Consider the following 70,257-nt stretch of genomic DNA (forward strand, 5'->3'; position numbering starts at 1 on the left):
CACTGCCACCCTGGGGGGAGCCAGAGAGACGTGTGTCACCTGCCCGATCCACCAACCTCAATCCATTGGCCACAGAGGACCCTCCAGGACCAGTGTGGTCCCACACTAGAGAACACTTGATATTGAAAACCCAAGGAGCAGAAGCTTCACCCACGGTCTCACCATACCCTACCTGACACCTTGCCAACTTTGGAGATGATTCAAACCCTTCCCTGTCCGAGTCAATGGGACACTCCACGCAAGAAAAGACCAGGCTTTTTTTTTTTGGCTTTTTTTTTTTTTTTTTCCAGAGGTTTTTTTTGTCTTTTTAATTTCATCTCGGTACGTGATTTCTGACAGTGCGTCAGCATCTCCCGCTGGGTCAGCCATCTCCAGACCCCGCTACATTCAGTGTCAGATCGTATGGTGGCGATGAGCCAGTGTTTTTGAGCCTCACAGTCACTTGCATGTCTTTACGGGTTGTCACTTAACATCGTTTGTGAACAGCAGCACAAAAGGACACAACGCATGAAAAACAAGAGTAGGGATGAGGTGAGGGTCCGCTGAAGGCTGGACCCTAAGGAGAACTTTCCCCAGGTTCCCACAGGTCCTGCAGGGACGAACCCGAGCACTGGGTGGGAAATGCAGGGTGCTCCCTCCTTTCTCCTTCGCCTGACGGGTAGCAATATGGGCTGCGGTCTTTTCCAGAGCCAGGACAGCAGCTCACACTGGTCTAGCACCCGTGTTGGAGGGTACAGGATGGGGTTGCTGGCGGTGGCAGCTGGGTCCTGCCGAGGGAAGGAGAGAGATGATGCAGGGAAGCATGGCTGAGCCCCAGCGAGCAAGGATATCCACAGCTCCAGCAGTGTCATCCACTCCACACTGACCTCCTGGACACATCCAGCAGTGGGGACAGGACCTGGCCACTGTGCTGTCCCCATCCATCTGCTGGCGGAGGAGCAGGTCCCTGGAGCCAGCCCTGCTTTCGGTTTGAACTGCATCTCAAAATTAGCGGGGCAACCTGAGAGCACCAAAAATAGCCAACCCCAAAACCCGAACCTGTCACCTGAAATGAACTGATGTTCCTTCCCTGCCACTGGGCTTTTGCAACCTAAACATAACATTTATAAAAAGTAAATTATTTCATCTTATAACTTAAGTGCATTGAGTATTTCCTTAAATATGATTCACGCTGAAAATAAAGTTACTTTTGCTGTACAGTAAATTTCTGATAGACTTAGAAATAAACTTTGTCGATACAATCTGGCAGGTGTGGCTGAGCAGGACGTCACCCGCAGCCACCCGGCTCTGCACACACACACGTGCCTGCCCACACACGCACTCACATACACACACGTGTCCTCAGGGACGATGTTAGGGGTTTCTAGCTTTCTACATTCACATGGGAACATCTATCTCAAAAGTCCCTGTGTTTAAACAGCGAGCGCTCAAGCTGGTCAAGGGAACAGAGGGAATACCCCACAGTGAAATTTTCCCCATGTTTCCCCAAAGTGTTGCCAGTTTTACAAATTTCAAAGCCCGGCTGAGGCTGCGGGCTCTCCCCATGAGGATCAGCAGTTTGTTCTTTTCACTGCTTTGACCAAAGGAGGAGATATGGCACTGGGATGCTCCCTTAGGAAGGGTTTCCCCCCACCCGCTGCCTTTCCCCCCCGCCAAAATGAGCAATTTGGTTTGGTTTCCCCTTTGAAATTTGAAAACCCATCAGCCAGCTGCAAAAACCACTCCTGTCCCTAATCCTAGGCTCCTAAGAGAAACATGAAACTATGCAACCCATAACTTAACTCGCTCCTTGGGAATCCCAAGCTACAACATCTTGTTTGACGGCATCCCAGCAGTGCCGCCTCCCCTCCCTCCCACCCCCGGGGGCTCTGCAGCCCCTCCGAGGCAGCGCAGCGGCATCGGCTGCCCCGTGCCGGGGACAACGTGGTGCTCAGGAGGTGAAGTAGGAGTTCTGCATGGAGTAGAGGTGGTCGATGGGGTTCCCCACTCGCGCCTGGAGCGGCCCCGCGTCCGCCGTGGCCAGGAAGCAGTCGCCAAGGTTGCTCAGTGAGGTATCATCGCTATCCAGGTCGTGGAAGAGGGGCTCGGCACCTTGGGAAGCAGGGAAGGAGTAGAAGGGCTTCAGAGCCTGCTTTCTTCTCCAGCACCTTGACAGTGCCCAGTACCCCCAGCTTTTGCAGAGTAAGGATTTTGGGGGGGTGGGGACTGCTAGCTTCCCAGAAATCGCTGCACCCCTCCCACATGCATCTCCCAAGTACCAAGTGATAGGACAACAAGAAATGGCCTCAAGTTGCGCCAGGGGAGGTTTAGATTGGATATTAGGAACGATTTCTTCCTGGAAAGGATTGTCAGACATTGGAACAGGCTGCCCAGGGCAGTGGTGGAGTCACCATCCCTGGAGGGGTTGAACAGACATGGAGATGAGGTTCTCAGGGACATGGTTTAGTGCCAGGGCTGGGTTATGGTTGGACTCGATGATCTTTAGGGTCTCTTCCAAACAAAGTGATTCTATGATTCTACACCCCTGCCACACAGCGCCCCCCACCACAGCCCAGCATCTCTTCGAAGGAGAGAAGGTAAGAGGCAAACCCCGCAGCCTTACCGTAGGGGTGCATGTGGTCTCCGGGCATCTGCGGGGGGGTCAGCCCTTGTCGAAAGGGGTCGGAGCCATAGACGCTTTGCTCCATGCCCAGCAGCTGCTGGGGCGGGGGCAGAGGGGTGTAGGGGTTCAGCATCCCCTCCAGCCCCGCGCTGCCGCTACCATTCGTCTGGCCTGGAAGATAAGAGCAAGCCATCAGGCTGCTGCTTTTTGGGGTGCCCGGCTCCCTTGGTAAGCTCAGGAAATGGGGAGACCCTGAGCATGGGGAGGGCTGGGTGCAAGGGGGGTACCTGAGCTCAGGCGCTGCGTGTTTTGCTGATCCTGCTGCTGCTGCTGTTGCCTCCTGGCGAGCTTCTTCATCTGGCCGAGAAGAAGAGGAAAAAAACGGAGTGAAATCATCCCCCGGCTGGAGAGTGGGGAGCCCCAGCACTGGCTGCTGACGGGGGGCCACCCCTCATACCCACCTTCGCTCGTTGGTTCTGGAACCAGACCTGCACCACGCGGACACTCAGCCCCGTTTCAGCTGCCAGCGTCTCTCGTACCTTGGAGAGAGGAATGACGGCGGCATCTCAGCACCCTTGGCTTTTTGGGGGAACTTTAGGAAGGGACAGAGCAGCCAGGGCAAGTCCTTGCCCAGCATCTAGGACACCCCCGGGGGCTGGAGGTGGCTGGGCATGGGCCCTTCTCCCCATACCTTCCTGCAGGGCTTGGAGGAGACCTCAAACGATGCCTTGAATGCCCTCCGCTGCTGCGTGGTCAGGATGGTCCGCGGTCTCTTGGGCCGCTTGTGATCCTTCCCGTCCTCTGCGCCCTTCCCCGAGGCTTGGCCCAGTTTGCAGATGCTATCCTCGTCATCACTTTTTCCTAATGGGGGGAAAAAAGAAAGCAGGTATTTTACAGACAACGGGCCATGCGCATCACATTCCAGCATGTCCAAAATAATATGGGGGACTTAAAACAAGCTGCTCTCCCCAGCCTGGGGCCGTGGGGCCTTCGGGCAGGAGCTGCTCCGGGAAAGCCAGCGGTGCTGCCCTGCCTCTTCCCAGCACTCCCCATTTACCGCATCACCACCCTGTCGATGACCTCGCTTGCGTGGGAGGGCTGTAATGCAGGTTTGACAGCACGGGTCCTTCCCTCTCACGAGCCATAAATCACTTACAGCCTTTTTTCCAGAAAGCTCCTCCACCACCCATTTGGGAATTGATAATGGAGCTGAGGTGCTGGTTTGATGCAGACAGAGGTTGCAAGGGTGTCCTTGGCTCAAGTCCCACCCTGGGGCTGCAGCCTCTCTCAGAGATGGGGATGCACCAGGAGGTTGTGAACTTGGTCCAGAGTAATTCATGGCTGAAGCAGGTCAGGTCATACCCCATGGCAGGAGCTAATCATGGACCACACAAAGCAGAAAAGTACAAATCCAACAGCATCCCAGTTAAGAGATGGAGAAAGACAGGAGCAGATCTCTGGGGCAATGGGAGGCAATGTTTCCTGTGGAGGAGCAAGGATGCTCTCGGGTACCAGTTACCTCTTCCCTCCATGCTGCTGGGCCCTCTCCTGGGCTCAGCAGCTGATATAGAGACCTTCCCTGTGGTGAGGGCTGGAACACAGAGAGATGTCCCCACTAGTGGTCCCCAAAACTGCCCGGAGCTGGGTGCTGGTGCCCAGGAGCCAGTGCCTTGCTGCTGCTGCTCACCCGCAGCACATCCATGGCATGCCAATGGCAGCAATGGCAAGAGGACAGACAAACTGCTGTTTTCTTGCATGTCCCAATGTGAGAGATGTAGTAATGTAGCAGGTGAGAGAGCTGCAGTGCTGGGGGCCCCCCGAGTGTGAGGTCTCTGATGGCTGATGGGGCTGAGCAGCGGCCGCCGCTGCCTCCTTCTCAGCGCCGAGCTGCCTGCTTTCCTGAAATCTCAAGGAGTTCAATTCTGATGGAAGGGTAGAGATTTTTTACAAATACTGGGGGGAGGAATGTCAACCGATGGAGACATTTTGGTGCCTGAACCCCTTCACACCTTAAAAAGAAGTGAGCGCCCAAATCCCCCCGAACTCCGGGAGGGGCAGAGCCTGGCAGGAGGGAGCCACAGGCTCATGGACTCTATCAAGTGATACTCAAAACCCACACCAAGGAGGAAAACCCACTCCCAGCAGTGACCCCCGAACCCTCCCCCACAACACCTGCTCCCCAAATCCCTCCCAGTGTCAAAGGGAAAGAAGGAAAAGTGAAGCTGGATTTGGCGGGGTATTACTTTTAATTAACTCTCCCTTTCAAGCCTTTTCCCACTGAGGAAGCGGGGGGAGGAAAGAAATTAATGAGTGTCTGGGGCTGCCCCTGACGTCACCTGGGAAGGGGCCGGGACGATGGATATTGTGCAGCGTGCCCTCGGCCCGACCCGCCGAGCCTGCATCCCGCCGCCGGGGCCAGGACATTCCTCGCTCCAGGAGGATTTAGGGAGAGGAGAAACGTTAGGACGCTTTTAATTGGAAAGTGGGGTCCTCTTTCAGAGGGGCTTGTTTACTTAGGCTAGGCAGGGGAGGCTCGGGGGAGGCAGTAATTGAAGCAAGGGTTTGGGAGATTACAGACAACATATGGCTGGCTTTTTATCTGCGCTTTCTCATAAAGTGGCCTTTGGTGTGCGGCGGCCGGGGGGGAGGGCGGGCAGGGGGCTTCAAAGCAGCGAGTGGGGGGACAAGGGAGAGGCTGGACATGCACATCACACATTGCTGGTGAAGGGCATCTGGGACCAGTGCTGGAGCGGGGATACCCCCCGGCATTCCTCGGTGTGGCAGGGGTTCCGCAGGGGGGGCTGTGGCAGGAGTGGGCAAAGCTGCACCACACTGAGCATCTGCATGGGATGTGCACCTGAGCTTGTCCCTGCTGTGCTGCCACCCCCAGAGCCACATGCCATCCTGAGATAAACTGTTGCTGGCCACCAAAACCAGGCAGAAACAGCAGCGGGACTAAGCTATGGGGCCTACAAGGGGATGGGAAGGACTAGGACCCTCCAACCAGGGTGTGTTGGGGGCTTCCAGTTGGGTTGCCAACCAGCCCAGCGCTTGTCGTGGTCTTTTGACTCCCACACTGGCCCTTCGCATCCCTCGGGTCTCAGCTGGAGTTTCCACCAAAATAAATCTTTCCCCTGGAGGTTTTTGCTCATTGAAGCTCTTGCTTTGGCCGGAGCCCCTGGCAGCGGGGCTGGACTATGGGCCAATGAGTCGCTGGGGAAGAAAAGCTCCCCAACCTTTCCCAAACTGCCCTTTTCCCCCACTAGGAATAAACCCAAAACGTGGCCGATTCACTTATTTTCCTGCATGATGTCTCCTCATTGGTTCCTATTTTAACTAAAAAAGTTTGCACATCCCATAAGGAAAAAGAAATAATAATTCTTAAATCAATTAAGGATTTTCCCAGGGCTAAGGCAAGAGCCAGCAATGCCAGATCCCACTGCTTTCTTCCTCTCCTGCTCCTCCAGCGCCGGACCATCACTTGCTGGCTCCCTTCAGCCACCTCCTCCCATGGCCTCACTATTTTTTTAATATCATCACCATTTTTGGGGGGGAACATCTGTTATTTCGAGTGAGCAGGGCTGCAGAAGACAGAGCTCAGACAGAGCCAGCTGCAGGCAGTGCTGCAAAGCAGCCAGGCTCTTGCTGCAGAGCAGTACAATATTGAAGAGAAACATGGGGTTTGGGCAATTTTTGCTCCATCCCCACCAAAACCATCCCTGGTCTCCTACACATCTTCCTCTAGCCGCAGCATTCCCTGATGCTGCATGGCTTTGCCATGTCTGTGACCTGCCCCACTTCACATCTTAACAGCTCCCTCTTAAATAGGCTCATAATGCTCCTTTTCTTTTTTTTTTTTTTTTCCTTAATTCAGAGCTTTGTTGTAGCAGGGAAAAGACAGGCTCTCCCCAGCTTGCCAGCAGCCCTTTCCAGAGCATGGCATTTTAAATCCTTCCCTACGCAAAGCAGATTTTCCCCTGACGACGGTTTTTAAGAGGAGCCAAGCGACCCAGGCGCACGGTGTGGGGCCGCACAGCCTTGCAAGGAGTGGGGCTCTGCAGGGACGGCGATAACATGAGGATTTCTACTAGCAGATCACTTCCACCCCTCCAAACCCTGCTTCTGGGTTTTCTTGCTAAACTTCTCTTCCTGGGAAACATTCAGATTTGATTTGTATCGACTGTCGACATATGTTAATGCTGAGCTTTGAAGGTCCCTTCCAACCCAAACTATTCTATGATCCCTCCATTCCCCAGAGCAAGGAGGTGGGAGATGTCACGTTTGGCCAGCACGGCTCTGCCCCTGTGCCCAGGGAGGCTGCACACCCCTTGGGATGGGGTCCTGGTGCCCTCCACCAGCCAGGGGCACAAACCCGTACAGAAACAAGCTTAATGAGATGGGATGGGCCCCAGAGCATCCTCCAGCCCTTGCAGCCCCCCTACTGCCAAGGTCCCCAGTGAGGTGGGAGAGACTCTGGCTGGAGGATGCAACGGTATTTATAGGGCTTTTCCCTGGTCCCACGGTCCCATGGGGCAGAGGTTTAAGGCAGCAAACCCAAACTTTGCGTCTAGATCCCACTGCGCTTGCAGGGGCCCCGGAGTGGGACCAGCCAGGGAGACGCCGGGCGCAGGCGGCCCCTTACCAGAATCCGACAGAGCCGGGCTCACCAAGCTCAGCAGCTCCCGCTCCTTCTCGTAGTCGCCCTTACAGAGGAGCTGCCCTTCCTTCAGCACAAACTCGTCGCCCTTCTGCAGGCGCCGCTCACAGACGCAGCAGCAGAAGCAGCGCAGGTGGTAGACGCTCTTCTGGGCGCGCATCACCAGCTCGCTGGGCGCGATGGCCTCCAGGCACCCGGCACACTTCACCGCGAAGAGCCTGGCGGAGCAAGAGGAGATCATAGAATCACAGAATCATTTGGGTTGGAAGAGACCCTCAGGATCATCGAGTCCAACTGCTAACCCAACAGTGGCACTAAACCATGCTCCTAAGAACCTCATCTATGTGTCTGTTAAAGCCCTTCAGGGATGGTGAGTCCAACACTGCCCTGGGCAGCCTGTTCCAATGCCTGACAACTCTTTCCCTGAAGAAATTTTTCCACCTGCTTCCAGCTTGCACCGAGATGTCAGGAGACGCTGGAGATGGCAACAGGGCCTGGGAGCTCACCCCTGCCTTCAACAAGCACCTGTAGAAAGGACCCGCGCTGCTGGTCATCCACAAACCACCCCATCCCTCTGGCCTGGGCCAGCAGGGCACTATAACAGCCCGATTCCTCATCGCCAAACACATCGGGAATGCCTAATGTATCATAAAAATGACCACGGCAGCAAGCTTTGGGTTAAGGCCAGTGACAAACTGAAGACCTGATGTGTCAAAAGGAAAAGAAAAAGCTCAGCTTGTTCCTCGACAGTGATGTGACAGAGTTTGAGGCAGCCTTAATTGTACAGTTCCCAGATTTCAACAGACTAGCTTTATACTTAAAAGCCAGTAATTATAATAATGACAGCAATAACACTTAGGTTGAACCAGAGCTTTTTCTTCTCTGACTTTAAGTGTCCTTACCGAGAAGCTCAGCAGCATAATAGATGATTTACAATTGGGGAAACTGAGGTGAGCAGACGGGAGGTGGCAGCATCACTGTTGGCTTGAGAGGACTTGGAAGCACCTGGAGTTAAACCCTGGGCTGGATGTTTTACATGAATGGGATGTTTCCCCCAATACAGATGTTTAAAGGTACCAAACCAGAACCTCCTCGCCACCCCCAGATATCTGTGGTTTTGGCTTGGGCCTCATAAAGAAAAAAAATCACTCTTTACCCAGCCTCGTCCTAAATATCTGTGGGAACTGGACATTATTATTCCCCTGTCTCGATTAGTTTGTCCCAGAAAGAGAAGTCAGAAGTCAGCACACATCCTGCAGAGGTTATCTCCGAGCATCGCCCGTGTCCCAGCCCGGGGATGCCCCAGGGACCTGCACGGGGAGCGCTAAATCTATCCCTCCCCCTGCCCCGGATGGCTCCCACCTCCGTGGTCCCTGTCCCATGGGTCATCCCCGGGGGGGACCTGTGGGGTCAGGGGCTGCAGGGCTTGGGAGGGGAACAGAAGCCCTGCAGCCACCAGCCGGCTTTCAATCCTTCTTTTCTTTTTTTCTTGGCTACCACACAGGAAATGAAAAGTGCTGAGTCAGCCCCATTCCAACCAAGGAGAGGAACAGATGTATGCAAAACCCTGGTAGCAAAACCGTCAGAAGACAGGAAAAAAACTTTGATAGTCTGTAAAACAAGGAGACAGGGGGCAGAGCAAGGCACACTCGCGTCTTTGTGCCCAAGAGGTAGCTCCCAAGGCACCCATAACACCCGAGATGCTGCTGAACAAAAGCCCCAGCAGCAAAGGGATGTGCGTCTTGCTGCAGCCAACATGCAGCCTCTGGTCCGGTGAAATCCCAGCCCGGCCTCATTTCACCTTTGCATTTCACTGCTTTAGTCGCGTGATACACAAGATGGTCAGCTGTGCAAACCGCTGGTGGGGGACAGGCAGGCTCTGCATGGGTAAGACCACCTGGGAACAACCCCACATACGATAACTCCCACTTGGATAACCCCTGCATGGATAAACCAGCAGAAACACCCCTGGTCAGCCCGAGATGGGGCTGAAGGAAAATCTTCCAGCACCCAATCTAGCAATTAATTTAACATTTTTTGCCTGAGCAAGACACACCAGCCTGGATCCAGAGATGTTTTTCTCCACCTCTGGGATCTTCAGTTCTGTGCCCAGCTCCCTCTTGCCGCAAGCAGCAGGCTGCAGAGCAAATACCATCTTTTCACCCCTATCTACCTCCTTGTGCCTCCGTGCAGCTACAACGGGGGCTTCGAGACCTCATTTCTCTACAGGAGGCTGCACAGAAGAGGATGAGGATGGTTTCAACAGGTTTTAAAACACAAACGAATTACCAACCTCTAAATTGCAACTGGAGCGCCTTCATTTCTGCCATCCTAGGGACACTGTAGGCTTTGGTTCTTAGTAGATTTTTTTTCCCCTCCATAGCTTGAGGTTCAGAAGCTAAATCATGCCTGGCTGGTAGTCTTTGTGTTTGTTTGCCAGTCACAGGGAGCTCAGTAAAAGCCTCAGCAAAGCAGTGACAGTGAATATTTGCAAATAAAAACAGACCCACTCGATTTAGGAATAACCGGAACAAAAATATGGTAACGCAAACAATTTTTATCACAACACGCAACCTTTTGTCTCTGATCTTAAGAATGTTCCTGTATTGATTAATCTGAATGAAAATATTTTTTTTAGATTCAGGTTCTTTTTGAAATGTCAATCTGCAGTTTGGAAACAGAAAGGTGGTGGCGATGGGTTTCAAGAAAATCTTGAAACAAAATATTTTGCCATTTCCAAAAGTATAACATTTCTGCTGGAAGACCCTCAAGCGCGCTAGCCGACATTACGGACATCCATCCTTCCCCTGGGACACAATCTGACTTCGCTGTACAATCCCTCTTCCTCGAGAAAACCATCCCAGAGCTCTGCTTTGGGGTTTCCCATCCACGCAGCATCACCGAAACCTTGAAATTTTGACACGTGGCCGCAGCCACCTCTGGGTTGGCGCATCCCATCCCCGGGGCACCGACGGAGAGGGGGGCAGCGCGGGCAGCCCCGGTTCCCATCGGAGCTGCCACCTCCTCTTTCTCCCTTCGTTTTGAGGTGACAGGCTGAAAGGGGCCGTGATTGACAGGCGCTTCCCGGCTGCTGTCTGTCTGCGTGTGCCGCATACAAACGCGGCCCTTCGCAGCCTCCCCGGGGAGGGTCAGGGGCGCCGATATTAAATACTGACGGACAAATCTCAAACGCTGCGCGGAGGCTCGGTTCGGGCGCTGGGATGCTTTCCTCCCTGCCCGCGCCAGCCTGGCCCAGGGGCGTGATGAGAGGGGCAGGGGCAGCATCCAAAAAACCTCACGGGCTCCTGGCTAAGGGTGGGCACTGGTGGCACTGGTCCCTACAAAGCATTGCAAGCAGCTGCCCTGCTCCCTGCCAGGGCTGCCCACGGCGGATGCATCCACACGGATCATAGAATCATTGTGGCTGGAAAAGACCTTTAAGAACACCGAGTCCAGCTGTTAGCCTAACGCTGTCAAGTCCACCTCTAAACCATGCCCCTAACACCTTGGTGCAGAGACCTGACCAGTTCATCTCCTACTCTCACCGTGGCCCAGGAGGAGCCTGAGGAGCCCCAAACTGACCCGCCGGAGGTGCAGGGAGCTCCAGCCCAGCCCCGCTCACAGCCGTCCCCAACCAACATCCCTCGGGAGAGCAAAGCCGTGACCCCCCCAGCACTGTGACCTTGGCATGGGGACAAACCGATGGCCACTCACAGTGCGAGGGGCGCGGGAGGAGGCTGGGGCTGGCGGTGAGCCGCAGCGCTCCGCGGGGAGCAAGGACATCGGATTGAGTTGTCTTGGCACCAGGTCATCTTCTCACTCACTGTCACCCGTCAGAAGGGGGGACGGCAGCACCAGCTCCTCCATGGGCTGGCCATGGAAACATGCCCAGTGCTGTCAACCCTGCACCCAGGGCTTGGGAACAATCCGCTGTCCTGCTGCTGCTGGGCTCATCTCACCCTGTTCCCCGCTCCAGCCCCCTCCGGCTGTATTGGGGATGGGGAGAGCAACTCAGAGCGCAAGCCAATACCAGCGATCCCGGGGACCTCCGAGCCGCTCCGGGTCTCCAGGCTCCCAGGCTGATGGAGGAAAGCACCCACTGCCACCCTCGCCATCCCTCCCTGCGCACCCCAAGCCCTCGGTGGGACAGAGGAGGGATGTTTTCCCCGGGGCTGCTCTCCTGACCCTTCCCCGGCTCCCGGCTCCCTCCCCCCCGAGGCGGACAAGTGTTCGCTTTACTGCCTGGCAACGGGGCCGGGGCTAAGCTTGCTAAAATATGAGTGTTTTTTGGCTGGAGTACCAGAAGGCTGCAGTCCTACAGAGAGAAAAAAATTGAGCACTCCATGCCATGGCTCCAGAAAGGGGGAGAATTAGGTTTCACACCGAGCAGGCTGGACCATGGCATTCTTTAGTTAATGCTTAACAAACGCCCAAACAAAAGCAGCCAACTTCACTGCATGTTTGTAAAATGTATTCTCAGCAGATTCAGGTTTATTGGAGAATTCGCTCACTTTGCAGCAAGTGGTGTTTTCCTTTTTTTTTTTTTTTTTAATTTCCCTTCTCCTCCCTCCCCCCCAGCTCAAGCCCTTCTAATTCCTGTTGCCTGAATGCATCTTCTGACGCTTCGAGGGGACATGGCAACCGGGCTGAAATGGGCTTATTTCATCCTGGGGGGCTGACGCGAGCTCGCCTCCCCGGCCTCAGGGCGCGAGCTCTCCTCGGGGTTCAGCTAAGCCACTGCTGGCAACCAGGGATGCGGAATCTGAAAAGCAGCCCCTCCGACTGCTGAAAATCCACCCCTGAGCAGCTGGCTGTGCTCTCCAACAGGCCAGGGAAGGCGAGGAAGGGAGGCGAAGCCTGAGAGTACTGCTTTTCACCTTTCTTCCCCCAACCTGGCTCTTTCAGAGTCTGAACCCGGCGGTCCCACCCCACCCACCATCCCAATCTGCTGTGCACCCCAGCCCTGCATGGCTCCCCGCCTCCGAGGTCCCATCACAGCGGTGGAGGCCAACAAGCACAGCTTGCTTGCAAAGGCAGAGCCACCACTGGGCATGGCCAGGGCACGGAGGAGGGGAACAGCTCCATCCAGGGACCCCAGAGGCTTTGGGGGGGTTAAACTGGGGAGTCCATGCATAGGCATCCTGCAGGAACACCCCTAAATGAGCTCCTGCCCCGATCCTCCCTGGCACCTAAGCAGGTCCCATGTCCCCTCCTGGCACCAGGTGCCACGGCAGAGGACACCAGTGACAAGGGACAAGCTGGGGAGGTGGTGGCAAAGAGGAAAGGGGGGCAGCAGAGGAGCAGGGGGTTGGCACTGGGCTGTTCAACTTCCTTCTGCTACATGTGAACCAGCCGAGCTTTCCCAGAAAAGGGCACCTTGGTCCCTGTCTCCTGGATGAGGTCCCAAAGCGGTCACTTAACACACCCCCAGACCCTCTGGAGACCAGCCAGGACATGCAGGGGCACTGCTAGAATAAAAGGGTTAAACAAACAGAGAAGCAAAGCCTTCCCAGCAAACAGCCACTGCCAAATTCACCAGCAACCCGCAAGCCGTCTCGACGCCAAAATCAAAGGTCAAGCAAGTGCACAGCTTCTGAGGCTGCTTTAAGTTGCTCCATTTCTGACCAAGGACATACGAATAAAACTTTCGCCAACAAGGTGCTGTAGGAGCTGATGGCTCTGGGTCCCCTCCAGGCCCTCGGAGAGTCTGATAAAAACCCTCAACTAACTTCAAGAGCAGCCCAAAAGCAACTTCCTGGGCGAGGTGAGAAGAATAAGACCAAAATGCTGATTTTTGTCCCCACTTCCCTAAAGGCCGCTCCTTTTTGTGCCCCCTCCCTCCACTCCATAACAGCACGTAGCATCCGGCAGGGAGCTGGCCCCATCACAGCACCCATCGAGAACCTGGTTTTGGAGGTGGGAGGGACACAGGTAAGAGGGGGAGAGGCACAAACATCACGGTGTCCAAGTCCAAAAGCCATCCCAATGGATGAGACCCAAGGATCGATCCCATCCAGCCACAGCACGGCAGTTCTGCATCCCAGCTGGTGCATCTCCCACCAAGCCAAATTTCAAGCAGCAACCTCCTTCCCCCCACAGTGCCCTCAAGAAAACAAGGATAATTGAAAAACCACAATATCACTAGTCAAATTTAATATTGAGAGTGAGTGAGCGGGAGCCAGAGGTCAGAATTAATTACACCCCACCATATTTCAGCACGCTGCCGCGGCTCCGTGTCCTTTCCTTGGGGAGCAGCGCTTCCACGGAGAGGTTGACAGACATTATTAGAAAGGACTGATCTAAACGTACCCCCAGGAGCTTTTCAGCTTGTCTCTTCAGAGCCTTTGTTTGTACTGAGATTAATGGGGAGGCAAATGAGGGAAAAGCAAAGTCACCAGGAGCAAGAGGATGTGCCATCGCCGCCACCACCCCGATTTGGTCAGCTTTTTAAGTGGGACAGGAATAGCTAGAAGAGAAGGAAATACTGTTCGTGTCATTCATTTTGTGGATAAAATGTAATGATCTTGAAACTCTTTTCTTTTTTTTTTCTTTCCAAGAAAGATAAATCCTGGCTAAAAAAATCCTGCGGGCTGGGTTTCCAGCCCCCTTGGGGATTTTACACACTCGCTGGTTTTTCTACATGCTGTACCACTGTGGGACAAGGAGATATTTTCATTCTGTTCCAGCTTAAGGCACCTTCTCTTGCAAGTTGTTATATTTGCTTCTGAATTTTTTGCAACCCTCCTGTGATGGAAAGTGGATACAGAAACAAAACAAAAATTAAAAACTTTCTATTTCCCATTCAGAATTTCAAAATGAGTGTTACCAAAAAAAAAAACCAAACCACCAAACATTCAGATCAAGCAGAGGATTGTCCTTCTTTGGGGACAGCCAGCCAGCGCTTGACTGGTCCCAGCCCTGAAGAACCCGATCCAGGTCCAAGCAGAAGAAGGGCTGGGGACCTCCACTCCCTTGCAGCCCCGACTCACCCATGATGCCATAAATCCACGTCCACCTTGTACCAACAGTACCTTGTACCCTGCCCCCGGCTTTTGGGGGACTGTCCCAGAGCATCCCCATTGAGGACAGCACGGGTGGATGTACATCAGGTCCAGCCGTGCTCCAGCGCTGGGGCACCCGGCTGCTCTCAAGTCTCCTAGGCTACAATCACAGCTTGTCTTTTCCCTTATTGAACAGAAAACCCCTGTTCCCCCAAGGGCTTTCCAAGCATCCAGGGATGGGGCATTTAAAATTCACGGGGCCTTCGTGCCAACGTGGCAGAGTCTCATTAGGAGGCGACCAATATCCTGCCAAGCTGCCCGGCGCTCCGGCGGCTATAAAATTCGCTCGGCTGTATAAAAACTAAACAGAGTAAACTAAGTTGGACATAGAGACCAGCTGCTCCAAACCGGCTCAGCAAACAGAGATGCGCGGGAGCACGCTGGACGCTGCCGGTGGGGAGATACCAGTCTCCCGGCTGGGTTGTTTCTTGTCTTATCTTTTATTTCCATGTGCCCCAGCTCACCCTCACGTAGGAGTTTTGCTTCAATATCATCTGTGTGTGTTGCCAAGTTGTTGGGATGGTTTGTTTGGGGTTTTTTTTCTTCCTTTTTTTTTCTTTTCTTTTCTTTTTTTCAACAGCATTTCCACAATGGGAAGCAGCTGTTGTGGTTAACTGGCTGCTCCAGAGCAAAAGCGGAGCTGCACATTGAGATATCTCAAAAGAGGCATCCTTCATTCATAGCTCCGTGCACTAGAGAGCACTATAACATGTGTTTCCATGAAGTTTTGTTAACTACTCAGCTAAACAAGCGCGCTGGAAATGCCAGAGGAATATGCTCTGGAATGAATGGAAATATTCATCTAAAAAGACATTAAATTCAAGCCATCTTTTTTTTCCCCCCCACCTCTGCTGATCTCATGTTGCAGCTCTCTTCTAGCACGTGCTCTCAGGCTGAGGTTTTGGGAGAAATAAATGCTGGGGACACATTTTGTAACCTCAGCGGTGCCCAAGGCAGGGCAGCAATAAGAGATGACGGCGCGTGGGGGATTCCTTGCGCCATCGGTGGCCTGGGGATGTGGCGGCAGGGGCAGTCCAGCCACGGGCAGCCAGGACGGGCAGCTCGCCAACCGGGATCACGGCAAGAAACCCGCTCCCAAATGGCATCTCACGTGTGGAGATGCCCGTGCTGAGCTGCTCTGCCTTTTGTGGGTCTGAGCATCAGCTCCCCAGAGGTGCTGAGCACCCTAGAGGAGCTCAGTCTCATAACAGCCAGCAGTAAAAACTCAGGAAAATGCAATTATCGAGTGTTTAAAATTCACTTCCTTCTTTAAAGCCTTTTCCTCTTCAATCCGAGGAAGTTTGGGAGGAAGTCCAAATTTTTAGCCAACGGTCTCTTGAAAATTCAGTATTACACCAATGCGAATCCAAACCTCTTTTTGACTTCTGTGTAGCAACTGCATTTCAAGGTGGTTTCGGTAGCCATGAACACTCCCCAGAAGGCTCTAATTGACACCAGCAAATGAGAAGCAGTCTAAGATCCTGATGTAAATTAGAGGGTCAGTATCTGTTACGGGGGAGGAGGATGCTCAGAAGGCTCCAGACTGGCCTAAAGGTGCTCAGCACCAGAGCTGGTTGAGAATTTTCCCAGAAAATAATTTCCCTTCCTTCTACTTGCTCTATTTTACATACACACACACACACGTACGTACATTTTATGTTTCTTTTCTGAAAAAATCTTTTTTTCCACGGAGTTTTTTCAATTCAGACATGAGCCTAAGGAGACCCTCTTTGATTCAAGTCACTTGGGTACCAAAGGGCTGTGCCCAGGGGTGCTGAGCAATATGGAAAAGAGGGATCCTGGCACTCTGCTCCCACTTGGCAAAAGCACCGGCTGGACCCCATCTCACCATTCCCTACCCAAAAATATTTTTCTGAAGCTTTGTGATCTGAAAAAAATCCCTTTGTGTCTTGTTTTGTTTTGTTTTGATTTCCTTAACCATGTTGATTTCCTTGCCAAGGTGCACTGGAATTTCCTTCCGGACGCGAGCCATCGATGCTCTGCCCCACACAGCCCACAGCACTCCTGGTGTGCTGCTGTCGCTGGGGCACCAGAGGAGGCTGTGCGGGGATGCGGGAGCAAAGAGCAAAGACCCACACCAGGGAGGACAAGGATGCAGGGACAGCCCTCTCCCCTGCGCCACCGCCGGGCTCACACCGTGGTCACCATTGTAGGGATGCGGGGCTGGTGCCCAGCTTGCCAGGATACCTGAGACAGGTCCCAGCGCTGCCAAGGTACCAGGATGAGCTTTTGACGGATGAGATGGTAAAAGCAAACACGCTTTCTCCAGGAAACAGGTTCCTGCTGCTCGTCTGCTCGGAGTTATCGCAGCGCTGGGGGTAGCAGCCCTTCCCCGCAGCCTCCGGGGGCTGTGAGGCAGGATATTACTTTGTTGCTTATTCATTTTATTGCTTCTCCTTTCTAAATATTTGCTTGGCAGGGAAAGGATTCCCTTTACACAGTATCTGTTTTTACAGGTCAATTGAATTTCTGGTGCTCTCAATCCCTCTTTCCCTCCAATTACATTTGCAAAACAAATATTGATTGTACCAATTAGCTGCGAACCCCTTGCAGAAGACGGCTCAACGCCTTGAGCCAGGAGAAGGATCTCCTGGCCCCAAAACACGTGTCAGTAGACAGAGCTGGCGGGCTGGGAGCCCACAGAGCAGCAATGTCAGGGCAAGGCTCTGCAACCCCCAGCACGACCCCCTGGAAGACAACAGCAAAAATGTTTCTAATTCTTCCAGCTAGAAGGTAACATCTTTGAAGGGTATGGGTTTAAAACTGGGGTGTCCCCTTGCACCTGAGACAAGTATAAAATACCACTGTAGCAATCGTTCACTCTGGAACCTAATGATTTCAACAAATGGAAACAACAAACACAACAAACAGCAATAACAAATGTGACCAGGTAGGAGGTAGATCCATTAACCCCCAAAGCCACCCATCCCCAGCAGAAGACTCGGTTTTTTTGCTGAAACACTAAATGCACCAGCTCGCTGGGCAGCCAGGAGGTGAGACATCCCCTTCCTGCTACGTGGGTGTTGGGGAGTCCCTTCTAGCCCTGCTCTCTTTTGCCTGGTGGGTGATAAGCAAGCAGCTTTGGGCGGCAGGGAATGGGCACGTTCCTCCTGCCTGCCCCAAGAACATTTGCTCTCCTGAAAAGCTGGCAGATGCCTTTTTTTAAGACTAGATCCTGATGATAAAGGAGTATGCACAAGCGTGCTTCGCCACAGAGCAAAGGACCACGATGACACCTTCTTGCAAAATCATATCCTTTAAATTGAAGAAAAAAAAAAAAAAAGGCACTTTTCCCCCAAACTGTCTTTAGGGTTTGTCTGTGCGGTGCTGGGATTCTCTGAACTGCCTCACCAAAAGCAACGGGCACTTCCAACCCAAGCACCACATCACGCTTTTTCGCACTGATTTCATTGCTCTGAGTTTTATTTGTGGTTTCCTTGGGAGGTTTTGTCAAAATCCTCACTGCCACAGGGAGAAAGAAAAAAATCAGTCAGCTTAAAAACTTGCCGTGTTTTCCTCCGATGCCATCTAAATAGCTTTTAAAAGAACAACTGAGATCACTGAATCACATGGCGGCGCAAGTCGCAGTGGGGATCCCTCACCCTGCACAAGGACAGCCGCACCAGCCTCTGGGGGCTCTTATCTGTCCCCAACAGCCATGAGGGTGGGGACAGCGATGGGGGGGACAGCGATGCCAGCTCCGGTGTCACCCCCGCTGTGACACAGACCTGCAGCTCACAACCGGCTGGGTCGCCACTGGCGAAGCGTTCAGAGCACACTGTTAAATGTGTCCTGCCCGTGTCAAAAGTCACAGCCCAAGGTAAAGGCACAAGGGGGGTCATGGGGAGCTGCTGGATTAGCCACCAAGGTGGGAGTCCCCGTCGCAGCCTGCCAGGAGCAGGATGTGGACTTCCCTGCTGCAACGGGGCCAGAGAGATGCTGGGCTGGTCCTCCCGGAGAGGACGCCCAGTCTGCCGGGGACAGCCAGCCCGGGGAAGGCCTCGTTATCCAGCTCTCAGCCTCAAAATGATGCTGCAAATCCTGGAAAGCGGAGATGGTCCACAGTACCCTCACTATCACCTGCAGCCTGAGGAAGGTGGACTGCCCAGCACAGCACAGGAGTGGCCCAGCATCTGGGAGAAATGCTTTTTCCCCCAAAATGTGGGATTTTTTTTTTTTTTTTTTCTCTGAATCACAGCTGGGGGAATTCAGATTCCCCCAGCAGCCCTGGGGTAAAATGAGACAAGAAAGCAGAGCGGTCGCCCTCCCATAGCCAGACCCAGGGCACAGGGTCTGGTACCCACGGGGGTTTCAGGTCCTCCCTGCAAGCCGAGCTAAAGCCAGGACAGAGATGACGCTATATAAGGTGTTGACATATAAGCTGCCGATATATAAGCCGGTCCCATCGATGACAGCATGTACACATCCCGCGTCCCGGGGTAGAGGGCGGGAAACAGATGCCTGGTCAGAGAAAGGAGGGACCGGCCATGAGCCACTCACACTCATCTGCAGCTTGGACAAGTACGAGGCCGTTTGGCTCCATGTCTTGGGCTCGGGCCCATCTCTCCAGTTTAAAGCAGTTGAACCGAGCCCAAAGTCCTCATTAAGTCAGTCTGCCTGAAGGTGGTTCCGCCGCCAGGACGTTTCATCCCAACGTGAAGCTGATGTTCGTCTTTGCGGATACAAGGGATTTGGGACGAGTGAGAGGAGGCAGCCCCATGGCCAGGGCAGTGCTGCCAGCTCCCAGCGTTTCACCCAAAATGGGTGACAGCAGGTGCTGGAGACCCCATACGCACAGCCTGGGATTGGGTGAGAATCCCACTTTTCACCATTTCCCTCTTACCTCCTCCTGTTTTAAAATGCTCACCCCGGACTGCATCAGGAACAGGAGCTCTCAGGCTGGCAAGTCCCACAAGCTCAGAAACGAGCAGGCAAAGTCAAAGTATTTATCCTCAATTCATGTCAAATGACACGATGGGAAAACCAAGGTCAGGAGCCTTGATTTATTTTGCCAGCCTGTCTCTTGGACGTGCAGGGCAGTGGCAGCCTGAATCCCCCTCCCTCGCATCAAGCAACACGTGCATCCATTCCCTCCCAGTGACACCCTTAAGAAGACGTCACCGTGCCACCTCCCAGCCTTGCTGAACCCTCTAAAGGTCAGCGCCAAAGGCATGTCCACCACATATGGTTATTAGTTCTCTGTGGGTCCATCCATTCCTTCACTACAGCTGGATGAACAATTCACAGCGCATAAATTTATCTCGCAGATCTCAGCCCACGTGCTGTTTGCTAACAGTCTGTAGAGAGGCTATATTTTATCCCTTTGGGTTTCTTGGCCAGCATTCAAGCTCCTGACCCTGATTTATTCGCAATCGGTCAAGAGCCACATTTCATCTCCATAGGCCACGTCTGCACAAAGCTATTTGAAGCACGTGGCCCGACACCCCGCGGCAGCGCCGGGGCACCTCGCCGTAAACCGGTCCCGGTTCTTCGTGGCATCTCCAAGAGGTATCCAGGGGGAGGCTGTGTTCAAAAATAGGCTCTGCGGGGGCAAACTTTGCCTGATGAGAGCATCATAGCCAGAACAAACCACACCTCTCCTGCGCACGAAGGCGATGAGAGCTCCAGATGCCGGCCGAGGCTGGCTCAGCGCCTGTCCTCGTCCCATCTCACCATCTCTTTGCCCACCTCTCTGCCTATTTATAGCCATAGAAGACCTTTGCACGACGCCCGAGCAGCCAGAGGGTTGAGTGTATAGGCGGGATGGCAAATGCCGCTCTGTAACTTTCCAAAGTCCTTTTCCCACTGCCGCCCAAGGCGGCTGCCACAGAGAGCCCAGCACGCACCCTGCCTTCGAGACGAGACCTTGGGACCAGCCAGAAAACGCCTCTCGGAGCTATACCCATCGCCAAGCTGGCCCTGGGGGTTTCATAAACCACCCTACGCTGCATCTCAGTGAGTCTTTACTAGGGGAGCAGTCACTCTCATGCAGACATGAGCATCCCTCTGTGAAGGTGTTCCCCCTGGAGACATCCCAGGCCAGGCTGGACGGGGCTCTGAGCAACCTGAACTGGTGCAGATGTCCTTGCCCGTGGCAGGGGGGGCACTGGATGAGCTTTGAAGGTCCCTCCCAACCCAAACTATTCTATGATTCTATTCTAAGACAAACCAGACAAAACAACCAAGATGACGGGAGAGGTATAGAGTAATCTGCAGAATTCAGAGAAAAAGAGTGACGTGAAGGATCAGGGTTAGTATCAGCCCTATCTGACATCTTCATTCGCAATTGCAATTAGGGACTAATTAGCATGTTAATAACATTAGCAGGAGATAATAAACTGGAGAGGATGGAACAGAGCAAAACAATCTGAAGCAGACCCTGGAGAGATTAAATAAAGAAAAAAAAAAAAAAGAAAAAAAAAGAAGAAAAAAAAGAAAAAAAAAAAAAGAAAAAAAAAAAAGGAAATTCAGCTTGGAAAAACACAGCTTCTGGGGGAAAACCACCCAGAGCAGATGCTGCAGCAGGACGAGGAAGGCAGGAGCAGGGATTGGAAAGCAGCCGGGTGCAGGAGCAGCATGTTGGGCAGGTGAAGGCAGCCAGGCCACCGGTTCCCCTGCAAACCAGGCTGTGGGTCTCATCTATCAGCAATGCAACACCCTGTATCAATCGGGACAAAGTGCTGGACGCCCCTGCCCTCCAGCCACGCTGAAGCCCCCCTGTGCCACCTCCACCACATGAGCCCCTGGACCGCTTGGTGAAAGCTGCACCATCACTGTCTTATGGGACACGGGACGAGGGGGGGATCCTGAGGGTGGGAGACCTTGGCGGTCATAGTCCTGATATCACTGCTAGTTTATACTTAGTAATAAAATGGATAGAACTGTTTTCTTGTAAAAAAATCCTACAATAACTCAAACAAACAGGGATCCTGCACCTCCTGGTGCAAACCAGGTGGCTGCAAAACCAGGTGGGGTGGGAGCACTCATGGGGGGAGGATGGTGGGGCAGCAGCTGCTCTGACACTGCTCTGGGAGACCCAGGGGAGGCAGATGAAATGGCACGGAACACCCCTTCAGCAGCAGTCAGCAATCCTAACCTCGCAACTGCAATGGCAAGAGGGACTTTGCCCATCCCCGTGATGTATGGGGTGAACAGGAGAGCTCGGAAGGGCTCGTCTGATCTCCAGAGCTCAGCTTCGCCAGCGGCTCTTTCTGCCAAACGAAAAACAGCAGCCTGCAGGATTGCAAGGAAAGAGCTGGGCTCATTAAAACACCTTTCATCCTGAGACATGACTGCTCCTTAGCCTCTCCGCTGGAGCCCCACACCCCCAAACCCTAGTGCTCCCCAGCTGGGCATCCTTGGGAGTCACTGTCTTCTCTCCCGATGCCTAAAAAATCAGGTGGACCAAGCAGGACCTGACTCACTGCCGCTTGTCCCCACAACCTGAGGACAAGAACAGTCACATCAGACACTTCATGGTGTCTGATCCAAACAGCTGGTGTCACCCTGATGTCTGAGTGCTCCAGCCCTTCCCTGGACCACCTGGATGGTTTAAAAGTGCGACCAATTTAAGGAAAACCCAGATTTTTAACCCGCCAGGACCAGTGCTACAGGGCGCAGGAGCTCCGGGGGCCCTGGGCTGTTCAGCTGCCCAGCATCGAGAAGGGGCAGGAGTTTCTATCGCCCAAAGCGGGATTAAAGCGGTTCCTGATGCTCGAGTATTTGGAGGCAGGCAGGGAGGAGGGGAGATGCTTCCTGTGATTTGTGAGCTGTTCTCCGGCTGTCCTTGCTGCCAGGTCTTGGGCAATTTGATGACTTTTTGTTGCAAACGGGAAGAACAGGAGACATATGTGAAGGAGGAAACTCGCATTCCTCTCGCCTAAGAAATCCCTTCTCACTTTCCCCCAAATCGCACATACACCCAAGCTCAGCCTCTCCGGGCTGGCTCGGACACCAGCTCCCCTCCCACACCCAGATGACCTACTCATCCAGAAATGGCCAAGACCCGTGGCTGGGGCGTTATCCTCTCCTCCTTTCCTTCCCTGCCCATGTCCTGCCTGCACAGGCAGCCAGGGCAGGCAGAAGAACTCTTCACCCTCCGGAGAGGTGAAGAACACCACATAAAAACAACCCTTCCCAGCAGCATTGGTGCGAATGGGACCTCAAGCCTCCAAAACTCAACCCAGCTGTGAGCACCGCCACATCTCCTCTTTCAGAGACGTCCCTGGTGGCCTGCAAACATAAATTTTATATTTATCTGTCCCTGTTTCACAGAGGAAATGTCCACATTGTGTCTCCCTGTCTCTGGGACTAGTGGTCCCCAAAGCCAAGCAGGGATGTGACCCACTGGGCAGGGCTGGTGGATGCGGTGATGGACACGCCGGGCCACCGTGCCTTGATTTCTACTGCATCTCCCTTCCCTCAGGTGCCTCCTCTGTCCCTGGAAGTCCTCTGCGTGTTGCAGAGGTGGGAAAGGACTCGCACAAAGCTGAAACACAGCAATAATGTCACCTCAGGCCACCAGGCCATGTATTCACAGGCAGAAAGCCAAAACCTGACTGAGAGCCTGAGTCTGCTGTGAAAGCCTGCGGGGAAGGTACGCATCAGAAGGAAAACCATCTGAGTACCAACAGAGTCCAAATCAAAGCAACAGAGAGACCCTGGTTAGGGAACCAACTGCTGAGAGATTGTCCCTGCTTACTTCCACAGCACGTTACCACTGAAGCCTAATGATGTGGGGGATTGGACTAGATGATCTTTCGAGGTCCCTTCCAATCCCTAACACTCTGTGATTCTGTGATGTCACCTGCCAACCTGCTGAGCACCTTCTGAGCTGATATCTCCCAGGGTGGTTAAGGCAAAGAGTGACCTGTGCATCACCAGCACAGGAAGATGCCTCCAAGCCACCTCCTGAGAGAGAGAAAGCAAGGGATTCATTTCATTGCAGTGGAAAACCGCCTCTCCATCTTTGTAGCCATCACAAGGTACTTCCTACCTCTGCCTACCTATCACCAGAAAGCATCTGTAAAGCTGAATAAAACTCACCTCCAAAAGAAAACTCCGTCCCCCAGGCTCGGCCGTGCCACTCCGGGGAGTTTCTGACTGGTGAAAAGGTGACAGCGAGACCTCGCACGAAAACTGCGGGGAGAAACCCGGCAGCACTGGGTTAAGCAAGACCCTGAAATCTGCGCTCGCCTGTGCAATCTCGGCTTTGCAACGGCTTTGCAGGTCCATTAAACAAAGCGAGACAGAAAATTGGACGCCAGCGCCTGCTCCGTGGAACGAGAGCCGCCCTGCTCCAAGCCCATCTCGCTGAGGCCTCTTGAGTTTCTTTTCAACCCTTTCTAAGGGAGAATAAAGACAAACGGCCAAGCTCAGACCCAGATCAAACACCACCTCACATGTGCTCAAGGCGAACAACCAGCCCTGGAGCAGCAGGAACGAAGCACGGTCCTCACGTGGACCTTTCCACCCCCGTTTCCACATCCAGCTGGATTTAGGGCTTCTCGGCTGGGGTGGGACCCTTCTGGGTAAGAGGAGAAAAAGCTCCGGGGTGGATCCTGCTCTTTCCAATTCCAGGAAGACCAGAGCCCCTTTGAACTCCGTCCTTCTGCTGGAGAGGGGGAAATCTGGAGATGCAAAAACACACACCCCAATGCTAATTTAGACTTACACCAGCCCTGTTGTCAAGCACTGTCATCCTGAAAACATCACTGACCCACGCCTGTGCTAGGCAGCCCCACGACAGACAGACAAGCCGGACACGATCTGTTACGCCAACGTTAACAGGCAGCCGAATATCAACCACTAGATTTGATCTTTTAAGCACCAGCGCCTTGCCCCAGGCAGCCAGCAAGACGATTGTTAGGGCTGGAGGCAGCCCGAGCGCTGTCTGCTTTCCCTGCAAGTGCTGCCCCATGAAAAGATGCACAATCCCCACCACGGTACCCCTCATTGCATAGATATTGGATTTGGGAAATAGTTTTTGCCGCAGGCAAACCTCCCCCCGTCCCCCCCATGCCTGCCCTTTCAAATGAGAACGGTTTGATGCTGTTCGCCAGATCTTTGCGGCAGGCACCAACTCCAGATGTCTGCAGAAACAAAACCAACACGTGCCACAGATGGTACAAGCAGGTCTGTCACCAAAAGCCATCGGCATCCCTATAGCTCACCCTACCCCATCCCTCCGGTGGGGGGGAAGCCTGAGAAAGAGCAAACAGGTGGAGGTAGCAAGCAAATGAAAAGCTTTTCTGGAGGGGGGAGGCAGCAAACAGCCCCACGTGCCAGCATCTCGCTGTGAAATAGCTCAGCCGCCCCGTCCACAGGCTGGGGAGTTGGTGAGGAGGGGCGGGGGCCCCCCAAGAAACCTGCAAACAGCTTTAGCTCATGGCAGGAGTGAAGAGATGGACCTATACACCAGGGCAGGCTGTTAAAGCAAGATAGGACAGCACCTCCCTTGTTACAGAGGCTCGAAGGCCTCCTGAAGCGGCTCCCTGAGCTGGGGTGAGCTGGGCAGAGGCACAGGACCACCCGAGTCACCCCCGCCAAAGCTGCGAGCCGCCTGCTGCGACGGGTGCTGGATGCAACGGGCATCCCTGACCCAGCACAAACAGCCCCATCCTGGGCTGCTCCTCCAGGAACCGCTGCGGCTTTACAACGCACATTTGGTTGTAACAGGACCCTGGTTTTTTCCTTAACATTGCTCGTTATTGCGGTGTGTAAAACAAACCCTTTGATAATCTCATTTTCCAGGTTGTAAACTCGCCTGTCGGTCGCTGGGATAAGGACGCGCCGGGGCTTCACCTCACCACGCTGTTTCTAATGATCTCAAGATCCTCAATGGAGAATTGTGCCCAGTTTCTGCAAACTATTATCTAATTCCCTCCATCCCATTACTTAAGGATTTACAACACGCAACCTCCCCCAAAATGGTTTCTGGTAAATTCTTTGAAAGCTCTTCTGGTCCTCGCATCATCATCAGGGTCAGGCACGCATTAATGGCAAAGCATTTATGCACCAGGTAACTTGTTCCCTGGGAAGCGAGTTTGTTTATGCTTTTTAAATTCAGGAAGCAATTAATAGTTGCTGCAAAACCAGTGTGCTTCTCTTGGGTGCGGGCCATAAAGCCCTGACTTGCCTTAGGGAATTCGGATGCCTCCATCTCAGCAGACACCTTCCACGAGTATGGCGTTTGCAAGGTAAATCCTAATGCTGAATAACTGATTCTAGGTGATCTTCATGCATCCACTAACTTGGAGATCTGAGACTCTGGTTTCCCAAGCCAGGTGGAGGTGACTGGTTCAGGGAACAGCACTGCCAACAAACGCGAGACCAGAGCATCTTCCAGCTTTCCCTAGAGCCAGACAGCTAGAAGTTCTCCTTATTGAAAGGTAGTGGAGAACTTCATTGAATCCCCTGACTCTGGGACCTGGAGCTTTAAAAATCAAAAAGCCACAGATAATACTGTGGATGAAGCCAGGCTCCTAGCAGAATCTAGAGATTTGATAAGGCATCCTGTAGAAAGCTGGAAAACCCCGGTCCCTGGAGCTCAGCATCCTCTGCTCACACTGAAAACCCCAGTCCCTGGAGCTCAGCATCCTCTGCTCACACTGAAAACCCCGGTCCCTGGAGCTCAGCATCCTCTGCTCACACTGAAAACCCCGGTCCCTGGAGCTCAGCATCCTCTGCTCACACTGAAAATCCTGGACCCTGGAGCTCAGCGTCCTCTGCTCACACTGAACAACTGCAGCACCTGGAAAGCAGAGGCAGAAGGATCCACCCCATGGTGCCTTCTTCTTCCCGACTAGCACAGGCATCATCCAGGGGAGGGACGATCCACTCACTGCCTCTCACTAAAAAACAACGGTCGGCTGCAGAGCTTCCCAGGTTTTAGGAGACAAGCTCCCTTTCCATGCTGGCCCCCTCTCAGCCATCAGAGAGCAATTATTTCCAGGCTCACCCCTCTGTGCTAGACTTCAACCAGCTGCAGACAGGCCTGTGCACATCCTCTTCCTAATCCTTCACGCACAATCCCTAGACAGTCCCTGGCTTTTATTATTTTCTGGCAGGAGAAACCCCTGTGTGCAGGCTGCAGCCTGAGCATCTCTCAGTACATCCCAGCTCAGGTCCAAATTATAAATTAAATGTTCATGTAACAAGAGAACTGGCAGGGACCAATTGTCCATTAATATTTTAAACCCCCGTTAATTCTTATTTAACGACCTGTCTGAAAAGTCCCTTGTAATTGCTTGATACAGTGATGGGACTAAAACTTTATTTATTGATAAGGGCTGTGGGAGACTTGTCTCATGGGGACAGCCGTGATTTCCAGTGAGGAAGCCCAGAGACAGGGCAGGCAGCGGCATCACTGCGCTGGTTGTCCATCAAGACAAGGACTCCTCACCTCTGCCAGCAAACCCACTCCTGCACAGCAGTTCTCTTCAGGGATACAAGACAAAGCCCTTACCCTTAGGTATTTTAATAATACTCTTAGGTATTTTAAGGCACTGAAAACGAGGGAATATTGTCTGTGTGTATGCTGGAAGCTCCTGTCCTTAGAAGGATGCTGTAAAACTCTCAGGGGATGGAGCTGCACCTGATGCAGGGGCTCTGGGCAAAGGACAGCAGTTTCCAGATGTGGGAATAAGTGTGTCAGCAGCACAAACCCTCACAGAGATGCAGGACAGACACGGGCAGGGTTTGCATCCCAGAGCCGTGCTGATCCAAGCAGCCCACCCCGCGAGGGGATATCCCAAAATCTGAGGCTGCAGCCTCACTGGCCGAGAACAAAACCTCCTCCATCTCCAAGCCTGAGCTTCTGAGGCTTTACCCCAGGAGGGAGCAGAGCCCAGCAAGGTGGCTCAGAGGCAGGCAAGGCTGCAGCCAGGAGCTGCCCCTCTGGCTTCAAGATCACCATTGACCTTGAAATGCAGGGCAGGCGGCTGCCATCGCCAGCATCATATGATCTGTTACAAAACACGACGGGCTCTACTTAGAGGTTACACGTCGCAGGACAAATTTAACACCCGAGAGTGCTCCCGATCCCACTGGAAGAATTCCTGGCAGGGGCTCAGTAATCGCCCACTACTGTAAGTGGCCAAGTGCCATGGCATCGGTTCGGCTCCAGACACACGAGGACCTCGTTCCTCATTTCTGATGGGAGACACACTTGGGCTGATGGCTGACAGCATGCAGGATGATGAATTTGCCAGCAGCACGTGGGCCTTGAAGCAGAGAGTAAAGGGAATCTGGAAAAGATGCTGCTCACAAAAGCCTTCATTTGTTTGAGAAAGGTATGTAAGGGCCATAATTACAAAGTTGCGTTTAAGGCAGCCTAACGTGCAGGTCCACAAAAAGATCCCTGGGGAGAATGATGCTGTGGTGGACATCGGAAGAACAGATGGAATGGAGGCATCCACAAAGGATGCCCAGTCCACAGAGGCCGATACCCAGGGAGTTCCCTGCCCAGCCATGAGAAAGACAGACTCAACACCAGGAGAAATTGTCCCTGCTGCCATCCAACCAGCTGTGCGCAAGCTCTTCCAGAGCCACGCTGGCTATTTTGGGAGGTGGAGCGGGCGGATGCTGCTGGACGCAGGGCCCGGGAAAGGCGCAGGGCAGGCAGGGAGGGAGAGCCTCTCCCAGCAGCGGAGCTGGTCCCAGCTCAGCAGCAAGCCAGACCCTGCCACTCCCTCCTCTTCCCCTCCTTCCCTTTCCTCTCCACCGGCCCCAGCCCCGCGTTTCTGAGCGGCAAGAGCCAGCTCTGCCGATGCTGCCGAGGGGCCCTGAGCCAGCTCTGGCCATAACCTCGGGACGAAAACATCAGCTCTGAAAAACAGCAACGGGAAAAACAGACGAGCGGACGCATGTGCACGCAGGAGGACTCCTGTAATCAGGAGAGCTCCAATAAAAGCAACGAGATTTGCAGTAACAGGCAATTTGGGGCACCTGCTTTGAGCCTTGAGGGAAGGGGGATGCTGGGCTTGTTTTGAGCAGGTTCACAGCGAGCGGGATAGGTGGTGTTTGCTCCCAGCCTCCGGGAACACAAAACCTGCTGCTTCCAGTCCGGTTTGCCCTCCAGCCTACACCAAGGGCCCAATGCCATCCCAGCCGCGATGCTTATGGGAGGAAGGGAACGTCGCTGTGACGGGCAGGCGGGGATGCTCAGCCTGGAACCACACTGGGTCGGGCTGCAGATGCCCCCAGCACCTCTGCTAAGAAAAGAGCAGGTTGGGAACGCCAAAGTGGAGGTGATGGAGCTGGGTCAGATCAGTGACAAGACGACAGAAAAACGTCGTCAGGCCAGCAGCTATTTTTATCTGCAAGGACCAACACTTAATACTCTCCTATCTCCCACAAAATGTCACTTGAGCGCCGGCAGAAAGCTTACACCGCTCGCAGACAAGGGCTGAAACCTGAGCGTGTAATCCCTGCTCCAGTCAAAAGTTTTAGTGGGATTCGCAGCGTCTGGACAAGGGAAGATGAGAAAAAAAACCCCTTTCCCCAGAGAAACGATGTCCAGGGCACAGAGGAGACAGGACAGGCAGGTCCCCTCTGGGACTGTGTCACCTGCAACATCTGCAGAGCACAAGGGACCTTGCAAGCCCTGGCACTATTGCACTGTCCCCCCACAACCTCAGGCAGACGTTGGCTACCCTAAGAGGGTCTTCAGAAGAGGTGGGGATGGGGAAAGGGAGGTGTTCGCCACCCTGCTCGCCAAACACCACAGCCCCCCGGGAGACAAAGGGCTGAGAGAAGCAGGGTGGGCTGGGCAGAGCCCACGGCGGGGTTTGCAGACACCCCATTGCGATATCACTGCCACCCCTCTTGGGAATTCCCCCCCATCTCCACCGAGCCGTTGTAATTACTTCAAACACCATCTCCCCACCGCCCCCACTCCCACCCCCTTCCCTCTCATCACGCAGCCCAGCCCCAGACATGCCCCAGGCGTGCGGAACGGAGGCTTCCCTCGCTTAATAAAGGCGAAGGCAGAGCGATGCCGTTATTAACAGCAGCCTGCCCCCCCCTTGCCGATGGTGGGAATATTGCACCGATAATCCCGCGGGAAGGTCCCGGCACTGCCCTGACAGCGGATGCAATAACACGGCGCCTTTTATATTGCAGAGAGTGTAAAAGCCAGCAGGTTCTTCCCCCAGGTCCCTCCTTACAGCGCAAAAAGCGTTTAGCATCATGGATGGATGGATTGACAGATGGAGAGAAACCCCCTCCCCATCAGACACAGGATAGTTCAGATTTAGGACTGCACCCTCCAGCAGGCTCTTCCCAGCGAGGGGCCAAAAAGAGCCCCAGGCAGGGACTGAGCCACGGTAAAACACGCTGTGACAAGATGTCCTGTGTGCTCAGAAAATGCAGGTACCTTGTTAAGGGCTTGCACAGAAACTTATAGGAGGTGAATTTCACTAGGGATAAAAGGCAGGAGTTCAGAGGAGCTGCCGCTCAGCCGCCCTCGGGGGAGGTTTTCACTTCATCCTGCCTTTTTTTAAATTAAAAAGACTGGCCAAAGTGGTTGGGACGGAGTGGCAGGCAATGAGAGGACCCAGCGAGCACAGGGCTGGGCAAGGCAGGATGCTGACAAAAGGGGAAGGGCGATGGTTTCCCAGTGGGATGCGAAGCACCTCGATGCAAGCACATAATGGATGTTGATGGTTAAAACCAGCTCCGCTAGACCCAGAAATCCTCTCTTACAGCAAGGCGCAGGGTAAAAACCTCAGGGAATATACTGCAGAGGCAAAACCCGCATTCCTGAGATGGTCGAGAAATGATCACATATATCTCCCTCCATCTCCCATTTCTAAGATCCATTTCTGAAGCATCGTCAGCCAAGAAACTTCAGTTGACTGGACGTGGTTAAAGCAAACTCACACACGCAAAAAGTCTTATAGCTGAAACTTGAATGATCTCCACAAACGTCTTGCATATTTTCAAGGACACTGAGGAAATACGCATTTTCCCCCCCCCCCCATTTTGTGGACTTAAAAAAAGCACCCCAAGGGAAAAAGTCATTTAGAACTACTTAGGAAACACAAAGCATAAAAAGCCTGTAATTATTTCTCTGCCAAGGGCTTGTCAAGTTTGAAAATCCCAGCTCTTGAACCACTAATCCTTATGGAAAAAAAAAATGCAACTTCGGCAAGATGCGTTGTCAGTTGACTTTCACTGCACTTTTCCAGCACGAATGCGCTAAAGGGGAAGACTTAGACCTTCCACCCACACCGTGCCCGATGTGCTTCCCTGGCCGACCAAGGAGACCTGCGAAGCATCATCCTGAGCAGCAGCTGCTCTGCAGGCATCAGGCTGGGGTCAGGGGGAAGGACCAAGGCTGGTGTTTGGAGGCAGAAGTGCCTGAAACAGGCAAAAATAAATCAGTTTGGGGCGGGGGGATACTTTAAAAGCCAAAGATTCAGAGAGTTCCTGGGATTTTTGTTATGCAGTTGAAAATAGGATAAATACATTATTGGCAGGGAAACTGCACTTTCTCCAGAGGACAGGGATGTGCCATCCCAGCAGGGCAGGGTGGGTTTGGGTTTGCTGGTTTAGCAGCCAAACTCACCACTTCACATCACCCTGCCTGGATAAGGATGGGTGGCACCAGCGCTTCTGAACTTGGTTGGCCATGGAGAAATGGTCCCATGAAGGTAGTTGTGTCCTCATAAACACCCCAGCATCAAAGCATTAACCACATTCCTTCCACCTTCACTACAGCCATAAGGAGCTGTAGTTTTGCTACGAGGAGAAACATGAAGCACCGGGAGCCGGCAGGACCTCAGTGTGCTCGGCTAGAGGTCGCTCCCACTGCAAACCCTTACCATGAAACCCAAAATAGCACCTGGCTGATTGCTCAGTTGGCCAAAAAAAAAAGGTGCAAAGGTGAGTTTGGTGCTGCAGAAGAAACTCCTGTAAAGACCCTTCCAAGGGCACAGACACTTTGGCTCTTGCTAGGAGCCAGCCAGAGACAGCCAGCGTGGGCACGCCAGCCATGTCCCCAGCCTGGATAGGCTCTGGTGGGTGCAGTGACAAGTGTCTTACACCAGGCAGAGCAGGTAAGCCAAGGAAACCCACCTCACTTGGACCTATTTCCACCAAGCAAGGCCCTTCACCCATCTCAGACCTCCTCTCCCATTACTTTCTTCTGAACTATCTCCATAACAGCACCTCCCATCAAAGTGGGTTTTAATGTCCTCGAGGTAATGTGTGCAGGAAGGCTCTCCTCCTTTCTGGTTAACCCTCCTTCCTAAGGCCAGAGCTGGAACAAGCTCAGACTCAAGAGCCCAAGACTTTAAGCTTCATTAAACTTTTAAGCCAGTCCATTGAGGTTGCTCTTTCAGCCTTTCGTAATTACAGACACAGGAGGAAGGAGCAACATTCACCTGAGCAGGCATCAAGAAGATTCAGACACTTAATGGCTTTCCTCACCAAGCTCCCACGGCCACATCACTGTTTAAAAGGATCTGTTCAATACCACTCCAGCACTCTGCCCGGCAGCAGAGATGCTGAGATATTCAGTATTTCAGTAATTCAATATTCAAGTTCCCCACTGCCCTCCCATCTGGCCACCTATTTGGCACAAGTGGGACTCAAGACACGTGAGCCTGAGCCATCCCACCACACCAGAGACCGTGGGTGCCCAAGCCAAGAGGATGGTTGGGTTCACAGACATGGCTCAGGCGACCAAGGTGCTCTCAGCTCTCCCTGCAGCCAAGACCTGGAGTTCAGCATCTCCATCGGGCAATTCAGACCTTGGCTTGGCCAAACCACATGCTCCAGAGCAGCCTCTTCCTCCCCTTCAACTCTTGCAGGAGCCTATTGAAAGTGGCCTGCGAGCAGAGAGGAGACTGTCACCCCATCCTCAACACCCTGCACACCCAACACACATGCAGCACAACTGCTGTTCCCTCATCACCTATTGCCTGGATGGTCCTCTCTCAGACCAGAAATGGAAAAGATGCCCCAGCAGTGTGTCGTAGGGCAGCCCCACTCCAGCCTTGACACAGAATTCATCGCGCAAGAGTTCTGGTGTTGTGCCTTGACAAGTATCCACCTCCACTATTGGCACCCATGAATTTATTCATCTGATGGCATCAAAATCACCCCTGTGGAGGTAATTGCAAACATACACCATTTCCCATGTTGTATTTCCCTCCTCCTGTTTATATATGTTACTACAGAAGTTAGCAACATTTTGCAGCTAAGACGCTGTTTTCCGGGAATAAAGACTTAACAGAGCCAGCAAATGCTCAGCAGAAATTTTGACAATGAAAGCGTCCCTATGTTTTTACAATGGCGGGGGTTGTAGGGAAAAAATAACAACACTGACACTTTCAAATAAAACAAAAACAACTGCTGCAGCCGAGAACTGCCTCCAGGTCCCTTAACCTATTTCTCTCACTAACCAATTTTTTCCTGCCAAATGCTTCCCTGAGCTTTCAATAGCAAAGAGAAAACTCCCACCCCCCTCTTCCTGCTTATCCGCCTTGGGTGATGCTACACGGTGAAAAATCAACTTATAATGTGGCCCTGCTGGCCCCAGGCGGGGAAGAAGGAGCCCTTGGTACACAGAGGCTTCAGGTTCATCCCAGCAGCTCTGCAGCACAAAACCAGCAGAGGATGCGCGTCCCAAAGAGACGTATCGCTTCCGAATGGTCCCAAACAAATCTCTTCTCCAGGAACTGCCGTTGCCTCTTGTTGTGCTTTTAATACCCCACTTTGGTCCTTTGCCAGGCAGGGGACCTTGCCCAGAGGGATTTCGGGGGCTCGCCGCCCCACCGTGCTGGTGGTTATCATTCCAGAGGAACAGACGTACTGGAGAGGGAGATTTTGCACGGTGGCGGCGAGGGCGGAGGACAATGGGCCGTGGAGTGATGGTGGCGTGAAAAGGGATTTGTTCCGCTGTCAAGGACAGAAAGCTCTCCCCAAGAGCAGCGTTCGGAAATTAAGGCCACAAGGGGAAGGAGAGGGGTAGGGAGAGGCGAGAGACAATGTACGGACAACAGCGGCAGGGAGACAGCTGGGAAGGATCAACGCCGAGCCCTGATGGGCTCGCAGAGCACGAGGAAGCCTCCTCCACCGTGTTCTGCCCTTCGAGGCATTTGCCCTGAGGACAAGGAGGATGCCTCCGTGCAGGGAGAATCTTTCATCTGCAACTGTGGAGACCCAGCAACCCAGGGGAAGCATCACTGCGTGCTGGGATGTGCTGGGATACAGAGGAGAGTAGTTCTACCGATTCATGCCTTTTCCTATCGACCCATGCCTTAATCCTGCTGATTCGTGCCTGGGAGAAGCTGGTAGCTCTGCAACACAAGCCCTTGGTCACCTTTGGTCAAGAGTAGCGCAAGGTGGAAAACACAAAGGCAGGCACAACATAAAAATTAGGCAAATCTGGAGAGAGTCTAAGAATTTATGCCCTGCATTCGAATTTGCCCAGCAAGATGCTCAAAGCACTTGTGACGATGAATGAAGCCTTTTTTAAAAGAGATTCCTATTTCCAGCTACGTCTCATGAGCGAAGGAGCCAAGTCTCAGTTTTTTCTCCTGCGCGCAACCGTGGCCCATCACACCCGGACCAGGCACCAATGTGGGAGACCTGAACCCAAAAAAGGATCACACTCATGGGCATGGGAAATGCTCTACTGAAAACAGGTAGGTGCATGCAAGCACACAGTGCAATATGAGAAAATAAATTGTTTGTATTCAATGCAATGTGATTTCACCCCTATATTGAGAAACACACACGCCACCCTCCTGAAAAATCAAACCTTTGTGGGAGAAAACACCATTTTCAGAAAGCCAGCCTACAAAATGTGGAGCACCTGCAGGATCCTCAACAAGCTGAAGAAATTGGTCTTTCATTAATATGGTCCCAGCAAAACAGATAAGCAAGAAGACAGAGCCATCTGATAGAAACCCCCCCAGGTAAACAGAGATGGGTGCCACCAACCCAACGGCGTGCCCCTGCCGCCACGGCAGCCCCAGCACGCTGCTGCTCAGCTGCCACCCTGCCCCACGCCTTTTGCAAAAGCTTTCAGGATCTGGCTGTCCGTAAATATTTGGGGTGGGAAGCCAGGGATTACAGAACCCCTCTCCTGGGCAACCAAGGTTTGATGAACTTAAAAAAAAAAAAAAGAAAAAAGAAAAAAAAAAGGCAAGCTACAAACAGAGCTCCAGTGACACGCCTGCCAGTCTCACAGAGACGCATGGGACAACCCGGGCGCATCCACTGCCCCAGGAGAAGATACCTGGGGAGCAGCTGGCTTCCTTCTGCCCAGGCAGGATTCCTCCCAGGTTAAAAGCACCGAGGGACAAAATGGAAGTGACTGTGGCTGTAGGCTTTCACACACGTCTGTGCAGTGTTTGCCATGTCAGGGAGGGCTGTTAGTCCCCCCCACCTCTTCCTTCTTATAAATTCACAGAAATTCAAATTTCTCATAAAAACAATTTTATTAAAAAAAAAATATTTTGGGTCAACATCAGTATTTCACCAGCCTAAAATCTAAATATTTTCTCCCTGCTTTAAAGCTATTTGTTACTCCCGTTACAGAGGAGATGCTTTATTAAATAGCAGGCTGCTATTAAATATCTGTATTAAATAGCAGGCTGCTGCACAGTCCTCCCGCCCAGGCCCCCTGTCCCCACCCCACATTTGCATCTGCAGAGGGCACGAGCCAGAGACAAAACAGAGCACAAAGGGACAAAGAGCATCTTGAGAAGAAAAATATCTGGGATATGGGATGTATTGAGTACTGCTCCTTGGTTGCACACCACGGGGTTCTCCAGAATTGGGGAACCATGAATCCAGGCCCAAACCTGACTCAAACCGTTGGGTTTGCCCCCCCCACAGCCAGGCACAGCACCTGCACCCCAGCAAGCACAAGAGCAGACCAACCCTCACCCCCAAAGCCCCTTTCTCCCCCACCAAGGCAGAGGGTGCTCTGGGGTGGCTGAAACCCTGACAGAAAGCCCCCCAAGGAAGCACCAAGAAAAAAAAAAAAAAGAAAAGAAAAAGGAGAAAAAAAAAAAAAAATTGTGGGCTCTCTTAAATCCACGGCTTGGAAAATCCCTCCCTGCGCTTGCAAGCAGGTGAAGAAGCGGCGAGGCGAGGGCTGGCGAGCCGGGGCAGGAGGGGACCCCAGCTGTCTCTCCAGCTGGTGGAGACAAAATTCTCATCAAACCGAAACAAACCCCCCTTTCTTTCCCCAAGCCGATTTCCTTTCAGCACCTTCATCACAATCGCAAAGATCCAAAGTGGTTCCCCGCCTCCGAGCACCCCGTTTGGGCTGAGCCTGGAGTGCTGTGCCACAGGGGGACAAATAAAGAAAAATGGGGGGAGGAAAAAAAAAAAACAACCACCATTGTGGGTCCGAAACAAGACAGCAGAAACCACAGAGGGTCCTAAGGATGCTCAGGTCCCAGTTCTGCCGGTGCCGACCCACAGCCCCCGAAGTCCCATTGCCAATGAGCAGGAGAAAAGGTGACCCCAGAGCCACCCCTGTCCCCACCGCAGAGGGACAGGTGACAAGTATATTCAGCTGCCTTGCCCCCAAGCTGCCAAACGTCGCTCCCTTCCAGGCCTTTCAATGAAACATTAATTGTAAGACACAAATCTAATTAAGGGCAGAGGGAAGGGGCAAGATGCCAAATCTCTTCTTCACTCCCTTTGGAAAGGGGGAACCCCACGAGCGGGAGGAAGGGGGTAGCAGAGACAGGGGTAATGGGTATTTTGCTCGCCTGGCGTTTCCAGCACGGATCCCGTAATGACCTCTGTAGCGCCCCTCTCATCCCTGCAGCCTACTGCTTCCCTGCTTTCTCCTCCCGACAGCACAAGGTGACTTAATAACAAAAAACAAAGGACCAGTGCCTTGTCCCAGCCCAGAGGTACCCACCACCGCATCCCTGGTGGGGATGAGGCCAGATTTGGCTGCCCCTGAGCCACACTCATCTCAGCCTGCAAAGAACCAACATATTTCCTCTAGGAGTTGTGCGAAAAGAGAGCAAAGACAGAGAGGGGTTTGCTAGAGGAGACAAGGTGCTGGGTGGGGACGGGGGGCAGGCAAGAAGGATGGGAAGTGCTAGAAGAAAAAGTTGAGGGATGGGGGAGAGTAGATGGGAAGGGACTGGCAAGAGGGACATCATGACACAGAGCTGTTGTGTACAGGCCAGCCTGACCGCCCCCAGTCCTTGGTCAGCTGGAGAAGCCCAAGTGACCACCGTCCTCTCCATAGCATCCCATACAATAAGGGAAAAGGACCTTTAGAGGACGTGTTGCACTGTAGCTGGGCTGACCCATGGCTCTCTGGAGGGACCATTCTCTCCCGTCACCCACAAGAGGAGCAAAAAGTCCCATTTCTCCAGGCTGGAGAAGGCAAAGGACTGCGTATCGCCAGCACAAACCCCCCCAGACCATAGGGAGTCTCCAGCCTGCGGGACCAGGCTGCCCTAAAGAGTTCAGCATCAGCATCACCTTATTCATTCAAACCGTTTGGGATTATCCCCCTTCACAACCCTTCTGGGCTGGGCAAGCAGTGCCACGGTTTGCAGCTAATTGTGCAATTACATTCATCACCCACGTTAAGCAGGATAAACAACCACCGTGCTTCAAACCGCTGCCCTTCTCTCCTCTACAGCAGCAGCTGTCAGACGAGGCTCCAGTGGGCAAGAGGAGGCTGCACGGCTCCGAGTCGGGCACATCCCACCTTCCCCTGCGCAGAGCCGGCCAGGGTCTGATGGACCACGCTGCTGGGGATCCAGGCTCATCCCCCATACGAAGATAACTGGGTGCAACTTTAAAACCCAACACCAATGAGTTTCTTCATACATGTTTTCTTTTGTGCGCGTTCCGAGCTTAGGAGGATTTTTTTTTTTCCCCTTTCGCTGCTGGATGCGCCTCCTTCTTTTAATTCACAGAGGAGGAGGTGGAGGCACCCACGCAACCCCATGACTCCAGGAGCAGGGGATTTTGGAGCGCCCGCCAAGCAGGGGGAGCTTTGCAATGACGGCGCAGAAGCTGGCAACAGCACAGAGCCGTCAAGCCGTGTGAAGACAGGGCGAGCATCACACAACTGCCTCCCTCGGCCGGGGAGCCCGGCACGGCGGCAATGGCTCGGGGGCCGCGGCCGCCCCTCCGCTGCCGGCGCCCACATGCCAGCCCTGCTCCGAGATGTGCTGGCCATCTGCTCCCGCCAGCCGGGGCTGGGGCCGGGGCTCTGCGCCGAGGCTGGGGACGTGCCAAGCCGTCCCGCCGCCGCCACGCTCCCCAGCTGCGCCCCCCGTCACGACCGCACCGCTGTCAGCGCTCCCAGCCCCCCGAACCGGCCGGTGGGGTTTCTGCACTGCACCGGTGTCGCTCACAGTGGGGACTCGGGATGGAGGTGTTCGCATGGCTCCAGGTCCTCCCTACAGCTCTAGTTCTGCTTGCCCCATGCAAGCCCACTGTGAAACACCTCCGGGCAAGTGGGGCTCAGCCGTTCCCATCCTCATGTGGATTTTGAGTCCCCAGGGCAGCTCCCTTCGCCAGCCTGCCTCCTCCCATCACTTGCACCTTCCCCATTCAAAGCCAGGTTTGACGTTGCAGCCCCCCAAAATCTGCCACCAGGAAGCCCATTCCCCTGGTCCCTAACGCGGGGGCCCCACAGCCAGGGCACATCCCCATGGCCGCTCTGCAGTTGGGGAGCCGGCCAGGGCGAAGCCTGAACCTTGTCATAGTTGAGACTTATCAGGTTTGGACAAGAGCCGGGGGCTGCCGCGGGATTCAGGATGTTCCGTAACAAACGTCCTCTGCCCCAAATAGACACTGTCCCAGGGGCGCACGCTTGAGCGGTCTCTCCCCAGGATCCCTCCCCACCAGCGCTGGGGAAACTGGTCCAAGAGCATCGCCCAGCACCCCAAGTCCCCAGCCAGCATCACCGTCCAAACCACCCACAGGTCCTGAGCCACGGTGCTGGGCACCCTAAAGCGATGCCGAGACCTGGCCTGGCATACCTGGTCTTTGATCCATCCCTCTCCAGGTCCTCTCCCCAGGTCTTCCTCTTTATGAAAGACCAATAAATGTAAAACATCTGTTTTAATAAATGATTCCTCAATTTCTAGAGCCCGGCAAGTCAGATGTTCGCTTAAAACTGTCCGTAACACTTTCCACGGGTGTATTTATAACTACACACATAACTCTGCCATCTCACGCTCTGCCGTTAACCCTCTGCAGCCGCGTTACAAACGGAGCTCAAACAGAGAGCGAAGATACGTGTCAGAAAATACCGCACCTACTCATCTCTGGTAAAACATTCCAACAGTCACCATCTGGAAAAGAAATCTCTTCTTTTGATTAAAAAAAAAAGATAAAATAAAATAAAATACACGCACAAAAAACCACCACACCATGACATTGTCAGGTAGGATCCAGACCACTTTCCCAGCACCAGAATTTCCCCACAGAGACACCCCAGCGCGGCGAGCGCCGCTGCTCCGTGCCGGCGGAGAGGCCCCCGGAGCCCGGCTCCACCGGTGCCACCGCCGCTGCCGCAGGGACTATCGGTCGCTTCACACCATCGCGCTGCAAATCAAGGAGTGTCAGTCGCTCGTGATAATTAACCAGCTCCTGGCTCGAGATAATTAGCTCAGTCTAAAAGCAGCAGCTCTTCCCCTGTGTGTTTCGCACCGAAAGCCCCGTTATCGGCATCGGCACCGCGCTCCTGCACCCGGGACTGGGAAAAGGGCTCAGCCCAAAGACAGGACAGACGGTTTGGCTAAGAAAGAGATTTTTTTGTTAAATGCAGAAACATAAAGGTCAGCAGAGCCCAAAGGGAACAGCTCTTTGGGACTCTGCCCTGCGTCCTTGCTGTCCACAGGTAAGGAGTTGCAGCACCGGCACCGTGGAGAGCCCCACCAGGGGGACTGAGGGAGCAGGAACACGGACCTACAGTCCCATGCCAAAAATAATAAAATAAAATAAAATAAAATAAAATAAAAAATAAAATAAAATAAAATAAAATAAAATAAAATAAAATAAAATAAAATAAAAAATAAAATAAAATAAAAAATAAAATAAAACAAAACAAAATAAAATAAAATAAAATCCAAGGGGACAACAACATGAGAGAAGCGGCAGGCGGGTGCAGGAGGGGAAGAGGTCGGCAGCAGTTCATGGTTAAAACCATCTCACCTCGGGGAAAGCGCCTGCCGCAGGACACCTCCCCACAGTTCAAGCAGAAGTTACCAACCCAAATGCAGATGAGAAATAACCGGGATGAACGGTGCAACCGCCAGATCCCAGGAAATATTTGTGACTTTTTTTTTTTTTAAATCATCCTTCTCCGTCCTGACAGCGAGATGCACACAGCAAGAAACCAACTGCAGCACCGATTTCTTTCACGGCCAAGGGACATAGGAGGAGGGTTTCAGGTTGGAGTCGGCTTCCAGCGCTCAAAAGCTGTAGTCAAACACTCAGAGAGTAAAACCCACGCATGCTGCAAGCTGGAAAGGCATTTCTGCGGTAATATTTACCCCAATGTCCCCTTAATGCTCCAAACAGAGGCACCAATAAAGCAGAAAGTATGAAAACCGGTAGCCAAATTTCTACAGGCAAACAAGCAGCGCACCCAATCTCAACAAATTTTTGCCTAAAAAAAAAAAAGTATTAACACAGTTCTCTCCACTCTCTCAGCAGCTAATTCTTCCGCTCTTTCATAAATATTTGAAAACAAGGTCACGCGCACAAATTCTGCTTTCAATTTGCCTTGTATCCATAGTGATTAAACTCAGACCTACAATACAGGACTTAAAGGAAAAAACTTTTAAAAGGCCTGGAGCAGGGCTAGCCCCCGGCACGCTTGCCGACCCGCCAAAGGCCAGGGACGAGCCCATCAGCAATGACTGTTTTCTCATAAGACAGCGACCTGGGAATTTAATCGTGGGGCTCCCGCAGGCGTGCTATCGCTATAGTGAGGGATCCGGCCCTCCATCTACACCCTCCGCAATAAACAACCAGCCTGGAGACAGCACAAATTTAACGACTCTGAAACTCAGACAGGGAGTGGGGTCCGGCAAGGACGGCAAGAGCGGGATGAGCAGGAAAAAATGAAAGCGGGTGCAGGAAAGACTCGACAGCAATCTACCTATCACCAATGGAAAGATGTTTTTCTCTAAAAAGAAGAAAAATAATTTTCTCAGTATCTTTTGCCCATAAGCCTCACGCTTGCCAAAGGGGAAGCATTGGGGCTGGAAGCTTTTACCACCTACATCCAATTTCCTGCTCCATCACAGCCCCAGACATAGGCAAAGCCTCCGGCATGTCATAGCAAACGCTCCAAATTCAGCGGGGCCTTCCCTGGTCCCTGCCGAGTGCCTCAGTTTCCCTACCTGACCATGGGGAGCAACAGCATTTCCCTGCCTGTGGGACTATTAGGAAAATAGATCCATCCAGGACTGGGTCAGGGAGGATATAGCATTTCTCCTGCAGACACTCCATAGGAAAATAAAGCCAGAAGAGACAGGAAAACACTTTGCACTGTCCCTCTGCAGCCGCGGGCTTACTGAGGGGGTCTCACGGGCTCCTGACAAGAGGTTCCTAAATTCCCAAGGCACAAACCAAGCGCAACGAAACACCTCAAAAAAGGGGAGAACCGGGGGTGCAGGGAGGCTGCGAGGGAGAAGCACAACTGGCCGCGCAGCACCGTAAGGCTGTCACCCCTTGGGACACGCGAGGCAGGGGCAGCGGGGACCTGCGGGGGGACACCGAGCGCTTTTGGCAGGGCTTTGCGAGCGGTGGGAGCAGAGCGGGGCGAGGGGGACACTTACTTCTCGTAGTCCAGTTTGCAGTAGAGCTTCTTGTCGCGATAGAAGCAGGTGGTCTGCAGGGGCTCCTTGCAGGACGCGCACTGGACGCACTGCTCGTGCCACAGGCTGTCGTTCAGGCGCAGCAGGAACCGGTCCGAAATGACTCGCTGGCACCCTTCACACACCGACTTGGGGGTCGCGGCTCTGCCTGCGGGAGGGACCCAGGGCAGGGCTGGGTGAGGGAGAGGTGGATGGGGAGACGGACCGGGCACGGGACGGACGGAGGATCCCCCAGTTTTCGCTCCCCCCCCGCAGGCTGGTGGGTCGGGGGAGGGCGGGGGGTGTGCGGGGTGCTGCTCCGGGACCCGCTGGCGACCTGTGCCTTGGGGGAGCTCCGGGGGGGAAACATCGCCCTCAATTTCGTTCCTTTTAGAAAGTCGGCAGCGGAGCCGCAGCTTGGAGAGAGGGCGGTTGTTCGAAACGGATATTAAAACGAAGAAAAATAAAACAAAATAAAATATTTGTTGTTCGATACGAAGGAAGGGCCCTCGTTGCACTGGCGGACTGGGGGGAGCACGCACGATTTAATGCAATAGCGGAACGAACCGGGAGCGGGAAGGCGGTCGCCGGGGGCACTCCCCGGGCGAAGGGAGCGGCGCAGCCCCGGGCAGGAACGAGCCGGGGGAAGAGCTGCCCCCGGGTCCCCTCGGACTCCCCTGTGCCCATCGCTCGGGGCCCGCCCGGCCGTGTCCCACCCAGGGGGTCCCCGGGAGGGCAAGCGCTGCGCCCCGACTTACCCAGCAGGGAGGAGAAGGGAGCCGCAGGGTCCAGGGCGCTCTGCAAACTCTCCTCCATCTTCAGCCCGTCCAGCATGGTGGGGAGCCGAGCCGTGCGAAGGGGCCTCGCCGCCCGCCTGCCAACACAGCCCGGACACGCCGCGCTCAGTCCCGGCCAGCGGCCCCGCCATCCCCGTCCAGGGCTTCCCCGCCCCGGCTGCCCGCCCGCTCCCGGGGCGCCCCGCTCTCCTCCTCCCTCCCTGTGGCCGAGCGGGTGAAACCCCCCCCCGGGCCCCCTACCCCGGCTTCGCAGCCGCTGCCCCGGGCGGGCTCTCAGCGTCCCACCAGCCCCCGGGCCCCCCGGGGCAGCGGGACGGGAGGATGCGGGGCTGCCGTCGGCGGAGCTCGACCGCTTACCTGGGGCGGCTCCGGCGGTACCTTCCTGCGGGGAAACGGCGGGAGAGGTGTCCGTAGCCACCGCTCGAGGAGAGTCCTCCGGCGGCTCCTGCTTCCCCGGGCTGGCCTCCCCCGGCCTCCCCGCCGCCGGAGCTGCTCGGGGTGGGGAACGAGCCGCGGCGCCCTGGACGGCTCCGGAGCGGAGCGCACCAACCTGCGGGGAAGCGCCCGGCCGACTGCTGCCAAGGCACATTTCCTGGAGCTGATACCTCCCTGCCCGACCCCCACCCCCTGCCCTCCCCTCTCCACCCCACTCGAAATAAGTTTCCTCCCCGCTCTCCTGCCTGGCTGCAGGCACCGGCCCCGCCACGCCTCGAGGGGCCGGCGGTCCTGCCCGGCTCCGGGGGGCACGGCCGGGCAGCCCCGTCTCCGCTCCCTAGATTTTTTTCTTCTTTTCTTAGAAAACAAGCTAAAAAGAAAAGGGGAAAAAAAAAAAAAAAGTGGAGAGCGATGCCCCGCCACCGCGGCCCTCCCGGTAGTGAAACCGGCTGGAAATCAGCTCCCCCTTCCAGGGGAAGCCCAGGCCGGGAGGCTTTGGGGAAAGCCGGTCCCCAGGGCGGGATGTGCTCCCCCGCGCTGCGCATCGCTCCGGGCCCCTGGCTCCTGCCTCTCCGGAGTATTTAAGGAAAATGAGTGCTGGGAGAGGAAGGGGAAAAAAAAAAACCAAAAAAAAGCCCAAAGCCGGAGGGCTCGTCGCCGGTGACCGCTGGCGCCGAGCAGGGCCCGGTCCGCTACGGGAGCCGGTATCGCGGAGCCGCAGGGGGAGGCGGCCCCGGTGGAAGCGCCGCTTTCGGCTCCGCCAAACCGCATCGGTTTCGGGGAGGGGAAACCCGCGGAGGAAAGATCCCGCCCGGCTAGGGAAGCTGAAACTTGGAGCCTTCCCGCAGCCCCGGCGATTTCCCGTCCCGCCCGGCTCTCCCTTTCTCTCCTGCCCGGAGGGCGTGGGGGGGATGTCGCTGTTTTTCGGGGATTTTCACGGGCCCCGCAGGTCCGGAGTACCCGCAGTGGGGCCGGGGCCGCGTACCTGCCGCTGTGGGAGCAGCCTGGGCAGCGGGGGCCCGGCTTCTCCCGGCACCGGGGAGAACCGGATTCCCCCTTTCCAGCTGGTGGGGGAGAAACGGCTGCAGAACTGCGAGGGACCCACTACAGGCTGTTGGAGGATGAAAGGTTTTTAGGGGCCTCACCTCCTGTGTTCACCGGTGACCTTGGCACCAGGAGCAGGAGCACTCCCAGCCTCTCTGTGGGGCATCCTCGTCACCAAGTGTTCCTCACGCACAGATGACGTGGGTGATGCAGGGACCAAGGTCATGCCCTTCGGGAAGCTCGTAGAAAGGACAGAGGCCGCAGGTTAGCATGGGTGGATCAGCACCCTGCCAATATCCCATGGAAGTGGAAAACTGTATCCCAGTGTAACCACACTGGGAGCTCAGGCAAAAAAGCATTGGTTAGCATGAAACAGCTCTGGTCCCTCACATCCAGGAAGGCTGAGCTTCAGCAGGGAAGCACTGGGCTCTGATAACTCTGCCTTTGTCTCTCCTGAAGGACTCTGAGCAGCTCCAGACAAGTTTATGGGCAGCCAGATCTATTGGAGCCACATTGCCAAGATACCAGCCCAGCAAGGACGGCAGCATGACCAGGAGCTCCAGGCACCACATGCTGCCCTTCCTCCCTGTGCAAACCAGCACAGCCATCCTAGCCCATCCCATCTGCAGAGCTGTGCAAGGTGATAGATTTTCCTTACACAGCCAGGTTCAGCTCCGTGGGGTGAGAATGCCATCCTTGACCACTGTAAAACTGTGTCCCCATACAGGGCACGTTGCTTATATACTCAGACTGCCCATCCAATTTGGTCTGATGCAGGAACAGCTGGAAGGGAAGTCATCCCCCCTAGATGTTGTCACCCAGTGGTGTTCCCCCTTCTCCTCCTCTCCAGAAGGGTTCTGGAGACTGCCTTACCTCACAGCTCTCATGAACAACTCCCAGCTCAGTCTACAAAGAATAAAGCTTGAGGGATGGGCCCAGTGCATAACACCAAGGAAGCTGCAGTAGGATGTTGCTGCTCTTGATTTACACATCAGCTCCCATACAGATCACTGGAGCACACCTAGTCTTGTGCAAAGGGTGGTCACTTGGTGAACCAGTAAAATATGCAAAAAAATATACTCTAAATCCCCTCACTCCCAACACACATCTTCAACTCAGGCAATAGCCTTGCAAAAGATGAGGGGGGAGTATTTTAGCCAGCATACGGCAGCCTCTGAGGGCCAGGTTTTCATGATTAGCTCACCCAGGGCTGGATTAGATGAAGCAACCCACAACATCAGCAGCTGAAGAGAATTAAATCAAAGGAGAAGCTGTAGGGTCTGCAGGCAGCCAGGTGTCAAAAAATTGGGTGGTCTGGGAAAAGCGGCATTTAACAGAAGCTGCTGAACAAATTAACAAGCCGATGGCAGTGGAAAATGGGCCACACATCTCCCTGCTGGGGTTGCCCATCTCTTTATTTTTTGTGCCAAACAGCTTGGGTGGACCAGCAGGTCCACACCATTCACTGCTGGAAGGAGATCAGCAGCGCTCAGCTCCAAGGCCTGGTAGCCACAGTCACAACTCCAGACAGCAGGGAGCCAGGTTCCTCCTGCAATATCACCTTAACTCTGCCCAGCGAAGCAATTGCAGAACCATGGAGGAGCAGGGAGGGCTGGACCCAGAATAAGGCACACAGGAGACCAAGGAAGAGAGTGGTTATGAGTTGTGCTTCCCCTACACACACACCAGCCACCTCCCTTGGGACAGGAGTCACTGGGCCAGCTAGCCAGCATCACTGCGGTGCCTTTAATGCCTTAAGCCAACTTGATCCAGAAGACAAAGCCCTGCCCGCCACCCAGAGACATCCCCCTCCACCTCTTACCCCTGGAAAGAGCACATCATCCTTTCCTTCCCACCACTGCCACAGCTGTTTCTAAGGCATCAGCTGTCAAATATCTCTGGGGTGATAAAAGTCTCCCCCTTTACCACTGAAGTGCCCCAAAACAAGCCTGTCTCCAGTAGAGCTAATTGCACAGGGGCCACAGGGGAGAGGTGAGAGGTATGGGCTGGCAGCCACTGGCCTTGCGCAGGTACAGGTCAACCTTGTCCACTAATGCTGACAAACGCCTAGGGATTTATCAGTGTTTTTCTGTGTCGTGCTTTCCAACACACTGTACCTCGCCATGAAATAAAAGCCATCATCCCCTGAAGGAGGATGCACACACTGCTTCCCACTGCTACCATCAGCTCTGGGGAGCCCCACATGCCTCCTCATCTGTCTAGTTCCTCCTCTTCCTCTCCATACCCTCTGCTGCCCCAGGAGGTGCCAAGTCATCACAGCCTCCCCCAGCTTCCCACCTGTGCCTTTGATATGACAGGGGAGAGCTGGGAGGGATGGAGATGGGACAAACAGAGAAACCAGGCAGCAAAAAGAGCATCTCAGGGGAGCTGGGGTGTGATGGTGAAGGCCATCCAGCGTGCAGCCCAGACAAGAGGTCCTTGAGGAAAGGCCGGTGGTGGTGGCACTCGGTTCGGAGTCACACCATCAGTGTCTGAAAGTCATTTCAGGTCTATAGGACACGTCTTTAAATCAACAAATTCTGCAAGGAGTCCAGAGCTGAACTGAGTGCAAACCAGCTCAAACTTTTGTATCCTGGGATTTTTTTTATTCCCAATCCAGAACTGCTGTTGTTGAACTTCAGTAGCAACTGAAGCAGCCACTACAGAACTCAAAGACAGGGCAGGAAAATACACCAGCTTGGTTTCGGGGTGAGAAACAAATCCAGCTTAGCATGAGCAATGGAGTTGAAGGGTTTTTGCATTCTCCAAAGTCCTCATCACAAGTGGCTAAACCCACTATTTTTTTAAGTCCCCTCCATGGAGCACTACAGAACGAGAAGCTCAGAATTAATAAATGCTTTGAAATGTTTGGCCTGTGCACTAAAACAAAGTTCGTCTGTGGTGGGGGGGACCTGCTGCTAGTGCAGAAAGCTCATGAGATGTGATGCATGGTGGGAAAGAGAATATGACACTTTGCTTTGCACCAGTCATTCCCAGAGCCTGGTTTATTTAGTATTCCCAGAGCAGAGGAAAAAAAGTCAGAGCTTAATCTGGAGGGTTTTCATGGGGAAACCAACGACTGGATCTTCAGATGAAGCGGTGGTGAGACCCAGCAACTGGAATCTGGCAAGAGCAAAATTCAGAGGAGACAGAAGGAGTCTTGTTTCAGTAGGAAGGGCAGGTAGCTGGACCCTGTTACACTCTCCTCATTATGCCTGAAAAGTGGCTAGTACCTGGATTTTGAAGGCACCATCATGACATATGTCTGCAAGGAAAAATAACCACATTGGAAGGGACTTAAACTTCAGTACTTCTTGATTTTTTAGTTATTCAGTGCTATTTTTGAATTCTTTGTGCAGCTATAACTCCATACAAGCTGGGGCTCAATATGTGTGCAAGGACAGAAGCTTTCTTTGGCTTGTCCATGATTGTGATTTCCGCTATTTTATGAAAAATAGTTTTTTGCAGGGCTGTAGATTGGACAAGCTCCACCCATACCAAGCTGCTGTTTTTCTGCAGCAATTCATCCCAAAGGAAAACTGCACCGGTGGGTTATTAACATTACTAACTGTTGTGTGATTTGCTCCTCAGGGTGTCTGTAGAGACTCACCTCATGCTTTTCAAGGCTGGGAGAAGCGCTGCTCTTGGGCAGCATTTTGATACCACTGAATAGAGGCCCACAACATCAACGAGGAATCTAAGAGTTAGGACCAAATCCAGGAGATCATCGAAACTCAGGTCCTCAATGATTGCAAGTAGAGCTCGGTTGCTCAGTGATGACTTTCCTCTGTGTAGGACAGACACCTGCTAGTGACACTTTCAGATGAGCAAGTGGTCTCTTATTTACAAGGACCACCTCTCCAGGGTCTCAAGGTAGACTACAAAGAGTAGGGGTGTCCAGTAGCCACAAATGGTCACTCAGAGACTTCCTGCCCCAGCCTTGGTTATCATATCCCATCCCATCCAACACCAAAAAGTGACTGTTGATATTGCAGGCCGTGGTCTGGATTTGCTCACAGGCAGTGGACCGAGATCAGCATCAAGACAGTCAAGTGAATCGCTCATGGGACTTGCCAAGCTCCACTTGCACTGACTGCAGCCGGCACGTGCAGGGCCATCTGTGCTACATGCTGGATCCCACTCTTCTGTCCAGTTTATTTTTCTCTGTCGCCCATGTGTTGAGCTCTTCTGCCAATGCAGAATATCAGGGACTCTGAATCCCTCATCGTGGACTCATATTAAGCCACCAAGAGGCATCTTGGTGTCCACATTAAACTTCTAACAGGGAGGGCTGAACATGGCCCAAAGCACTTTGGATGCCTTGGCCAAATTAAACTCTGACATTGCAGCTCCATGTGAACACTGAAGATCACAACGGCAACACCTGTGTGCTGAGGGCAGCCTGTGAGCTCCTGAGACAGCACTCTTGGTGTGGAAGCATCACGTCCTCTCCAGCTGGCTCACCCCAGAGCCAAAGCCAAAGCAGCCTCAGACACCATCTTTGCAAGAGGTCTGCTGCAGACTTGATGACACCCTCAGGTTTTCCTATATATATTTCAACAAAAAGCATTAATACCAGATGGTCTCTCTTCTTCAGACAGTGACATCAGCTCCTGCAGCCCTTCTCTTGCTAAGCTTGCTACTGCCAACCAACCTCCCTGATCTAAACCATCAAACCTCAGAGCTGGGAGGTCAAGAGAAACCGAGGGCTTTACAAGCAGAAAAGAAACCCAAGGCAGCTAGGTGGGGACCTGCTCTTAGAAACCCACAGCTCTTGGATGGAGAAGCCTGGAACAGCCCAGGCTGGAGATAACCACCAGTGTGGTGTGGGTACCACCCCAGCATGGTCTGCATGCAGTCTCTCAAACTCTCGCAAAGGTTTTATAATGAGCGGGTTGAATATCTTCTGTCTTTAAAAACTTCCTTTTAAATGGAAAAATTACCTTTTCAAATAAAAATACCCTCTTGGCCAGTGCTTTTCACCTCTTTTGAAATGCAGTGAAATACTGGAGAATGAATCATGTCCACATGTGGGAGTTTTGACAAAATGTTTCGTTTCAATCCTTCTTTCTTTCCTGTTGTCACTACTCCTTTCCCTCGAACTTCCCGGAGTCGCCGAGCAGCAGCGTTGCAATCTGTCACGCGGACAGACGAAGCATGGCTGCATCTCACCACACTGTCTGCTGAGAGGGTCAGGAGGGGCAGATCACTTAACACTACACCTGTTTTATGAATAATAATACAGGCACTTTTGCTGGGTTCCTGGGAGGATGTTTTCCCACCAGGATAAGCTCCGCGTTTTGAACAAATTCATGTCTTTAACTCATTTGACTCTGGCTAGCTCGGTTGCGAGGGGAAGCTCCAGCAGCGCCATTTGAGCAGGGGAAAGACCAGGCAGACCTTTGAGGCAGGTTTGTCAGAGTGTGTTGTGCCTTCCCCCTCTATAAGTTTCACCTATGGAGGTATGAGATTACAAATTTTGGGTTGAAGAGCCTGTTTCCAGTGCAAAACCACAGAGGAAAAAAAAATAAAAGCCTGCGAACAGGATCCGTGAAGCTTCACAAAAATGAAAATTATCCATGAACTCGCCAGTTTTGGGTCATCCCAAAATACTGATGCACTTTGGTTCTTCCCTCAGTGGCTGGACTAGCTCAGAAAAGAAAAAGCACATTAAAAAGTCACTTTTTTAATTACTTGAAAAATTCAAAGAGTCCAAGACTTTCTTTTTAAGATGGTAGAATGAAATGTTCTGGTTCAAAGCAGCAAGTTCTCCAGGTCTTTCCTTAGCAGGAGCAAGAAGCAACAACTGTCCTCTCATGGCCAGAGGACTGTGCCCTTCAGCACAAGCAGCAATATCCCGAGTGATGCTCCTGCCCTGATTTGGGCTGCCCAAGGGTCTCCGGAAGGTCCCTCAGCCCCATCCCAACCTGTGACTGCAGCAAAAGAGGACACTGCTCTGCCAGCTCCAATCAGTGCCTCTCTCATATAATATTTTATTTGTTTTGTTGGCTTTTATTGAGCGTGAAAAAATAATTTAAAGCAATTATCTGTACAGAGGGGCAGGGGAATGGTTAGCTGGTTGGAGAGCCTGTGACCTCCCCATGGCCAGGCCAGGGAGGGTTAGAGGGGGTGATTTACAGCTGTACAAAAACACAAGAATCCCACCGAGGAGGAGCAGAGGGCGGAGGACATCTCTTGAGGTCTCGTAGGTCCAGAGCAGAGGGGTGGGAGGCTGTGCAGGGACGTGGGGGGGCACGGTCTGGCCAGAGTGGGGCCAGACCCTCAAGTGACCTGCAAGGGTGTCTCCAGCATCTCCATGAGGAAGGTGTCGATGGGGGTGTCCCCAATCAGCTTAAAGAAGAAGAGGTGCTCCAGGCACTTCAGCCCAATGGACCGCAGCGCCGGCAGGCGCAGAAGGAGTTTGGCAAACCTGGAAGAGAGCAGAGTCAGAGGCAGGCAGGAGGCACTGCCCCCCCTCTCTCACGTGCTTCCAAGCCTGTGGGCTCAGGAGCAGAGGCCCAAATCTTCCCAAAAAATGCCTTGGGGAGCTCTCCATCTTGGATTCCCTTATGTTTTCAAAATAAGCAGTTCTCTCCACATGTGTGGAGGGAATATTTATCTTTTTGAAACAGAATTTAGCATTTTTAAAACTCAAAGAAAAAAGACGATACATCAGATTTTCTCACCAAGACCTCGACTAGTGACTTACATCTCCATGGTGTTATTTAAATCCTTCTTGAAACAGCCCTCAAAAATCTCTGGCCCCAGAGAGGGTGCGTAACCCCTCAGCAGCATCTCTGCCAGCTGCTGCCTCCCATTTCAAGGCGCAGCTGCAAGGGGGTGCAGCAGGCAGACTGTTCCCCCCTCCCCACGTCCCATTCACAATGCTCTGCAGTCATGTCCAGAGCCAAAAATAGCAGAAGATGCTGTGGGCACATCACTTGGCTGGTGGCGATGGGGACGGATCCAGCTGCCGGCGTTTCGAGAGCTTGGCCAGCAGAGGGTAGGATTGGATTGAACAGCAAGAAAATTGCATCTCGCCAGCACCCCAAAGGCTCTGGCCCAGGATTTGGGCACTGAAAGGACAGGTCAGCCTGTGAGAAACTGGGCTGCTCTGGCAGTTCTGACTGCTGTCCTGCCCTCGCTTTGCTCCAGGGCTCTGGCCCAGAGTGGCTCAAGCAGAGCTGGTGCAGACCCTTCTGCCTCAATCTCCTCTTTCTAGGATGGGAATTGTGCTGCCTTAAGGTGCTTGTCTTGCTTGGGGACACTCACCGCCCTGGCTGCTCGGGGTACTTTTGCTTTGTGTAGGCTTCCAGCGTGGCATAGACCTTCTCCCGCAGCGATTCCACTTCTGAGGGGCTGGACAATCCCTTGGCATCTGGACAAGGGAGAGAATACACATAGGGAATAAATCACTGCAGAGGAGACATTTCCACTGCCACTAGAGTGACTGCGTGCATGGGTGGGAAAGGACTCGAGAACTCACGTACCCAGCAACAGGGACAAATCTGTCTGCGGTGTCACCTGGAACTGCTCCAGGCCTCAGACTTACCTGGGTTGAACAGGACAATAGCTCGCAGGCACCCCAGCTCTGACTTATCCATCTGCATGTCTTTCATTTTGGACACCAGCTCTGTCAAAACTCTGCATGTGGGGGACAAGGGTGGGCAGATGATCAGAGACAGGTACAGACTGCAAGGCTGGGGGCTGCAAAGCATCTGGGACAGGCCCTGGGAATGTCCCCAATTCCTCTCTGCAGGAAGAGGTAGCTTTGAGGGACAGCCATCCTGCACACTGCTCTTCTACATGTGCATCAGCAGCATTCATGGACCTGAGCATCGAATTCAGTCCCGTTCTCACTTTGCCCAGCACGTGCCCTCTGTGCTCTGTTTGGACTATGGAGAACAATTTGCATTCGCCTGGGGAAAACCACATGGGTTTTTCTCCACATTTCACTGTGTGAAACACAGGCACTGCCCTTACCCGTGCCGGTTGTGTAACAGTGGGGGTGCAGTGTCCTGCCAGGCAGGGAGCTGGCATGGCACAGACAGTACCTGTGCAGCCATTACACAAGCAAGTTGGGGTTTAAAGCTTTGCCAGCTAAAGCTCTTGCTGATCAGTATTAGCTCTAGATCCAGTTACGGCAAAATCTTTCATAGAAGGCAGAGAGGCATTCCTCCCCCTGCACACCCAACCAAGGATCTGCTTCTGCAGCTGCAAATTCCTTTCCAAGGTGTTTTCATCCCATTCTTGGTTTTTAAGCCAGTCAAGTGTTCCATCCTCATTCTAAGCTAGTTCTGTGTCAAATCACCACAGGTTTGCTCTAGCTCTCACTAAGGACATGTCCTCCAGAAAGGGAGAGGCAGAGCCAGCCTGGCCACTGCTGACAGGGGATGACAAGAACGGGCCACGTACCTGTCAAATATGGAGCCCACACCAGCACTGTGAGCACTGCTGCGGTGCACGTGCAAGCCCGTGGCCAGAAGGATGCCGTCTTGCACCGACACGGAGCGGTGGGAGAAAGAAGCAATGAGCAGCTCATTCCAGCCTGCAAGAGGAAGCGTGCAGGACACAAGAGGCAGTTCAGCAAAAAAAATCCATCCCACATGGAACAGGAGAGCTGGTTTCTCCCTGATGGTTTCAGGCTCAGCTCACAAGAGAGATGGGACCCCAGGTACCAGCTGCACCCTTGCCAATGCTGCAAGGGGTGGCAGACCCTGACCAGCAGCAAGGGAAGTGCAGAAAAAGACTCAAAGTACCAAGAAATAAAGAAAAGGGGTGTGTGGGGGGGAAGATGCTGGGTTTTGCTCCTAAAAAAACATATTCCTGGCATCAGCACCCCCTTTACATTACAGGGTGTTTCAAAAAGATGGACCCAATTTCAAAGCTATAGTGATTTCAAATTGGGTCCATTTTTTTGAAACACTCTGTATTTTGCACATCACACACTAATGTGCCCCCCTTATAGTAAGTCCTGCAGTTACAGGAACCACATTAACAAGACACATTTGTTCACTCTCCCCAGGCCCTCCTACATGTCTGCATGAAGACAGGAACAAAGAGTATATTTCACTGCCCCATTCAGAGCCTCTCCCAACTGCTCATCATGGCTCAGGACAGGTTCATCACCCCACAGCAGCAGTGACAGATCAGCTCGGGATGTCCTGTTCACCACCCAGCCTGTCTGGCACAGCACACAGCCCCAAGAAGTGATTGGGGGACCAGGAACAGCCCCAGAGGCCACAGGTGGGGGACATTTACCTGCCCGGAGGAGAATGACTTGGTCTTCCAGCGTCAGGTCAGAGAAGTGGGGGATTCTCTTGGCCCACTCGACAAGTGTGAAGAGCTGCTTGTCAGCTGCATGGCATATGTTGGTGACAGGGTCATTTGTCTTGATAAAAAGCAATATCAAAATGAAAAGAGCGGAGGAAAAGAGGAGAAATTGTCAACGTAAAATCTTTTATAATCACTGTCTGCACTTCACACAGTATTGGATCAAGTTAACAATATTCAGAGCTACAAGTAAAATGATCAAATTGCCAATAACCTCAGCTGTGCACTACTGAAAAGAGAACATAATTATTACTACTATCCCCTCTACAACCAGCTAAATCAGCTCGTTGCTAAACTTTTCTGTTTGCTTGCTGCTTTTCTCAGAGCAAGTCCTGCATGGCAAGCTGCAGTCCTGCTCCCCAGGGCACATCTAAAAGCCATCAAGCAATGGGCATGAACAGCAGTTTTATCCAAACCAGTAAGACCACAGCAGTAAACCTGCTGTGTCCAGCTCTATTCCAGTCTTGGTCACTGGGCTGTGCAACTGTGGAAGCCAGCACAGGGCTCAGACTCTCCGGCATCCAGCTGTTGCCTTATCCACTCATTGAAACCAAAGGGAACTGGAGAAAAGCATTGGGAAAATAATGTATAGGCTGTTTTCTAGTTGTCATTCTGAGTAGCTTCAAAAGAAAAATTGCTGGTGATTTTTAGTTGGTGCAAAGCAAAAACCTCTTGCAAAATGCTAGCCATTCACATGGGGTTTGCCTTTTCAAATTGTGTCTCTAAGGCTCTCATCTCAAGCTGCAAATGATGTTAGTGCCCCTTACCGAGCTCTCTGTGTTCACATCGCTGTACGCCTCCGTCTTGGGTTCGACTGCCAGCTCAGCTTCCAGAATCCTCTCCACAGGCATGTCCTCGCTGCCACTGCTTGTGGACTCGGCCTCATTCTCACTCCGCTCCCTGCTCCTCTGCCTCTCCTCCTGCACAGCTGCAGGACAGAACAGTGTCTCTTTACATTCGCAGCAACACTTACTTGCTCACAGTGCACTCCCTTTCCTCTGGGAGGAAGGATGAGAAACCCCATCAGGAGGGGTAAAGCAGAAAAGAAATGAGTATTTCAGATGTATATCCATTAAAATGTCTGCCTCCACCATCACCCCAATAACTTTGGGGCTGCTGTAGACCAGTGGCCTCCAAATTTGACAAAAGGTTATGAAGCTCCAGAATAAAGAGTTGATGCCTGCAGGTGGCAGCCTGGACTCATGCTGGAGGAGGCAGAAGGGACCCAGCACCCACACACTGAGGTTTGCTTCACTTCCCCGTAGGAGCTTGGGCAGGTGCCCAAAGTGCCATATAACCCCTAAGGTACAGGTAGGCAGCTGGCCTGGGCTCAAAGAATGGCCTATACTGAGATGCAGGCATTTATACACCCGAAATGAAAGGTTCAGCGGGGAAGAAACTGGCTGCAAAGCTGGGCCTGCCACACAGACATTGGTGCTTCGCTATTCAACAGCTTAACAGCTTCCCCACCTGTTAGCTGAGCGCCAGGCAGTGTCCAGAGCAGTGGGAAAACCATCAAGGCCAAGGGATAAAAAGTCCTTTAAGAGGAGAGGGGACATAAGCACCAGGGGACACCAAGAAAGGGACCAGCTCAGCAAGCCCACAGCTCACAGCAAGCCAGTGGGAGAATTTGATCCCCATTTTCAGAATTAAGTAAGTGCTGCTGGAAGAAAGGTGGGACAAGATTTTAGGCCAGATACTTGGATCAAGAGATTTCTTTCCCATTTGTCTTTACAGCTCTGCTGTTTGCAGTGGTGTCAGGAAAGAAGCCCTTGCATTAGCCTTGCCTTACCCTGGCTTATGTCAGGGTGCTCTCAGAGGCACGGCCAAATCACAGGAGGTTTCTCAGCACTGAGACTCATGGCCAACTCTGTAACACTCAGCACTTCCCTATGTTTCTCCCAGCTGGGAGGATGTGCTTCCCAGTACTGTCCAGCTGCTGGGGAACTGGCAGCACCCAAGGAGATGGCTCAGTGGGGCATCCAGGCTGGCACTGGTGAGGGAGGGAAACACAGGACACACATGCACCAGCCAGCTGGGGGAGGCGTTTGTCCTCTTCAACGTAATGGACAGGAAGAAGCCAGGAAAGTGTTTCTAAGGTCATAAAAATCTTAGTGGAAAAAAAGAGCATGCAAAGGAAATACCAGTCCCATCACTCAGCCCCTGAACTCATCCAGGATTCCTTGCTCAAGCTGCAATCTGTCCCCGGTTTCTGCAGCTCCCCAAAAGCCCCCTGTGATTATTGCAGCCAAACCCCCACAGGATCCACCAAGATCCTGAGGTTTAAATTTTCATGTTCCACCAAGGGAAGCAGCATTGACGCCCTGGTCCTCTGAACCACTTTGCACCCAGCTGGAAGGGAGAGCTGTGCCTGGGATTAGGTTTTTGATTCAAGCTTGGCATTTCACAGTCCCCTGCTGCCCTAAGCACTTGAGGCAGCACAGTATTGATGATGCTATAGGGAACAGGACGAGGCTCAGCCTGTGCCCAGTGTTATAGCTACTTCCCCAGGCTCTGCCCTGCACAGTCTGAGCTCCTGCACAGGGAGCAGCTCCGCAGGGGGACAGTGTGGCCTCCAAAAGGGACGGCTACACTGCCTGCTAGCATTCAACCTCAGAAGCAGCACAGTTATTTTATCTTGGAAAAAAAAACCCAAACAAACAGCTTAAATGCTGTGCTAGTTGTCACTACCTGACCTTGGAGCTGTCAGTATAATTTAGGAGACAATTCAGCTCAGCAGTCCTTGCTCCATCAAGGAGGGAGCAGCAGGGGGCACAGGTGGACAGACAAACACCCATGCCACTGGGCTTGCTTTTCCCTGCAGCAGAAACTCACTTGGCGGTGGCTTTTACAAAGACCTTTGCACTCTCCAGGGTTGTGTAGGAGAGAGGCAGGGCTGCAGGACTCACCACAGACACATATCACTCTCAGCATCTCTTGGAAGTTTCCTTCAAGTCAGTGCAAAACCCCTCTGAGTTCAATTGCCTCAGGTCAGATCCTTGCTCCAGATCAACACCTTAGGTGGTTTGGGCAAGAAACAGAGTCCTTTGGGGGTTACAGCAAGTGTATGCAGAGTATGGAAGAGGCTGCATGAACTGCATCCATACAGCTCCCCCCTGCAGCACATAAACACCACAGGCTGTGAGCTGTACCAGAACTCATCTCCAAAGGTGAGGTTAGGAGTGGAAGTGACAGAGAAATAAAAGATAGAAATGAATCGTTCACCCTTATCTTCCAGTACAATAATTAGGTGATGACAAATGAAGCCAGCAAGCTGAAAACAAAAAAGGAGGTCGCTCTTCACACAAGAGACAAGCAAGCTGCAGGACTCCTCACTGCCTCGTGCTGTCCACAGAGGAGGTTTACAAGGGTTCAGGGATTCCAGGACAGGCCATTAATGGTCACTGACTAAAGGCAAGGTTGGGTCAAAAATCAATTAATAGGTTCAATAGTCACCAGTATGTATATTTAGGTGGGAGAGGAAGAAAAATAGTGTAAGAGCTTCCCCATCAGCCTCACTTCCTTTACAAAATGAGGCCAAAAATGCCTTGAAGCTGCCAGTGTGGGTTCTTGGAATGCTCCACCCTTGGAGGGCCACCAAGAGCCAGATTTACCCTAATGAATGTAAGGAAAATTTCTATAAGCCTGTTCCTTTCACCAGCCTGCACACACCTTCCCTCTTCATCCCCATCGCGAGGCACTTCTGATAGCGGCAGTACTGGCAGCGGTTACGTTGGCGCTTGTCGATGAGGCAGTCCTTGTTGTCACGGCAGGTGTAGATCAGGTCCTTCCGGATCGTCCTCTTGAAGAAGCCTTTGCAGCCCTCACAGCTGTACACCCCGTAGTGCTTCCCTAGGGAGGCAAGGGGAAGCCGTCAGTGGGCAGACAGGCATCGGCCCTTTCCTCTGGCATGGAAGAGCTCAAATCAACCCTAAAGGTGGAAAAAACAGGCTGCAGGGCATCACCTCAGCAGGCCTGACTTGGCTTTAGTGGCTCTTTGCCAGGAATAGTGACCAGCAGCAGTCTGCTGGTCACAGGATGATTTTGATATATTTACCTTTGATAAATGAGGACAAAATTTAAAATGAGATTATACACGTATGGGAGAAGAGCATGGCTTTTAGGTTTGCTCTCTTTGAGGCACAGTGCAACTAATGTGCCAAACAGACAGCCTGCCCTTGGGTAAGCCAAGGCAGCTGTGAATCCTGCAATGCCAGTATGGCTCCAGTGAGCTTCCGCAGCATTCGCTCCCGCGCAAGCCTCACTTCAGAGCGTCAGGGGAGTTTTCATTGCATAAAGCCTTCCCCAAGAAATAAAACCTCCTACCTGAGGACCTGTCCCCACAGATGGCACAGATGTGCTTGGCTAAGGATCCCGGGCTTGTGGATGGATAATTCATGTTCCCGATCCCCGGGAGACCCGGCAAGGGCTTGATGTCCTCCGAGCTGCTGACATTGTTCAGGACGTTGAGCTGCAGAAGCAGAGGGCACAAGACGGGTTAGAGGGTCAAGACTCATACCTCAATGAAATCATCCCCAAACGGAGCTGACCTCTCCCTTACTGCTCCTGCTGGGCTTGTCCCACAGGCAACTCCATGGGCTGCCATGGGCAGGCAGACATCCTTCCATTAATCCAGCTGGAGGGGTTTAAGCAGATGCCTGGTAGCAGGTATTGCCTCTCACCCTGCCCTGATGCTGTAACCAAAGCCAAGACTAAGCAGAGCTGGAAAAGGGCACGCAGCAGCCCTCAGTTGCTCAGTTACAGCCTCAAAGCGACAAGGCTAGTGGGACCCTGCCCACTTCATCAGAGCATGCTGATCACCGGCTGTTTGTGGCCTCCAGCACTAACAGCTTAGTAAGGAAGAGCTTTGCAGCCAGGCGATGTGTTGCAATTAAACCTGCACTGCTGCATGGCTGGGGAAGCTGTAATAGTGGGGTTTTTTTTAAAAAAAAAGTGCTAAGTGGGTTAGCTTTCCTGCCTCATGATGTGCAAATCTGCATAAATGCATGAAAACACAGGCATCTTGGGCACTCCCTGGGACGCAGGTTCACGAACACTATTACAGGCTGGAGAACGGAGCAAACTCCAGGGCTGCCAGATTTAAAAGAAAGGGAGCAAGCTGACCATCTAAAAAAAAAATCAGCTGCAGTGAGATGCAGGCGAACAGCCCACAGCCCCCAGCTGAGATCCCTGGGAGCTGCTCAAGGCTGCTGCAAGTTAAAGGTTACAAACCGACATCGATTAGAGACCAAAGCCTGATGTTGCCCAGGGCTTCGTTTTATTGCTATTTGCTTTCGAGCTGTTGTTGGCAGGGCAGCGAGGATTAAGGGCCACGGAGCACATCTTGTCAAAAGCTGTCTGGGCAGAGCAACATCTCTCCAAAACCACCATCGACTCATCTCTCCCACTGCCATGCTTCGAGGGCTGAGGATGGTCTCTTCTTCATTGAGCTTGTTTTTAACAGCCGCCCCAATTTATCAGCTCAATTTCATCTTCCCAGCAAGAGCTTTGCAAGAAAATCCAGCTACGGCCTTCATTACAGTCTCCGTAACATCTAAACCACTTGATTTCATGCATGTTCTTGCAAGTTCTCTGTTTGCTCCAAGAAACTGCCTGTCTCCCATGAAAAAGTGTAATATTTCCACAGTGAATTTCAGCAAAGAACAAGAAGGGTTCATCCCATGGGGATTTTGGACCTATCATTAGAAAAACAAAAAGATGAAGCCTGTTCTCATCTTCTCTCACTCCTGTCCCTTCATTTTCAAAGCTTCAACATTCTGATGACATTGAAAATACAAATTATCCAGCAAAAATTGGTTTGCTGCACTGGAAGATAAAAGTGTACAGGAAAAAAATTACCCAGAGGTTCACTCTCTGCAGCAGAGATCCAGCTCAGGCACTGAGGAGTCCCAAATTCTTACACTTCAGCATCCAAACTTGGCTCAAGGAAAGGAGAAATCAACCCCTTCCTCCCCACAAGGTTTCGGCCACCATTTTTACCCTGGAAACTTCTTCTTGGCAAGAGGAGGAACTTTTACAGTTTAAAATGTTACCCAGAGCTCAGGTACCACCTCATCTTTCTCTCTGGCTGCACTTTGAGACAATAACAGAGAGAGAGGGTATATGGGGGAGGAAGGGAAAGGGGCAGTTTTAGCCACCAGTGTCCTTGGAGCTTGACTCCTGCAGGTTAAGTGCAATCATGTATGATATCTGGGACAACCGCTTGAACCCAAATCCATTAGCTGCCTCCCTGCCGAATCCCCCAGGCCCAGCTGTCTCCTTGCATTAGAGGCAACACAAATGAAACCCGCTCCTCAGAGCTGGGAACTTGGCGCAGCGCCCGGATTGGGGAAAACTGCTTCCTGAAGCATCCCCAGCCCCAAAGGAAAAGCTTCCATGCAGCCAATGTTGCCACCAGCTCCACCGCCATGAAGGACCTGCCCTGCATGCCACAGCCATGAATATTGTCAGGTCAATGAGGAAAAGTCAAGTGGTGCGAGGGGAGGAGGGGTGACCAGCACACCCTCTGCAGACAGCCCAGACCCACGTAGGAGTTGAGGATGCTGGCCAAAGGTAAAGCCAAACCTGCTAAATCACCCTTATACCCTGTCAGAGCTCCTCAGGGCCCCCCCATACCATCCTGTCCCAGCCTTGGTGGCAGGCACTAGGAAGAACTTCAGCCAGACTGTGGAGTGGCAGTGGGGTACATGGCAGAGGACTGAGGGACCATCTTCTCACTGCTTCTCCAGCAGGAACCACGAGGCTCTTGAGCACTCCTTACCTTCAGGTGCCACTAATAAAATGCAAAGTCTTGTTAATAAAAGGCAGAACTTCCACTTAGATCTGGACTCTCAAAACATTTCAGCACACTGTCAGAATTCCATACTGCCAACTCGGTCCACGCCAGAGGTGGTGCCAGGCTCTTGGGGCAGCAGGTACCTGTCCCTGCCCCACAGAGCCACCCTGGGAGAATCCCAAGCCCACCCGCAGCTCTGGGGAGGCACCGACCTCTGCCTGGAGGGGAACCCCAGCACCTGAGTGAGCTCAGGCAGTAAGGACAGAAGCACTTCATTTTTCTTCAGGCAAAGTTTATATGCAACAGAGTGTACGTGGCTGGCATTTAGCATTAACATTTGTCTCTCTCTAGAAAGTCTGTCTCCTTTCCAAATAATGAAATAAAGCAGATATCCTTTTGCAGGAAGAAGGGGAATGCTTCACATGCTGCAGCCCTTGGCTATCCTGATTATTTCCACATACAGTAATCGTACACACCACAATAGACGCAGTGGAGGGGAACTGGACTGCACCCATGGTGAGAACAGACCTCGGAATTAGCCCTCTCCCTTTACTGTGCAGGGTATTTTGAAGTATATACAAGTGTCTTCTCTGTGTCTGTGCCAGGGGAATTTATGCAGAAAGATTCACACGCTGGAAGTTGTTCTTTACAGCTGATCTCTCTAAGCAGCCAAAATACACCAGACTCCTCACCAACCAACCCACTCCCTCAAGTTTTGGGACTTTACCCACTCTGAACACCGTGAACTGTAGCAAAACAAGCAAGGCCATCCACCTACCTGCGGATTGGCGTGTGTCATAAAATTCATGCCGGGGGCTGAGGACAGAGTGACGGGGTGTGAGCCGATGGAGGACGCGATGACTCTGTACGGCGAGCCCAGCGCGTTCACCGCAGACCCGATCGCATTCATGGGGGACGGCAGCGCCCGGGAGGCGTTCACAGGGGCCTCGAGGTAGTTGTGGTGCCCGTCCACCGTATTTCCCGTGGAAAGGCTTGACGACGGGCTCACAGATGTGGAGCTGGCGGGAATAGGGGAATCTATAGGGGGAAGAAAAAATATTAAATACACTATGAGCGCAGCTGGCTGTACAGTGATCAGCTACCCAGCCTTGTTCATGTCAGCATAGATACTGGTCAATACTCAAAGCCAACCAACAAACAGGCTTTATGCTATAAAGAAAAAGAACAAAATGTTGGTTATGGTACAGGAAATAGAGTTTCATACAGCAACAAAACATATTACGAAAATAATACTTAACAATCCAATTCTCCTTCACTGCTTCGGTGCCTCAGCTGACTGGGAAGAAGGCACCGCTGCCTGCCTGCCTCAGGCTGGTTTTCTCTGAACTGTTCCCCAAGGTCCCATTTCTTTTCTCCAGGCTGGCTCCAGAGACAGTGCACATCTGAAACCAGGAACCCCCACTGACCCGGCTGGAAACCCTAAATGATCCTCATGTCTTACGAAATAGCTTTGGTGCCTGCAATAGCTCAGGCATTGTGCTCAGTGAGTTCTTCCCGTGGCCCAACTCTTCTCCTTCCCACCCACTTACCTCTCCACCATGCCACTTCACATGTTCCTCCAGCTCTCAGAACTTGATGGCAACGTCTTCAGGAGGAGCTGGAGCAATGCGGGACAGAAACTGCACACAACATGCTAGCAATACAGACAACAGGACAAGGCACCCACAAAATATTTTATCCATTACTTTTCATCACTTAGTAGGAGACAGGGCAGACACTGTGGCCACACAGACAAGCCGGGGCAGACAGTGTCCCAGCCACAGGGAAGGAGGGTTTCCTCCTTCTACACACAAGAGCTCCAGTGCACATTGCCAAACTGAGCCTCACAGTAACCCCCATGAGATCAATCTGCCCCTGAACCCCACTGGGGAAGAGGTGGCAGAGAAAAGCATTATAACCTTGATCATTGCCACTTCAGGGCAGTCTCTGAGGCTGAACACCTCACCCAAGGCCTAAACACTGTCTTCTGTAAGATCAGTCTCAAATATTCAGAAGGTATTTGGGCATCAAATGCCCACTAGTCCCAATAGGTTGTGTATCTAGATGTATTTTAAGGATTTATATAACCTTTTTTCCTTCCCCTAGAATTTACCAACCCCACTTAGCATTAGCTGTCTTTAACATTTCAATGAACTATTGTTTCTCTGTTGTTTTTTCAACACAGGAGATCATTCCCTGAAGTAGCAGGGCAAAGATGTTGTGTGGGAAGGTCACAGTTGGTTTTCCATGGCTGGCACAGAGGATGCTTGTTCCCATTGCATTTGCCAGTAAGGCAGCGCTTTGGTGTTTTGTTTGTTTGCTTTTTTCATCCTTTTAACATTATTGCAAAAGTTATTTATGTGACAGTGTTTGTTATTTTACCTGAAGTAACAATCAAATCTGATTCAAAGGGAAGATGCACAATAAAGACGGGAAAAGGTCAGCTTGCTGAATAACATTAAAGACATTTGTCAGAGTCAAGGAGGACTCGATCCACCGTTATCAACCCACTTCAGACTTAATTCTGCAGAGGGAGGGGGAGAAAAGGTCTTTGTCAATTCTTGCTTTGGCTTTTTGGATCAATTCTCCCAGTGGGAAAGCGATGTGCGGCAAGAGGAAGCCAGCTCAATGACAACGGCAGAAGCCTCGGAGGCAGCGAGGCGGTCTGGAGGCAGAGCCAGGGCTCCTGCTGCTGGAGAGTCACCCCACGTCCCCCACCACCTTCATGGAGACACGCAGCCTGTCTTCTGTTAGCAGACAGCAAAATCCCTACCTTGTAATGGCTTCCAAGCGCAAAAGCCCTTCACATCCCAGAGACAGCTGCCAGGAGAGCCTTTAGCAGCGGGCAGAAAATGTGCTGTTTTGCCTGGCCCCCACCTCACCTAAATGCTCAGCTCACAGAGGCACCTCAGTTGTTTCCTGGGACTTAAGAGGAGCATCCTGCCTTGTGTCATCATCAGCTTCAGAGAAAAGCATATGCATTTTTCATCACCTGCGAGTAGCCTGGTACCATAGCATGCAGTCCTCCCCAGCATCTGTAGCAGACTTATAAATAAATTGGCTTTATGCCTCTTTAAACAACCAGATAAAGAACATTGCCTTTGAGGATTCTACAGCTTGGAAAATAAGTCACTGAAGGGGAGATTGGGCAGAAATCTATCACAACAGGACAGCTAAGGAGAAGAATGATTCTTCATCCTTTTCTATTAACATGGAAAAGGGCGTATTTTGAAAGTATCATGCAGAAGATTTAAACCGGTAAGAAAAGACTCCTGTGAGAGTTATTTAATCACTTGAATTTGCTACAGACCTCACAGAAACACTGTCACCAGTAAGCTTCTCCATTAGAAAAGCTCCAAGTTTCACAAGCGCCCAGAGCAAGGTTTTCACCCAAGGAGAGTGCTGGCCAGGGCAAGTCCCACAGTGTGCTTGTGTCCGTGCCAAGAGATGACTGTTCAAGGGCTATGGCCAGGGGACCCCCCCAGCTCCCAGGATAGGATCAAAGGTTGAAGCCAGGATGCCTGGAGGGCTTGTGTCTACCTCTGTCACCCCAGCAATGAGACACCAAAGAGGGAGCATGAATGGATGAAGGAGTGTTTGCTGGTGGAGGCAGATGAATAAATGAAAATATCTACTGGAGAGCACACAGGTGTAAAGCCAGGCTCTGCCGAGGCCTGATGACACAAACCAGAGTTTTAACATGTTTGTTTCCTCAGTGCCTGGCCACACTGTCCTGCCAAGGCTGTGACAAAGATTTTGGTCAAAACCATCAGTGTTAGCTTTCCATTTACCAATGAACAATTTTATCCATCTGTTATAAACTGTAACACAAACCCCACTCACAAAAGCAGAAACAACAAAAAACGAGCAAACAAAAAATCAAAGCAAAGCACTCCTGCAAGGCAGTCCAAACTTTGACTTCCAGTCCTTCCCTGGGAGTCAGTCCCTGAGGGAACAGAAATGCCCCCTCCTGCGCCTGGGGACACACTCCTCTCAGCTTCTCATTCTCAGGCTGGAGCACTCTGAGAGGGATGCAAGATGTGGCTGCTAACAGGTTACCAGCTTGGGCGAGGAACAATTTGCATGTCTGGCAGAAGGTGTGCAAGAAGAGCCATGCCAAAGCATCCTTGATATTGGGGTTACTTATTCCCCAAGACAAGTACTCTCAAAGTGGTTTCAGTCCAAAGGAGCCAGGGTGGCTTGGACAGTGCAAACAGCAGAGATCGCAAGTCTGATGCATTTTGGTTGAAAATGATTAAATGAAATGATCTGCAGGAAAACACTGATTGTTCATGTCCCATATCTCCCAGCAGAAAGCAACCAGAAAGGCCTGGGGCTCGCAAGGATGACATGGCTTTCCTCAAGGTATTTTCTCCCAGCGTTTAGGAGACAAACAGAAACCAGCACGGCAGCAAACTGGGGCCAGCGGGGAAGCATCTCTGGGACAGAGCAGGGGGGACCGAGGACACGGGACTCAGTTCTGCACGCCAGCCACAGCTGGCTGCCTCTGCCTCTCCAGCGGCATTCAGCACAGGTGACATTTACACAGGCCAAAGCGGGGCCGGAACCTGTCCGTCAGGTAACGCGAGGTGACAAGCGATGGCGGGGACTCAGCCAGCTGCGGCGGGGCCCCACAGAGCGGAGGGCGGCCCCATGGAGCGGAGGGCAGCCCCGCGTTGGGAGACGAGGGCTCTGCAACCAGCACAGCCCCTGCCTGCGAGCACCAAATGCGGCTCCCAGACCGGCCAGGACTCCACGTTTGCTGGGGAAGACCGGCTGAGACTCTGCATCGAGCATCGGGGCTTGCAACTGCTTTGAACCACTTACTCCAGACTCAAGATAAACTTATTTCTGATCCACAAATGGGGCTGTTTATGTGCTTCTCCCCCACCTCCCTCCTCCACATTAATGCTTGGACAGGACCTCTCCTGAAGAGAGGTTCGGGGAAGCCTGATATTGTATTTATTTCTCTCCTAGAGGAGGAGGGGAAGAGAAGACAGGAGGAAACTGCCTTGTGTGGATTCTCTGATATCTCCATTGCAAACATGCAGTGTCCAGAGAACACAGTGCCTCAATCAATGCTCCACAAGCTCACTTGTACAGAAACGCACATACCCCAGCCTTCTCTTTATAGAAAGCAAAGTCTAAAAAGAAGAAACTTGCTTTTGGGTGCTTTGCATGTTCAAACTGCCTCTGCAAATGCATCACAGCCCTTGCAGCAGAGAGCAGCTGTGGGTTGGAAGCGTGCACACAGACATGACATCCATCCTGGTTGCTTTAGCATTCAGAATAAGGATGATATCTAAAGTCTGCACAGACAACTCTGCTGACATTAGAAAAAATGATGAGGGAAGACCCCAAGAACCACTCTGTTCTCTGCATTTTGACAACAGTGCCCTTGAGGACATAAACAACAGCATTACATTCACCCACCAGCCACTGAAGCAAAACAAGGACACAAAGCTTTGATGTACCACTTCCACCTGTGTTTTACCTCCACCTTAGCAAAATCTTAGTCCAGCAGTGGGAAACTTGCATGAATAGCCTTACAAAATCACAAAGAGGTGAACATGGTCTACATGACAGCAGATGTGTAGGTGTCTGACAGATGCATCTGCAGAGCACAAAGCTCCAGGTCTACCACACCAATGTTAAACAGCCAGGTCTGGGCTAACACAGCTAAACTGGTCCAGGATCAATACTAACTTGATAAAGTCAGCTTGGGTACCTCTGTGTTGTGAGCACTTCACAGGTAAAGCTGGGCAGGCGCGGAAGCAAAGACTACCTGCAAGAGCGTGTGAGTGACCCCAATGCCAAGGCAGCAGGAAGAGAAGTGTTCAGGCTGCATCCAATAAAGCTGCCTGGATTTTCACCCAAATAATGGCAGGAAACACCAATCTCAGCAATTATATTTGAGCAGAAAGCGGAATGAGAACGCACAGAGACCAGAAACATCCAAGCCCTACATAGATGGGCTATTTAACCAACATGGGTTGTAAGTTCGTTTTGGTTAATGCCCTTTCAGCTCTAACACTTAGCAAAGCCTTGAGAGGAAAGGGATCAGTGTTAAACACCGGAGTCTTTCTTCAGCTAAGGCCTAAAGTGATCCTACCTCCAGAGACCTGCAGATCCCTGGCAAGCCTGGAGATGATGATACTTTCAACCTTCACAGTTTTGTTTTTAATGTCAGAGAGAATCGAAAGCTGGAACAAAACTCTTTCAATAATGAAAAACATGCTCATGCTTGCGAGGCCTCAGATACACACAGAAAGGGTTCATTTCATTGGCATGAACAATTAAAGGTGCAAGTTGCTCTGCTTGACGTATGACTAGCACAACTTTGCAGATACTGTAATACATCCTCTGCAGATCAGAGAGCACCGAGAAGTGGGAAGAGACATGCAGAGAAGGGCCGATTTCAGCAGAGGAGCACGGGCGTGCGTGGGAGGCACAGCTTGGCAGGCAGCTCGTCCTTGGGGACGACCTTCGAGGGGAAATACCTGTGAGAAATACTCCTGAAACTGGATGCAGTTATGTAGCAGGGAACCCATGTTAATGGGAATAAAACAGTTTTGCTGCTATGACTGCAGAAGTAGTTTTTATTTACTACAGGGAAGCTAAACTGAAAACTATTCCATTTCTGGTGATATTTTCACCTGTCCAAGCAAATTTCCGCAGGCAGTACAGATTGCCATGCTAATACCCTACAGAAAGGTTATTGGTCTTGCCTCGCTTTTAAGGTCCAGCAACCTTTGTGCTTCCATCTTCCTCCTCAACTCCGAGTCAATAAATAATGCAGCCTTCTCCCGTCAGCTAACATCAAAGAAGAGCAAAAATTTTTGGAGGTCTGTTGGCACATACGTGAGCAGGGGTTTCTGCAACAGGGGTGTGCACAGGGCAGGAGGAAGTTTCCTTCAGCTCTCCAGGTGGTGGAAATTGCAGCTCTGTCTCCTCTCAGGTAACGCTCCAGTGCTGCCCTTGCAAACGGGGGCCACCCAAAACCTGGCCTCACAAGAAGCTGTGGGCTGGAAGCAGATGAGACTTTCACCTGCCCTGGTGCAGGCTCAGCATCAGATGCTATTTTGAGATCTTGATCTGATTTGACCGAAATTGGACAGGGGGTCAACAGCTTAATATGCCCAAGGACATTTGGAGAAGACACACCCGTGGTGCAACCACATATTCTCCTCCCCAGGAAGCCAAGCTAAGCAGGAGGGAAGGAAGGAGCAAAATCCTCAGAAGCTACATAGGCTTTGCCATGACTTTGACAGAAACCAGACATTACAGGGTAACTCTATAGCTATGGTCATCTTGTCAACCAAAGACTCCTTTAGCAACTCCTTGTCAGGTAATTAAAATAAGGACTGCAAGTCAAATTTACTCACCCTAACAAGGTATCACATACCCCTGGTGACCACAGCAACACACAATAACTGGATAAAGCATCTCATCTCCAAAGAAATAAAAGTTGTTGAATGTGAGACCTGAAGAGTTTTTCATGATTGTCTAATCAGATTTCCCACCTGGCCAGCAGGATCTCCAGCACAGGACCCACCTGGAAAAACATGCACAAATTCCTACAGTGGTCTTTAAACTCCTGAAGAGGCTACAGGTCCGCAACAGAAAGGATCCCACTGGCTGCAGGGTCAGTGGCTGCCCCAGGAAACTGAAGGCAAATGATTCCTGCTTAAAAAAAAAAAAAATTCAAAAAATCTGCATTTCTGTTGTTGTGGAAGTTGCCCAGTCACTGGATTTTCTCACACCTTTGCTGGGTCAAAGAGCATCTTCCATCTTCACATAGACAGTTACAGGTACGGACAGGACAAGATGTGACACCCTGGGAAAAAAACATCCTGCAGGTCACAAAACCTGGGACCACCATGGGCAGAAAAGGTGCCAAACAGCCAGGCAGCAGCCCCATTCCAGTCACAACCTGGGTTTTCCTCTCCCTATCCCCCAAACGACCTGGCCTAACCTCACTCTGCTTGGGAGAGCTGACAAGATTGCAACCGGAGGTGGCGTGGCCACAGGCCAAGTTACATGAGTACTAATAAAAGAGACTTTGTGGAAGAGCCAAATTAGTTCTTGTCCCCAACCAACTGTGCCAGAGAGTGCTCAGAGAGAGAGGACAGCCAGCACAGCATCTTTCCTTGCCCTGGGAGCTGGGCTCTGGATGAAATGCATCCTTCTGAAGAATAAAAACACATTTTGAAGCCCTTTCCTTGCTTCTGTAGCCCAGGCTGTGAAGGCAAATCCCTCTGCCTTAGTGCACATCTCCTGCTTTAGGTGTCTAAGGGTGACTCATCTGAACACTTTCCCTGCTACTCTAGAAACTCATCTGTAACTATTCAGAGTCTGACTATCCTTTTCTCATCACAAATCACGTGCTTATTACCAATTTGTGTATGTACATTCTCAGACGAACTCGATGGTGTTATTCAGATGTTTAAGGTCAAAGTGACAGTTACTTACACATTAAAAATGTGTTCCTTACTTCCAATCTGAATGCAGATAAAATTAAGTTAAAGCATATCTAACACTTGAATGCAAAAAAAAAAAAGAAAGCAAATATATGGGGTTTTTCTGCTGTTATGCTTAAAATGAAGCCCAAAATTTCAGAGCTAAAGGAAATCTGAACACAATAAGATCTAGACATACCAAACAGCCGCAGCCACATCACCTTAACTCTGCCCTCCAGCAACACGATGCAAGAACGATGAATGCAACAAAGCTGACAGCCTACTGTGGACACTGCCCTTTTCTACCATCCCAGGACCAGGAATAATTTCATAGCTATTTTAAAGGAGAGGGGAGCAGCAAAGACCACAAACATATTGTGGGCCTGATGGAGATGCAGGCTGCCCACATGGTCCCCAAAGCAGTGGGAAGCTGCCATACACCCCCTCCATCAATGGTCACCGTGATCTATTCTGCTTCACCCCTCTGACTCTCCCCTTGCACGGCCCATGGGACCCCCTAAAGTTGTCTGCCCAGAGCAGCAGTTGCTCTCTCAACCAGCCAGGAATCCCTCTCTGCAGCCCCACACCACCCGCAGGCCCCCAAGCGGCCTGGGGGGCACGGGAAGATGTGAGCGGTCTGTAGTGTTCAGGGAGCACAGGACAGGCCAGAGCGAGTGTTCTAAAGCAGCCCAAACAAAACTTGGCCAATGCTTCTGCATCTCTGTCAGCAGTACACCTGCAGAAAACACTGCTGTTTTTCTAAATCAAGTTAGAAGCAGGTTAAAACACCAGTTAAATATAATTTTAAATGGAAGTTAAAGTCCCAACATACTGAACTATTGGTGGGCTGGAGAATAGTCTCTTTGTCTTTACTGGTGGAGCAGAAATACCTCTGTTCCTAACACCAATTTCCTCTCCTAGAAATCTCCCAAAGGCTCTGCTGAGTGCTGTGACCCCTGTCTCTACAGGGATCTGTGCCTGGTTCTTATGAAGATCAGTTCGAATGTCACTTTTCTTTCGCCTCCTTGTAAATTTGTAATACCCAACAAATTAAACACAAATAACACTTCCATTGTTTCACTCTGATTGCAGCAATAGGAGAGAGTTTGGCTTGTCTTTGCTTGTTTCTTAAAAACAACAGTGAGCAATAGGTTCTTCCAATGAGTTGTCTCTTTTCTGCAGAAACTGCCTAAAAAAAAGGTATTTTGGAAAGTCAAGTGCTTGTGAAACTTTAGGATGACTTGATGCAATACCAATGACTTTTCTGAAGTTGGAGAATTACCAGAGGTGAGCATCTGGTGCAAGAGGGGAGGAAAAAAATTATACACATAGTGGGAACTTCCTATGTGCAATCCAATGTCTGCACAAACCTCTTCTCTAGCAGAGAAATAACAGATTGATGTATACAGCCTGGGGGCCTCCAGAGAGAGTCCTGGAGGCATTTACCCACCCTAAAGGGCTGGGAGCAACTTGAGGAGTTTTCCAGAGATACTAAGAATTTGCATATCGATAAACACCACACTTTAACTTCCCTGGAGCAGCAACAGTATTTTGTTAGCAACTGATATGTGGGTGCTCCCAGGCCCTTGCAGCCAAGTGCTCCAACCTGCTTGCTCCCTGCCTCGAGTGGGGAGCACCCCACAGCTCCTCAACCCATTCCCCTTACACAGCCCAGATGTCGGGACAAGAATAATAACTTCAGATAAAAATAATGAGTGAGCCCTGGTAACTGCAAAGGCCCGTTTCCTAAGAGCAGTTCTGGTTTCTGCAACTGGGGCTCGCTCACGGCTGGTGTGCGCGGGGGCACTGCGGCTTGCAGCCACGCAGACGCAGCCCCTCGCCGACCGCTGCCTCGCTGTGCAGCCTCATTTGGCTAATCTGACACAGCTTCACGCGATTATGGTGGTATCTGTGTCACAAGGGCAGGAGACAGCCACTGGGGAAGGAAAGAACCCTCTTTGGATTTTCTTGGGGGCTGTTTTATGTTTTAAAAGTATTTTTTTTTCCTCTAACAATTTAATAAAGATGCAATTGGAAAGATACTTACTTGGTTTGATCCTATTCTTTCAATGAATAGATTCAGCCCATCACATGCAAACACATCTCTCAAATGTCATACACTAAACTTCAGAGCAAAGAGTCATGGTTTCACTCAAGCCTGCATAATTTCAGGCAGCTTGGTTTGGCCATGCTGAAGTTCACAGCACATAAAGTCACAGGACAGCTTCAATCA

At 52.2% G+C, this 70,257-nt stretch overlaps 2 protein-coding genes across 3 annotated transcripts in view; both read right to left on the bottom strand.

Moving 5' to 3' along the window:
• Positions 1 to 1,930: 1,930 nt before the first annotated feature.
• Positions 1,931 to 42,507, bottom strand: LMX1A (LIM homeobox transcription factor 1 alpha). The gene is made up of 9 exons (XM_065648954.1): positions 42,315 to 42,507; positions 41,919 to 42,034; positions 41,143 to 41,329; positions 7,245 to 7,477; positions 3,294 to 3,463; positions 3,064 to 3,141; positions 2,890 to 2,959; positions 2,603 to 2,773; positions 1,931 to 2,091 (listed from the first exon to the last, which is right to left on the bottom strand). The coding sequence occupies exons 2-9, from the start codon at positions 41,992 to 41,994 to the stop codon at positions 1,931 to 1,933; spliced, it is 1,146 nt and encodes a 381-aa protein (XP_065505026.1). The 5' UTR covers positions 41,995 to 42,034; positions 42,315 to 42,507.
• A 7,211-nt stretch (positions 42,508 to 49,718) lies between these two features.
• The window catches only part of RXRG (retinoid X receptor gamma), a 37,666-nt gene continuing 17,127 nt past the window's right edge, over positions 49,719 to 70,257 (bottom strand). For both annotated transcript variants that reach the window (XM_065648952.1, XM_065648953.1), the window contains exons 2-10: positions 60,344 to 60,603; positions 57,096 to 57,240; positions 56,442 to 56,621; positions 53,537 to 53,697; positions 52,698 to 52,827; positions 51,852 to 51,984; positions 50,989 to 51,080; positions 50,709 to 50,814; positions 49,719 to 49,866 (exon numbers count right to left, since the gene is read on the bottom strand). In XM_065648952.1, the coding sequence (XP_065505024.1) occupies positions 49,719 to 49,866; positions 50,709 to 50,814; positions 50,989 to 51,080; positions 51,852 to 51,984; positions 52,698 to 52,827; positions 53,537 to 53,697; positions 56,442 to 56,621; positions 57,096 to 57,240; positions 60,344 to 60,603 (1,355 nt within the window). The remainder of the gene's footprint in view (positions 49,867 to 50,708; positions 50,815 to 50,988; positions 51,081 to 51,851; positions 51,985 to 52,697; positions 52,828 to 53,536; positions 53,698 to 56,441; positions 56,622 to 57,095; positions 57,241 to 60,343; positions 60,604 to 70,257) is intronic.

The sequence above is a fragment of the Caloenas nicobarica genome, chromosome 20 (assembly GCF_036013445.1).
Source record: "Caloenas nicobarica isolate bCalNic1 chromosome 20, bCalNic1.hap1, whole genome shotgun sequence".
Lineage (NCBI taxonomy): Eukaryota > Metazoa > Chordata > Aves > Columbiformes > Columbidae > Caloenas > Caloenas nicobarica.

What these genes read in the sequence shown, in the direction of transcription:
- LMX1A (XM_065648954.1), bottom strand. Translation starts at nt 41,994, where the DNA reads ATGCTGGACGGGCTGAAGATGGAGGAGAGTTTGCAGAGCGCCCTGGAC. An exon ending in TGCAAACTGGACTACGAGAA is followed by an intron (nt 7,478 to 41,142) that starts GTAAGTGTCCCC and finishes TTGCTCCGCCAG; the next exon opens with GCTCTTCGCGGTGAAGTGTG. An exon ending in CCCGGCTCTGTCGGATTCTG is followed by an intron (nt 3,464 to 7,244) that starts GTAAGGGGCCGC and finishes TCCCCCCATTAG; the next exon opens with GAAAAAGTGATGACGAGGAT.